Consider the following 72,089-nt stretch of genomic DNA (forward strand, 5'->3'; position numbering starts at 1 on the left):
TTCCTTGAGCAAACATTGTATGTGATACAACCAGAAGGTTTTGTCGATCCTAAAGATACTAGCAAGTATGCAAGCTCCAGTCATCCTTCAATGGACTGGTGCAAGCATCTCGGAGTTGGAATATACACTTTGATGAGATGATCAAAGATTTTGGGTTTGTACAAGGTTTATGAGAAACTTGTATTTCCAAAGAAGTGAGTGGGAGCACTATAGAATTTCTGATAAGTATATGTGGTTGACATATTGTGGATCGGAAATAATGTAGAATTTCTGTAAAACATACAAGGTTGTTTGAAAGGAGTTTTCAAAGGAATACCTGGATTGAGCTACTTGAACGTTGAGCATCAAAGATCTATGGAGATAGATCGAAAGCGCTTAATGGAAGTTTCAACAAGATGCATGCCTTGACAAGTTTTTGAAGGAGTTCAAAATAGATCAGCAAAGAAGGAGTTCTTGGTTGCGTTGTGAGGTGTGAATTTTGAGTAAGACTCAAAACCCGACCCCGGCAGAATAAAGAGAATAGACGAAGGTCGTCTTCTATGCCTTAGCCGTAGAATCTAAAGTATGCCATGCTGTGTACCGCACCTGATGTGTGCCTTGACTCAAAGTATGTTGAGAGGTACAGAGAGTGATCCATGATTGAATCACTAGCAGCGGTCAAAATTTATCCTTAGTAACTAATGGACTAAGGAATTTTTCTCGATTATGGAGGTGGTTAAAGAGTTCGTCGTAAAGGGTTACGTCGATGCAAGCTTTGACACTAATCCGAATAACTATGAGTAGTGAAACGGATTCGTATAGTAGAGTAGATATTTGGAGCATTTCCGAATAGCACGTAGTAGCAGCATCTATAAGATGACATAAATATTTGTAAAGAACGCACGGATCTGAAAGTTTCAGAACCGTTGACTAAAACCTCTCTCACGAGCAAGACGTGATCAGACCCCATAACTATATGGGTGTTGGATTCGTTGGAATCACATGGTGATGTGAACTAGATTATTGACTCTAGTGCAAGTGGGAGACTGTTGGAAATATGCCCTAGAGGCAATAATAAATTAGTTATTATTATATTTCTTAGTTCATGATAATCGTTTTTTATCCAAGCTATAATTGTATTGATTGGAAACACAATACTTGTGTGGATACATAGACAAAACACTGTCCCTAGTAAGCCTCTAGTTGACTAGCTCATTGATCAAAGATGGTCAAGGTTTCCTGGCCATAGGCAAGTGTTGTCACTTGATAACGGGATCACATCATTAGGAGAATCATGTGATGGACTAGACCCAAACTAATAGACGTAGCATGTTGATCGTGTCATTTTGTTGCTACTGTTTTCTGCGTGTCAAGTATTTGTTCCTATGACCATGAGATCATATAACTCACGGACACCGCAGGAATGCTTTGTGTGTATCAAACGTCGCAACGTAACTGGGTGACTATAAAGATGCTCTACAGGTATCTCCGAAGGTGTTCGTTGAGTTAGTATGGATCGAGACTGGGATTTGTCACTCCGTGTGACGGAGAGGTATCTCGGGGCCCACTCGGTAATACAACATCACACACAAGCCTTGCAAGCAATGTGACTTAGTGTAAGTTACGGGATCTTGTATTATGGAACGAGTAAAGAGACTTGCCGGTAAACGAGATTGAAATAGGTATGCGGATACTGACGATCGAATCTCGGGCAAGTAACATACCGAAGGACAAAGGGAATGACATACGGGATTATATGAATCCTTGGCACTGAGGTTCAAACGATAAGATCTTCGTAGAATATGTGGGATCCAATATGGGCATCCAGGTCCCGCTATTGGATATTGACCGAGGAGTCACTCGGGTCATGTCTACATAGTTCTCGAACCCGCAGGGTCTGCACACTTAAGGTTCGACGTTGTTTTATGCGTATTTGAGTTATATGGTTGGTTACCGAATGTTGTTCGGAGTCCCGGATGAGATCCATGACATCACGAGGAGCTCCGGAATGGTCCGGAGGTAAAGATTGATATATAGGAAGTCCTGTTTTGGTCACCGGAAAAGTTTCGGGCTCATCGGTAGTGTACCGGGAGTGCCGGGAGGGGTGCCGGGGACCATCGGGAGGGGTGTCACGCCCCAAGGGGTCTCATGGGCTATGGGAAGAGATAAACCAGCCCCTAGTGGGCTGGAATAAGTTCCCACTAAGTCCCATAAGGTTTGAGAAGGAAAAAACACAAGGTGGAAAGAGTTTCCAAGTGGGAAGGTGGAATCCTACTCCAAGTAGGATTGGAGTAGGACTCCTCCACCTCCAATTTCGGCCAAACCTTGAGGGTTTGAGGCTGCCTCTTCCCTCCCCCTCCCTCCTATATATACTGAGGTATTAGGGCTGATTTGAGACAACTTTTGCCACGGCAGCCCGACCACATACCTCCACGGTTTTACCTCTAGATCGCGTTTCTGCGGAGCTCGGGCGGAGCCCTGCTGAGATTAGATCACCACCAACCTCCGGAGCGCCGTCACGCTGCCGGAGAACTCATCTACCTCTCCGTCTCTCTTGCTGGATCAAGAAGGCCGAGATCATCGTCAAGCTGTATGTGTGCTGAACGTGGAGGTGCCGTCCGTTCGGCACTAGATCGGAGCGGATCGTGGGACGGATCGCGGGACGGTTCGTGGGACGGTTCGCGGGGTGGATCGAGGGACGTGAGGACATTCCACTACATCAACCGCGTTTCTTAACGCTTCTGCTGTGCGATCTACAAGGGTACGTAGATCGGAAATCCCCTCTCGTAGATGGACATCACCATGATAGGTCTTCGTGCGCGTAGGAAAATTTTTGTTTCCCATGCGACGTTCCTCAACAGATAGGTCTCCAATGTGTCGATAATTTTTATTGTTCCATGATATTATATTATCAATCTTGGATGCTTTATATGCAGTTACATGCTATTTCATATCATTTTTGGGAAATAACCTATTAACCCAGTGCCAAGTGCTAGTTGTTGTTTTCTCATGTTTTTGGCTTTTCAAAAAACCACTACCAATCGGAGTCCAAACACTACAAAACTTTTTGATGATTTTTTCTGGACAAAAAGAGGACCTAGAATCTTTGGAGGAAGACGAGACGACACACGAGGAGTCGACAATGCAACAGGGCGCACCCTAATGCTTTATGGGCCCCACGTGGCTCCATTTGACCTAATTTCACCTCCATAAATTCTCTAATGTCGTGAAACCAACCAGGAGCCACCTGAAATACTTCTCCCACCGTCGCAAGTTTTTCTTTCAATGGGAGGCCATCTAGAGGCCTTTTCTAGTGCCTTGTCAGAGGGAGAATCGATCATGGAGTCTACATCAACCTAGATGCCTCCATGATGATGTGTGAGTAGTTCACCATAGCCCTACATGTCCATAGCTAGTACCTAAATGGATTCTTCTCTCTCTTTTATCTTAAATACGAAGTTCATTGTGATTCCTGCGGTGATCTATCGGATGTAATCCTCTTTTGTGGTGTGTTTGTTGGGATTCGACGAATTTTGGGGTTATGAATAGATTATTCATGAACATTAATTGAGTCTTCTATGAATTCTTTTATGTGTGATTTTCAGATCTTCGTAATTCTGTTCGATCTATCGGTTTGATTTGTCCACCTAGATTAATCTATCACTAGTGGGAGTGGTGCATTGTGATGGGTTCGATCTTGCGTTGCACAATCCCAATGATAGAAAGGGAAATGCAATGTATTGTATTGTTGTAATTAAGGATACAATGACGGGGTCTGATTATATTGCTTGTCTTATTTCATACTTAATACTCTAGATGCATGCTGGATAGCGACCGATGAGTGGAGTAATAGTAGTAGCAGCACGCATGAATCAGTCTACTTGTTTATGGACGTGATGCCTATATACATGATCATTTCCTTGAATAACATGTCATAACTATGTGCGATTCTGTCAACTGCTCAATAGTAATTTGTTTACCCACTGTATGCTATGTTCAAGAGAGAAGCCTCTAGCGAAAACTATGGCTTCGGGTCTACTTAAACATAATAACACAAACTCCAAAAATACTTTGATGAAGTTTATTTACTATTATTTACATTTATTTATTTCTATTATATATATACCAGTATTTAATCCTTGCAAGTAACAAGTTTAACGGGCTTGACAACCCTCTTGCCCGCGTAGGGTGCAAGTGTTTGGTTCTGTGTTTATAGGTGTCGTCGAAGGGGATTTGATTGATTCTCCTATTGGTTTGATAACCTTGGTTCTCACTATGGGAAATACTTATATCGTACTTCATCTCCCCTCCTCTTTGGGTAAATTCCCAACGCAGTTTACAAGTAGCACGAATAATTTCTTGCACCGTTGTCGGGAAGGAGGTACGAAAGTAGTCTTCCGTAAACTTGCCAATTTCTGCCACCGTTGCCAGTGAGGCATCGTGACATTCTTGTCTGTTCCTTCACACGAATTATCATTCACTTGTTCTACTTTTTATTTTCTTGTTCAAAAATATCAAAAACACAAATATTCATCTTGTCCAGTAATACTTGGTAGTCCTTTCTTACGAACTATAGGTGTTATTAATGATAGGAAGGAAGGAAACATAAGATTCCAATTCCCATTAAAGAGAGGGATGGAACACTTCCCTGTAAATAGAATTAAACCACCTTATGAATCAATCATGAGGGCCACATATGGATTGAACACGAAAGATTACAATACTTGATACTATGCATTATGCCTAGCTAGGGGCATAAAACAATAGCGCTTGTTGGGAGGCAACCCAATAGTTATCTTAAGTTTTTTTGCTTTTCCTTCTATTTTAGTTTGTTGACATAATTATTTATACTTTAACAATTGTGTTTTTATTTTATACTTAGTGTTTGTGCCAAGTAAAGCCTTTGGGATGATTAGGATGATAGTAGAATTGATCCTATACAAGAAAACAAAAACTTTTACGTTCAGTGTAGAATTTCTATCATTGTACTGGAATGTCCTTTTAATTTGAATTTTTTATACAGTGTTGGTATACAAATTCCCAAGTTGTACTAATTTTCAGAATTGTCGGACTTAGAGAAGTATGGTTTTAGAGGTGATCACTACACACTGTTTTGTTTTAGACGGATTCCTTTTTTTGCTTTCATAGTTTCTTGTTTTCATGATGCTTTGGATTATATCCAGGGGGTATAAGTAATGGAGGAGTTAGAATACAGTACCTTATTTAATAATTAAATATGAATCAATTTACAATAGTACCTAAAGTTTATGATTTGTGTATTATACTAACAGATCTCACGAGGTTTCTATTGAGTCTTGGGTGTTGAAGTTTTCAAGTTTTGGGTGAGACAATGATGGATGAAGAAATAAGGAGCGGTAAGACCCTATGCTTGGGGATTCCCAAGGCACCCCCAAGGTAATATTCAAGGAAGACCCAAGCATCTAAGCTTGGGGATGCCCCGGAAGGCATCCCCTCTTTCGTCTCCATTCTGTCGGTATGTCACTTTGAGCTATTTTTTTATTCATCACATGATATGTGTTTTGCTTGGAGCATTGTGTATTATAGTTTTCTTTTATATTAGTTTGACACAATCATTGTTTAGTGGACACACATTTATGAGAGATACACATGTTCATCACAACTTGTTATAATACTCTATATGCTTCACTTATATCTTTTGAGCTAGGCAGTTGCTCTAGTGCTTAACTTATATCTTGTTAGAGCAGGGCGATGTCAAATTTTAGAGAAATATTATACTCTCATGCTTCACTTAAATATTTTGGAGAGTAAAATAATAGGAACGGTAATTTGCACATGCTATAAGACTAGTCCACAAAGAATAAGTATTCAAGGAGGGTATAATAAAAAGTTTCATGTAGCTCACGTGAGAGAGATGTGTGGGGTAATTATATTGATGTAGTAGTATGGACGGGCATGGGTTCATGATCATTGGTTAGTAAGAATATCGGTATTAAAGCTTGTTATTTACTTGTCATGTAAATATCGGTCATGGCGTATGATGAGGTGTGAGCATTCTTATATCTGATTGAAATCTATTGTGTTGTTCGAATTGGGGGCTTGTGATGGTTAACTCCTACCAACCTCCTCCCTAGGGGCACGCGGTATTAGTTTTCTCTGAGAGATCTAATAAGGCTTTACAATAAGTATATGAGTTTTTATGACTAATGTGAATCCATGGATATACACACACTCACCTTTTCGCATTTTGCTAGCCTCTTCGGTACCGTGCATTGCTCATTCTCACCCCGAGAGTCGGTGCAACCTTCATCGGTGCATCCAAGACATGTGGTATTATACGGTCTATCACACAAAATCCACCCTATATCTTCCTCAAAACAGCCACCATACCTACCTATCACGGCATTTTCATAGCCATTATGAGATATATTGTCATGCAACTTCCACTGTTTTGTTACATGACTTGTACATTCATTATCATATTGCTTTGCATGATCATGTAGCTGGCATAGTATTTGTGGCAAATCTACCGTTCATCATGACATACATGTTATGCTAGATCATTGCACATCCTAGTACACTCTCAGAACCATTCATATAGGGTCATCTTGTATAGTAGTTTTTCATATACGGGTTGTAAGTAAATAAAAGTATGATGATCATCATTATTAGAGCAATGTCTTGGAGAGGAAATGATGATGGAGATTATGATTCCCCCACAAGTCGGGATGAGACCCCACGCGGAAAAAAGGAAAATAAAATAGAAAAATAACAAAAGAGAAAAGGAAAAAAGGAAAAATGAGAGAAAAGAGAGAAGGGGCAGTGCTATTGTATTTTTACACACTTGTGCTTAGAGGTAGCACCATGTTCTTCATATAGAGAGTCTCTTGTGTTTTCATTTTTCATATGCTAGTGGGAATTTTTCTTTATAGAACCTTGCTTGTATATTTCGATGATGAGCTTCCTCAAATGCTTGAGGTCTTCATGAGCAAGCAAGTTGGATGCACATTGATACGTCTCAAACGTATCTATAATTTTTGATGGTTTCATGCTGTTATCTTGTCATCTTTGGATGTTTTATGTACCTTTTATATCTTTTTTGGGACTAACTTATTAATTCAGTGCCAAGTGCCAGTTCTTGTTTTTCTGTGTTTTTGGCTCTTTTCAGATCTGATTTTGGAACGGAGTCCAAACGGAATAAAATCCCCGAATTAAATTTTTCCCGAACGGAAGAAGATCAGGGGGCTTGTGGGCCAAGCCAGGAGGGCTACAGGGAGCCCACAAGCCCCCCATCCGCCACCAAGGGGCGGCGGATGGCACACTTGTGGCCTCCCTCGTGCCCCCTGACCTAGATCCTTCACCTATATATTCCCTAAAATACAGAAAAAAAATCAAGGGATCCTGGAAAATACTTTTCCGCCGCCGCAAGCTTCCGTTTCCGCGAGATCTCATCTGGAGAACCTTCCCAGTGCCCTGCCGGAGGGGACTTTGGAGTTGGAGGGCTTCTACATCAACATCATCGCCCCTCCAATGACTCGTGAGTAGTTCACTTCAGACCTACGGGTCCGTAGTTAGTAGCTAGATGGCTTCTTCCCTCTCTTGGATCTTCAATACAAAGTTCTCCATGATCTTCATGGAGATCTATCCGATGTAATCCTCTTTGGCGGTGTGTTTGTCGAGATCTGATGAATTGTGGATTTCTAATCAGATTATCTATGATATTTATTTGAGTCTTTGCTGATTTCTTATATGCATGATTTGATATCCTTGTAAGTCTCTCCGAGTCTTGGGTTTTGTTTGGCCAACTAGATCTATGATTCTTGCAATGGGAGAAGTGCTTGGTTTTGGGTTCTTACCGTGTGGTGACCTTTCCCAGTGACAGTAGGGGCAGCAAGGCACACATCGTGTAGTTGCCATCAAGGGTAACAAGGTGGGCTCTGTCGTAGATATGAGATTGTCCATCTACATCATGTCATCTTGCTTAAGGCGTTACTCTGTTCTTTCGGACTTAATACACTTGATGCATGCTGGATAGCGGTCGACGTGTGGAGTAATAGTAGTAGATGCAGAAAGTATCGGTCTACTTGTTTTGGACGTGATGCCTATAGATATAATCATTGCCATAGATGACGTCATGACTTTGTGCGGTTCTATCAATTGCTCGACAGTAATTTGTTCATCCACCGTCTACTTTCTTTCATGAGAGAAGCCACTAGTAAACACTACGGCCCCCAGGTCTATTCACACCTATCGTTTCCACTTTCACTTTTACTTTGCTTTGTTACTTTGTTGCTTTCAGTTCTCACTTGGCGAACAATCTATAAGGGATTCACAACCCCTTCATAGCGTTGGGAGCAAGCTTTTTGTTTTTGTGCACGCACTTGAGATACTCCTTCACTGGATCGATACCTTGGTTCTCAAACTGAGGGAAATACTTACCACCGCTGCGCTACATCACCCTTTCCGCTTCGAGGGAACACCAACGCAAGGCTCCAAGGCCACGAGGGAAATCCTTTGCATATTTGCCTAGGAAGTCCCTTAAGGCGTAGCCGTAGCAGAAGGATTCCTGGTGCCGTCAACACGCCTATTTCTGACGCCATTGGAAGGTCTTTTCTTGCAGTAGCACACATCCACTTAGCTTCCATTGAGCTTTCATACACTTATAGTTCTAGTGCATCTATTCCATGGAAATCCCTACTCCTCACATGGATATCGATTGATGGACATCTCCATAGCCCGTTGGTCCGCCTAGTTCATGTGAGACTTTATTTCCACTTTGACTCCTTTTTACCTCTACCACCATATTATATTCCACCCATATGCCATATCCATGATTCACGCTCATGTATTGAGTGAGGTTGAAAATGCTGAAGCACGTTAGAAGAACTATCCAATTGCCTCACTTAACACTAACGTGCTCATGATTTATACTTATGCGATGAGGGCGAAATCATGCCATGTTAATATGATAAAATGAGTAGAGAATATCATTATTCAAGGATTGTATATTTTGAATATGTATGATTATGCTTCTTATGTTTATGGATATTATTATGTTGTTATCAATTATTTCATTGTTTCTCAAGATCATACATAAAAGAGATTACATGTTGGGTACGATGTCACATCAAAAAATTTGTTATCAGCATTTACCTACTCAAGGATGAGCATGAATTGATCTTGGGGATGCTGATACGTCTCCAATGTATCGATAATTTTTTATTATTCCATGCTATAATATTATCAATCTTGGATGATTTATATGCAATTATATGCTATTTTGTATTATTTTTGGGAACTAACCTATTAAACTAGTGCCTAGTGCTAGTTACTCTTTTCTGTATGTTTTTGATTTTTCAGGAAACTAGTACCAAACGGAGTCCAAACACTACAAAAAAATTGATGATTTTTTCTAGACAAAAAGAGGACCTCGAAGCTTCGGAGGGAGACTAGACAACGCACGAGGAGACGACAAGGCAACATGCCGCGCCCAGGGAGTAGGCGCGCCGCGATGCCTTATGGGCCCCACGTGGCTTCGTCTGACCTAATTACACCTTCATAAATTCCCAAAAATTGTGAAACCAACATGGATCCACCCGAAACACTTCTTTTGCCACCGCAAGTTTTTGTTTCGATGGGAGGCCATTTGGAGACCTTTTCCGGTGCCCCGCCATAGGTGGAATCAATCAAGTAGGTCATCTACATCAACCTTCCGGACTCCATGATGACGTGTTAGTAATCCACCGCAAATCTATGGGTCCATAGCTAGTACCAGTGGCTTCTTCTCTCTCTTTATCTTCAATACAAAGTTCACCATGATTCTCATGGTGATCTATCTGATGTAATCCTCTTTTGTGGCGTGTTTGTTGGGATCTGATGAATTGTAGGTTTATGATCAGATTATTCATGAATACTAACTGAGTGTTCTCTGAATTCTTTTATGCATGATTATTATAGCTTTGTATTTCTCTTCAGTCTATCGGTTTGGTTTGGCTACCTAGATAGATTTATCTTCAGTGGGAGTGGTGTGTTGTGATGGGTTAAGTCTTGTGTTGCTCAATCCCAGTGATGGAAAGGGACATGCAACGTATTGTACCATTGCCATTAAGGATAAAACGACGGGGTCTAGACATATTGCTTGTCTTAATTTGTCTACATCATTTCATCTTGCTCCAAGCATTAGTCTGCCTCATACTTAATACTCTAGATGCATGCTGGATAGCGATCGATGAGTGGAGTAATAGTAGTAGATGCAGGCAGGTATCGTCTACTTGTTTATGGATGTGCCTATATACATGATCATTGCCTTGAATAACATGTCATAACTATGTGCTATTATGTCAATTGTCCAACAGTAATTTGTTTACACATTGTATGCTATGTTCAAGAGAGAAGCCTCTACTGAAAACTATGGTCCTCGGGTCTACTTAAACATAATAAAGAAACTCCAAAAATACTTTGCTACTATTGATTTACTGTTATTTATTTTTTATAATCCTTGTAAGTAACGAGTTCAAGGGGCTTGACAACCCTCTTGCCCGCGTTGGGTGCAAATATTTGGTTCTATGTGTGCAGGTGTTATCGAAAAGGTTTGCTTGATTCTCCTATTGGCTCGATAACATTGGTTCTCACTGAGGGAAATATTTATCTCTACTGTACCACATCTCCCCTCCTCTTCGGGGGAAAATCCCAACACAGTTTACAAGTAACATACATCAACCTTGCTCACTCCATGATGATGTGTGAGTAGTCCACCAAAGACCTTCGGGTCCAACTAGTACCTAGATGGCTTCTTCTCTCTCTATTATCTTCAATACAATGTTTGCTGCGATTCTTGTGGTGATCTAGTCTATGTAATCCTCTTTTGTAGTGTGATTGTTTCGGATCCGATGAATTGTGGGTTTATGATCAGATTATTCATTGAAAGTAACTGAGTCCCCTCTGAATTCTATTATGCATGATTATTATAGCATCATATTTCTCTCTGAGCCATCTGTTTGGTTTGGCCAACTAGATTGATTTATCTTCAGTGGGAGTGCTGCATTGCAGTGGGTTCAATCTTGTGGTGCTCTATATCCCAGTGACACAAGGGGACAAGACACATATTTGTATTGTTGCTACTAAGGAAAAACGACGGGGTGTGAACATATTGCTTGCCTTACATTGTATACATCATGTCATCTTGCTCCAAGCATGACTCTGTTTGTTATAGATGCAGGATCCTTCCGGTCTACTTGTTTATGGATGTGATACATATATACACATAATCATTGCCATGAATAATATGTCATAACTATGCGCTATTCTGTCAATTACCCAATAGTAATTTATTTACCCACCGTGCTATGTTCAAGAGAGAAGCCTCTAGTGAAAACTACGGCTCCGGGTCTACTTAATCCTATTGCTAAAAAACAGAAATACCTTGTTGCACTTTTCCTTGTATTTTTGTACTTTTGTTATTTATATTATCTATCTATCTATCGAAATTAATCCTTGCAAGTAACGAGTTCAAGGTGCTTGACAACCCTCTTGCCCGCGTTGGGTGCAAGTGTTTGGTTTTGTGTTTGTAGGTGCTGATGACGAGAGTTTGCTTGATTCTCCTATTGGTTCGATAACCTCGGTTCTCACTGAGGAAAATACTTATCTCTACTATACTGCTTCACCCCTCCTCGTCGGGAAGAAAATCCAACGCAGTTTACAAGTAGCAGACATGAAGGAGTTACTCATCCTCTTTCGATGGAGTTTCTCGCCCGTCCTGACACGTTGCTGCTAGCGCATGAGAAGGGGCTTCAGAATGTGCACATTGAGATAGACTGCCAAGATATACAGTGATTATGGCAGGCACGGGAGAAGCCTGCTGGTTTTCATATCTTGTAGGAGATGAGGGAGTTGAGCATTCATTTTCAGGGTTTTAGGCTCCGGTACTCTAGTCGCCAAACTAATTCGGTGGCTCACCAGCTTGCCAAAGAGGCTTTACCAGTGAACAATTCATTTGTAATATTTGATGTAAACCCTGGCTGGTTGACTGATCTATTACAGTCATACATGCCTTCGCCTATTGAATAAAATGCTGGAGGGCGAAGAGCTCCAGAAAAAGACCGCTATCCATCACGTTTGGTGAGAGATAGTTGCTCGACCGCGGCTGCACATGGGTTGGTGGAGACGCTGTCGACTGAGGTACTCGAAGGTGAGTAGCTAACACACTAGCCCAAGAAAATAGGAGTCTGGCGGTGGGCCACATCAACTGTTTTGACCATGTCAATGCGTACTCTTCCCATGCGACTGCAACAAGAAACAGAGGGAACTCCGGGGAAATGTCACCATTTGCCACATCTCAGATATGCATGATCTTAGCACGATGGCACACACAGCTTAGTGCGGTTGTCGGCCAGCGGGGGAGTTGGGATCCACAAACTGCTTTGAGTTCCACAAGGCTACTCGAGCGAACTCTGTGGAGTGAATTCAATCGACTTGATTGGATTGAATTGAAGACGACGATCGCTTCGCAAGTTGCCCTATTGGTCTTTGGTGGAGAGGAAAACGGAGGGTGTGATACGTCCATCATCACTATTTTTTGCAATAAATTCCTCTTTATTATCGATATTTTTCCTATTATAGCTTAATTTCGAGAGGAGGGGAATTATCAAAAAGCCGCAAAATAGGAGCAAAATAATGATCAATGAAGAAATGTGTTTTCCTTAGTACAATAAATTGGAAGGAAATTCAGAAAATAATTTCATAAGAAAAAACCCATAGAGCGAGAAGATGAGGCCATGGAGATCCCTGTGGGACCCATGCATCCAAGCCAAGCGACCACCGCTTGGTCTCAAGGGCGCGTGCGTCCCACGGGAACCGTCGCCCGATGTCCTTTGGCCTATATTTTTTATTGTTTTTTAAACCCTCACCTAAATTTTATGGGATTTTTCGCTGCCATCGGCGAGGCGGAATGGAAGCAAAGAACTTTTCTTCTTCTTGTGGGTTTTTTCTTCTCTCGGATCCTTTCCCTATGGAATGGGGATTAGAAGCCATGCATCACCAACACTCCAATCATCATGGGAATCATCCTCAAAACGATCATCATCGTCAATCCTCGCCAACTCTAGTTTTCAATGGATGAATTATTACCTCAGATGCTTTTCTCAAAGTACTTTCTTTTGTTGACTACTCTTTGTAGTTGATGCTTAGAAGTTTTACCGGTGATATGTTCAAATTTTTATTCATCGTTCCATCCCCACCGATCATGATCCATACCATGTCTTGTGAGTAGTTTGTTACATTCTTGAGGACATGGGATAAACCTTGTTGCTTGTAATCTTGTGAGGTATCTATGTGTTTCTAGGACATGGGTATACATTTTGAGTAGTCTATTATATTGTTGATGAATTAGTCTCCCGGATGATTTTGGCAAACCGTCCAAAAGTTGCCACCTTTGTGCATGTCCGAACTTCCGAGCTTATAATTCCAAGCTATGTATTAAACCTGGTAACAATGAGATTTTTGGCCCGTCCTATCTATACTCCCACATATCCCATTCTGTTGATTCTGAGAAAAATCCACTCCCATTGTATGTTATGAAAGAGAAACTTGACCTCCTTGTGCCGATTTCAAGCTACTCTCTACTCCAACCATCCAATCATCCAATCAAATTTTTAGATCAAATTTCCTCTTGCTTTCAACTTCCACTTTATCCAATTCAATAGCCCAATCTTGGGAGAGTTTGAGTATTGATGAGATTATATTTTGAAATATAAAAAACAAGGGATTCATCACCAAGCAACCTTTATCATGTTACTTTTGGAGGGTTTGCTCCCCCTAAATCACCTACGTGTACATGGAAGTCTTTAAATTTGTGAAGAACCCAGTAAGTTTTCAAGGATCGGAGATCGTCTAATTCGTGAAAATCTACCCCTAATGAGACTTGTTCTTTGTAGACATAAGTCACGATGAAATATATTGATTGCTTCTTCATGAACCCTTCGTGGGTAAGTATCCTTCATGGAACGTTTTTTGTAAAATCTCGCAACAGAGATCCTTGTGACCATTCATGAGTCAAAGCCACCATCAACAATTATGTAAGATAGTGCCAACTACCCAAACCACGGGGGAAACTTCACCCAGACAACACGTGTTTGTGAATCTCTAACTCTACTTATTTACTTTCACGTGCATGTCCTTATATTTGCTACCTATACTCATGTAGACTTGCATGTATAGGATTTTTTATAGATTGCTGGCCTAAAATTTTCAAGGAAAATAAAATTTGGAGAAATAGTTCATATTTGGCTTAGTAGGCTATTCACGCCCTCTAGACATACTTATCAACTAGATCATTGATGGCACATGTTATGATAGTCTTAAATCTATCTATAATTTTTTTATAATAATTTATATTGTTTTTTGGGCTTCTATTAACTTAGTGTCATGTGCCAATTCCTGTTCCTATTCTTTGCTTGTTTTTTCTCGTAAAAATCAATATCTATGAAAGTTAAAATAGGTTGTTGATTTAATACGTTTCTTTTGGGCAATAAGAAACACCATGAGCTTCGGAAAAGTGTCGAGGGGACTCATCAGTCAGCTGCAAAAGCATGTGGTCCGACCAAGGGGTGGTCTCGCCACCTGAGTTTGTGAGTCCCTTGATTACTGTTTGTGTTTTAATGTATGATGCAAGTTTTAGCAACAAAAGTTATTTTCTCACAAAGCTTCAAGCACATGTGATGTAATTAATTGATTATAAAGAAAGGAGCCATCGGATTTGATACAATCCATCAACCATATTTTTTCTCTATTTTGCAACATATGTCTTGTTACGAAAACATTTACAACCAAACTTTTGTTGCATTTTCTTTTTTAACATAGATTGTATTGTAGGATTTTTTACAACATAAGTCATATTGTGGGATTTTTTTTATAACATGGATCGCGTTACGGATTTTTTTCCCTCTTGGGTCCGAGTCGCTACAGAAGTCCCTGTTTGTTTTGCAGCAAGGGGCTAGTTGCGAAATCATTTTCTGAAACAATAAATCAGTTACAGAACAACGTCGAATCGTTGATTAAAAACCATCCAACGAATAAGAAAATGACAAACTCTCGTATTAAATCGGCCGGTTGAATGAAATTATTTCCCAGAAAGAAAAGCAAACGGCCGGGCGGCAAAACGCGCATTTCTTCTATACAACTAGTGGCTAATTACGCCCGAGGCCCGCCTGGGGAGCATTTCTACACGAATCCAGACAAAGCCTCGCAAAACGAAATTACCCCCCTTTTCTCCCGGACAAATTGCAGAAACACCCTCTCCGTTTTGTCGCGGCGGCGACGGCGAGCGCGACAACGCAGATCTCTTCTCGTCCTAAGGCTCCGGCGATCTCTCTGGCTGTGTGAGCGGGAGAGATGGAGCTGTGGAGCAAGCTGAGGAGCCTCGACGCCTACCCGAAGGTGAACGAGGACTTCTACAGCCGCACCCTCTCCGGCGGGCTCATCACCATCGTCTCCTCCCTCGCTATCCTCCTCCTCTTCTTCTCAGAGATCCGTACGTACCACCCCTCTCTCTCTCTTCCACATCGCCGTCTCAGATCCCTTTTAATTTCGTTTCTCTGTCTTGTCTCGATAACTTTGCCTTGCCTTCCGATAAGTACACGCGTTCCGGTGCGAAAAGCGAGTATGTTGGCTGCCTGTTTGATGCGCTTGAGACGTATGCTTGTTGGCCATGTTGGTTGAAATTGAGAAATTAAAATAATGGAGGAAAAAAATCGCAATTCCATTATCATGCTATATGCATTTGTGCTAGACTAGTTCTACTAGTGGTGCTGTTTGTTCTATTTTGATGCTATTTATGTGTTGATGACATCAGAGTCCCAGGATGGTGTGTGCCTGCACATTTGTGTGTGGTTAATTTTGCATCGATTAGATTGGCTATGCTGCTACCATGGTGAAGTTCTTTTCTTTCTTTCATTAACATATAAACTCCTAGAAATGGAGTTCCATTACTTTATTGATAAACTTTGATGTAACCACTTGGAGTTGAATTAGATTGGGGACACCTATAATTTTGTTCTCACTCCAGGTTTCAGGATTTTTAGGGTCAATATAAGGTGGCACTGACGCAGTGTCTTACCATCTTACCACAGGGCTATTGCTCATTAATTAATTTGGCACGCTAATACTGTAAAGCGGGATGGTCTTGTTACATGTTGCAACTACGTTTTCCTGAAATGTGGTGCTTCCCTTTGGTCACATTATGCATTAACTTATTGCTGTGTTAGCTTATATGCATGGTTGTATCTATATGCGTTAACTTATATGCTTCCCTTTGGCATGCTAAAACTGTAAAGGGTGACGGTCTTTTTACATTTTGCAACTATGTTTTCCTGAAATGTGGCTATCTGATTACCTTTCTGATTTTATTCAGTGCTTGCTTTCGGTGGCATTATTCGTTACCTTATTGCTGTGTTAACTTATGCAGGGTTGTATCTATATGCTGCCACAGAGAGTAAGCTCACAGTTGATACCTCAAGAGGGGAAAGGTTACATATTAATGTTAGTGCAGATGCTCATTCTGAAATTCCAAACTTTCCATTTATCTAGTATTTCTAGACAGTTTCGTCTATTTCCTTAGTGTTAATGTTGGCCCTTCCATGCTTGTTACTCCCTCCATTCCTAAATATAAGTCTTTTTAGAGTTTCCAGTAAAAACTACATACAAATGTATATAGACATACATTATAGTGTAGATTCCTTTATTTTTCTCCGTATGTAGTCCCCTAATGGAATGTCTAAAAAGACTTATATTTAGGAACGGAGGGAGTAGATATTTTAAAAGCATGTAACTAAGGTCTAATATACTAAATTGCATGATTTATCAGTTTGGCTTCATCTTTTATATATCCTAAAACTCTATTTACCTTCCGTTCTGCCAATTTCTGTGATTGATTTGCTTGTTAGACTTAGACAGCCTTCATTTTCTAGTCTGGACCTCTACAAGTTGAGAAATAATGAGCATGATATTCTTAGATGTTGTATGGGTGATCTGTCATAAGAACCTTAAATAACAAGTGATGGTCAGCTAGCTGAAAATATTTGCCAAGTCGTGGAAGCCCAGACAATATATGCCATTCCTGGTGAGACACTTTCTATTCTTTTCACATTGCTAACAAATAGGTTCGTTTTTGCAGTTTGATGTTACATTCCCCGCCCTTCCTTGTTCTCTTGTTGCTATTGATACTATGGATGTTAGTGGAGAGCAACATTATGATATAGTATGTGTACAGTTTCTCTCTTTTCTATTTTTATCATCATGTAAAATGTTTGCCGAGCTCTACTGCATATAACTATTATCTTGTTTGAGATGCTGAATGCGTACTTTCCAGAGACACGACATAATGAAGAAAAGAATCGATCACCTTGGTAATGTAATTGAATCAAGAAAAGATGGAGTTGGTTCCCCTAAGGTACGTTTTCCCAAACTAAAATAGCGTGTTACTGAAATTATTGTGTTTTTATCTAACCATTTGTCATGACTTGAACTGCTTATATGTTTTAGCATGGCTAATTCAAGATCTATTGCAATTGATCAATCATAATATAATCAGATCTTGAATTTATGAATCTTTTTCTTTACTCGCAAGATAGCCGATGCTAGCGCTGATGAGTTTTGCCTCCATAGAATTTGAATGGTTGTATACTAAGCTTGCTAGCAGCCTAGCATTTGATAGTGACTGTTCGTTATACCTTTTGAGAACCACCTAGGGTTGAAATATCAAGTATTACTCCCTTCATTTGTGCTTATGAGACGTATTTTTTTCAAGCACGGGGACCAACAAGTAGGCCGTGCAACCAAGATAATATTTGAGGGACCATGCTATTCATGGTGTTATTATCGTTGTTTACCCATTGATGTTAAAGAAGGAGGGAATAAAATTAAATAAAAGAAAAAACTTAAATTTGCATGCATGTTATAGTATTTGTACTAGCAAACCATAAGAATATAAGCCGTATATTTGAAACATAGGGAGTAACCCGTCATGTTACATATTGGAAACCACAACAGAGAACCAACCTGTGGTTGGATGGTTTGGAGGGCAGTGGTAGACGCAGTCCACCAAGGATAAAACCCCAGGTTTGACGCTTTGTCAATCTCAAGACCCACCGGCTCAGTCCTTAGGATGTGCTCATAGGGGTAGTGTGTGCGTGTGTCCGTTCATAGGGATGAGTGTATGTACATATTTGTGAGCGTCTGTCTGTACTGTGGTTGTAAAAAAAACATAATAGATAAACCAATTACAATTTGTGCATATTCAGGCATGATTGGGTGGGTGGTTGACTTGAAGTGACTGATATATTTTTCCTATTAAATATTAAATGACAAATGTGAAATATGTGCACAACATATGCATGTAATAGGGTATTGTTCTTCCTTGACTTTGAACTAACTTCTGCGTACTCTTCTAGATTGAAAGACCATTGCAGAATCATGGTGGAAGGCTTGACCACAATGAGGTTTACTGTGGGTCTTGTTATGGTTCCGAAGAGGTAGGTATCTCTAGTGCAATGATATTATGTGCTTATGTCAATCTTATGATCCCGACCATATACTTAAGCTTATTACCACAATAATTTTAGTTATATTGAAAATATCATTAATATTGCACTTACAATTATACCAGTCAGATGACCAGTGTTGTAACTCCTGTGAAGAAGTTCGTGATGCCTATCGGAAGAAAGGTTGGGCACTCACTAACGTAGAATCAATTGATCAGGTATTGGACAATCATCTTCCTCCACTTTTATTTGATAGCTTAATCTTGTTCCTGTACATGGTTCTTAGCAAATACTCCCTCCGTCCGGAAATACTTGTCCTAAAAATGGATATAATGGATGTATCTATAACTAAAATAAGTCTAGATTCATCCATTTCTAGGACAAGTATTTCCGGACGGAGGGAGTACTATCTCTGTAATTCCCCACAGTGACATGTGATGTGTTCCTTGGGTCCTCTATCTGTTTATCTGCTAAAAAGGAAGTTATTAAGGCAGTAGCTTACAACAATTAACTGTAAACTCAGTAAACCACATGTGGTAGAGCACAAGCTGACTAATTTGTATGGTGTACCTGCGACATACGTTTAAGTCATGTATCTTCATCACCTAACAGATTCATTCTGATGTTGTCGTATGCTAGTAGTAACTTGGTCTTCATCCAGTGATATGCTAGTAAGCATTCCCATTGGCTATCAACTGTGCGTCCATCAAAAAGAAGAATTGTATAATACAACTGTTTCTGTGTTATTGTTGGGGAAATATCTAGATTGATTCTGATCACGCTTCTCATTAGCTTCTATTTAGAACACATTATTGATTAGTTTTTTGAAAGCGACATGAATATATGAATCCCTTTAGCTCATTATTGCATTCTGTTCTGTTCTTTTATGAAGTTAGTTTACTGCCGTTACTCTCTACAACTGATCAGTGTGGACGTCTTTTGGTGTTTTGCTTATTGTTATTTTCCTTTCTTTGCACTCCCTTCAGTGCAAGAGAGAGGGCTTCGTTCAAAGGTTAAAAGACGAACAAGGCGAAGGTTGCAACATTCATGGATTTGTAGATGTCAATAAAGTTGCTGGAAATTTTCACTTTGCCCCAGGAAAAAGCTTGGACCATGCATTCAACTTCCTTCAAGATATGTTGAACTTCCAGCCAGAAAATTACAATGCAAGTCGAATTATTTTCTTCTATCCACAGTTCTGAAGCAATTATTGTATTGAACATAAACATGAAACTTTAATGGCCAACTACCCCCTTTCACTGAAACAGATAAGCCACAAGATAAACAAATTGTCCTTTGGGAAAGAGTTCCCTGGTGTTGTCAATCCTCTTGATGGGTACGATTCGTTACTTAGTAATCAGTTTTCTCAATTCATGGAACCGAACTTTTTTTTTTGTCTCTCTTTGGTTCACAATTTTCCATGTCCCTGATCCTCTTGAGTATTTCAGTGTAGAGTGGAAACAGGAGCAGACAACTGGATTGACAGGGATGTACCAGTATTTTGTGAAGGTATGTTAGACACTGATCAAGCTGTCATATTCCGCAAATTGTCTGTTCACATCTTTTTTTTCCCAAACGGGGAGCCTGGCTCCACTATAAGCATAACGGAACAGAGTCCTACAAACCAGAAAATAGAAGGGGAAAACCCAGTTTAGTACAACTAGATGATTTTTCTGTTCACCATTACAGTGTTATGCATATGGAGAGATGCCGACCTTTCTGCTTCAGTTCACTAATCATCTCTTTTTTATACAGGTTGTCCCTACTATCTATACAGATATCAGGGGGCGAAAGATTCACTCAAATCAGGTAAACATCATGGATTTTAATGTTTACCTTTTATTACCAAGCCAAAGTTTCTGGCCAATACTTGACTTCCATCTGCAGTTTTCTGTGACGGAGCACTTTAGAGAAGCAATTGGCCTTCCAAGGCCCCCGCCCGGTGTATATTTCTTCTACGAATTTTCGCCAATTCAGGTTAGGGGAGGATCTCTTTATTTAATGTTGTTACTGTTGAAGCTTGAGCTGCACTTTGCAGTTCATCTACCTTGGATATTAATCCTTGAAGTGGTACTTTTAGTTTGTTTCTTACTCGGTATCATGTTGAGCCCTTGTAGATCTTGTAAGGGTATTTCTGTGGTCATCCTGAAAACTGAAACCTTGTGTGATTATTATTGTTTGACAGGTTGATTTTACTGAAGAAAACACATCGCTTCTTCACTTCTTGACAAACATATGTGCGATTGTTGGAGGTACACTTGCAAGCATGTGTTGGTGCTTTTCCTTGGAAAATCCGGAGTGTGTGTGCGTGGCAGAGGTGATAAATATTCTAACCCATGGTTGATCTTCCACTCTGGTGGCAGGAATATTCACCGTGGCTGGCATCATAGATTCATTTGTGTACCATGGTCATCGTGCAATCAAGAAGAAGATGGAGATCGGAAAGTTCGGGTAGGGTAATTCCAAGTGGAGCAGCATGTAGCCAGCCAGCCAGTAGGACGGTAGCCAGGAACTGAGCTGCCCTGGAAAGGCGAGCAGAGAGCTCAGGAGGAATTTTGGTCAAGAATACTATATTATTGTAATGCACTTCCTACTCACTCGACTTTTGCTGGTAATTATTTGATCCCAGACGTGCCAATCATAGAGGCTTCTTTTTTCTTACTCTCTTGTGTAAGCAACCGGATCGCAGTGTTTGTCTTATAGCAGTTCAAAGTCTTGTGTAACAATACTACATACACAAAACCCTCGGCTCAAACGTTGCTCAAAACTCCATTTTGATCTGTTCCGCTTCCACCATATACATTTGCCATATACATTTGGTGGCGACGCGACTTGCGTGAAACGTGGGGAAATAGGCAGGAGTGTCGTGTCGTGCGCACGCACTGGAGCTCGGCAGCTGGGTCGGGCTTGTCGACTCGTCGCCTTCCCCTGGCGCGGCGGTGCCATTATCGCGGAGAAGGACGTATCATGGGGCTGATGCGGGGCCTTTTCACGTGGCCCGCCGATCCCTCCGATGGCACCCGACGCACGCTCATCGCCGGCAGGGAAGAGCAGCCCGTCACATCATCATCCTTGCTTTTTTCCTCCTCAGAGGAAGAAAGAACACAAGGAAGAAAGCGGGATGAGAGGAATGGAACAAGGGATGGACACGGAGGCGGAGGGGCATCGGGCTTAATTGCCTGAGAGCGATGGAGGTGGATGTGGGGGGTGGGGGGAAGGAATGTGCTCGTGTTCCTGGCCGCCAAAGCCCCGGACAGGAGGAATATATTGGTGCCAAAGTGTTGTTTGATGTGCTGTGGATCCATCCATCAATCAAATCATGGGATGCGATAGGGCGATCGCTCTGTCGGAGCAACTGCTCTCCTCTCCCCTCCGGCGAGCGACGCAGCGCAGCAAAGTGAGTGTGGGTGGAGTGTCCCGGTCGGACCAATCAGTAGTGACAAAAGGATGTCGCCGGACACGATGCCACTCCACTCCTGCTACTGCTAGTGTCTAGTAGCATACTGCACTCTACTTTGTAAGGTACTACCAGTACAATGCGTTATCGGTGAGACATTCAATGGAGCAAGAAAAGGGCTACATTCAAAGGCAAAAGCGATACGAGCACGTACGCACGTAGTACCATCGACGGTCGCATAAACCATGCGCGAGCGTGGTGGCAACCTCGTCGTGTATTGTATCGTATCGTATTGTATGGAGTGCCGCTACGTCACACGAGAATGCAGCACTAGTGGTACGAAACTGGGCCTGTCACCATCTGTTCCTCTCCACTCCTCCTTTGATGTATGTTCATCTGTTCCAATTCATTAAAGAGCAAGCGGAGCACATTAAACGCGTTATAGTATTTCGATGTGATATGTCGATATGGGCGTGACATATAAATATAACTAACCATTCCCGTTTCAAGATCCTCGAGTGTGTGTCCCTCTCTGACTGTGATTGTTTGCTCCGGACGGCTGGGTTAAGTTAGCTCACTCATTAATCTACAGAGAAACAGCTCGCTTCAGGACAGCAGATGGTGTTTAAATAGCACCGGTGCTGGTACCAGAGATTTATTATACAGCATATATGATGATGATGATGTTGCTTTACAAGCTTATTTATATATAGTATAGTACTCAAAAAATGCTCAATATGGTGGAGCAGGCCCGGGAATCGCTACTGTGGCCCATGTTCCTGTCCCCGTTCGTTAGTGGACAAATATTCCCCTGTCACTCTACTGCTAGTGTTTCCAAAGTCTAATCCTTTAGCCAACGGACAAGCTTTGATCACTGCAGGTTCAGAGGCAAGTAGTAGTATGATTTATCAGCTCAAAAAAAGAGAGAGTAGTAGACTTGTACGTATTATATCTAGTTTCCTGCCGCTAGTTAGAGAGGGAGAACAATGTTGGTGGATGAAAAATATACCAGACACCATATGTTATTATTCTCTCCATTAAAGCTGGTGAAGAACCCTCTCTGGATAAACGAATACATTCTCTCTTTTCTTCTCTTAACAAGCAGAAAAAGGTTTACGACCACTCCCCGAAAAGAAACGCAAAGGAATCGGCAAAGTAGTCCATTCAAGATTTGCATTCCACCATATCTTGTGGACTTTCAAGATCCATCATATGTTGTTCTCAACTTCTTCCTTTTCCTCTCCCCTCCCTCTCTCTCAAAAATAAAATAAAATAAATCTTGCTTCTTTTTTGCGATGACAAGCAATCTGCATGTTGCGCAGGCCGTCAGTTCATATAGCTTAGCACGAGCGCCTCTCTTCCCTCTTTTCGTATTTGTCCATGTGAAGTCAGGAGCAAAGTAAACCTGATTCTTGAGTCGGAAGAAAACGGGACCAAATCTTGATTACCCCCTAAGACAGGCCCCAACCTTTCAACAAAGCACACTCAAACCCAGCCCGACGGAACGAACCAACAACTTTTCTTCAGAGCCAGCAGCTAGCTTGCACAACAACGGTAGACGCACGCACGTAGTGACAACCAACCAGCGACGCCACGCTGGAGGCTAATAGTTTTTGCTTCTCTGAAGATACGGATTAGAGACTAACCGCAATGCACTAGTACCAGTAGTAGTTTATTAGCCCATGTGGCTGGCGGGACTAATATTCCCTCGTCCTGCACACCAATGCATATGCAAATGCAAATGCATATGCGGCCGTTGGTTTGTTTAACTAGCGACGGGAAATGAGATGAACGTTGACCTGGATGTGGTTTCAGGCCTCAACATGTGTGTCTGGATAACGCTCACATGGCGAGAACGATCCGACTGTCCGACCGGGGATCCATCCTAATCCCAATTCCTAATCCTATGGCGTGCTGCTTCTTGGCTTGCTCAAGACAATTGAGACGATGCATGGTTTCAATGTTGGTGATTTAAGTGATGATGAGTGTGCTGTTAAGTGTTAAGTAGCATCCATACCCATCATGATTTTTGTACTGATTGCTGTGCCGGCTCATAGCTGCAGTTTTTGTCATTACCCTTTACATTAGATGGAGTCCATCAAGGATCACATCCGTGGCCATAATACATTAGACAGACGGACGGACAGACAGAGAACGACATGAGCAAAGCGATGGGCCTTTAACCCAACCACCGTCCAAAAGCCGTAGAATGTTTCCATTCCATTTAGCATACACGACACTTGCGCAAAACTAATCCTTATTAGCAGCAACAGAGTGTACATGTGTAGTCTAGCACGCTTACCTTTTCTTCGTCCCTCACAACCTAGCACTCCTCCACCAGCTCCTCCACAACAGACCGGGTTAATCAATCAAATCCAGGATCACATCACAGCTGCCCCATTACATCAACACAAGAAAATGTGCTTACTACTACTTTCTCTGTACGTACTCTGAAGTGAAATATCTAAAAACACTTATATTTAGAGTACGTACTCTGAAGTGAAATATCTAAAAACACTTATATTTAGAAATGTATATAGTCCGTAGTGAAATCTCTAGAAAGATTTATATTTAGAAACGAGAAGTATAGTTTTTTTTTAAGAGGAACGAAGGGAGTAGTGTTTTACGCAGTCATGCATGCCGTCTGTCACCTAACGCGAAATATATACTTGTAGCACAATGCTGATCCAACCAACAATCACTAGCATCGGCGGTTGGTAACCAACAGGAACGATTCAAGCTCTCATGGATAGGCCAAGGAATCAAACAGCTGGAAAACATGCATGCCTGGTCTAATCCCCTCTGTAATCGCGACACACACATGTCATCAGGCTCACAATGATGCATGCAAAACCCATCAAAGCATGCATTATCTCCATCTTTACACATTTTTAGCACCTTCCTCCCACAAGTCAAGGACATTATTATCACATACACTACTTACTAGAGATCAGGGCATCTCAACTGCCTCCCATACAGCAAGCATTTTGACAATGTCCATCTTCTTCAACTTCATTTCCCAGTCAATAATGCGTGGATTACATTACTACACAAAGAAAAGTAGTACTCCCTCCGTACCTAAATATAAGTCTTTTAAGATATTTCATTAGGTGTCTACATACGAAGCAAAATGAATGAACCTATACTTCAAAATATGTCTATATACATCCGTATATAGTCAATTAGTTGAACCTCTAAAAAGACTTATATTTAGAAACGGAGGGAGTAGTACTGTAGTATATGCACTCCGGAATAGATTTGTCTAGTCTGGCGTGCAGATTAAGTAAGCCCATCCGAAATGCCTTATGGATATTGTGTCCATCACGGAAAGCTTATCCCCAACACAAAGTAACTGCAAAGCTGGCATATTAGGATAGGAGCAAATGCAAATTCAGGGCAGACGGATTGATGTGAGCTGAATCTCTCGTTTCATGAGAAGAAAGCATCCCCACACCAACGTGGAGCTTATCCTCAAGCATTAGTGGTTAAGTTTCCTCGTCACAACTCGGATCGGCTCCTCACCCCTCCGCCGCCTACCGCGCGGGCGATCGAGGGGACACAACCCCACCGCCGTCGGACCCCCTCCTCCTACCCGCTCTTCCCTCCGCTGTCATCGGTGGTCGGCGTCGGGCTAAGCCCGCACGTGCGACAGTGGCGGCGGAGGCATCACCCTCTCATTCAGGGATCGGGATGCGCAGGATCCTAGATCTCGAGGATGAGGCCTCGATCGATGGCGGCGACGTTGATCTAGCCATGGCAACCTTCATCTGGAGCGTGGCGGTCGGCTGGTGATCGAGTGACGATCGTGGCGGCGGACTAGCTCTGCTCTCCCTGATCTGGGTGACGACCCCTTGGTTGGTCTCCTCGTCCGACACGGCTGGACAGATGGGCTGCTGGGGATTGGATCGGGTGGTCGGTGATCCTCCCGCGGGTTGGTGCGGCGGCGTCAGATCTCAAGGTTCCCCTTTCTCCTACTGCCTCTCTCGTCGTCCCGGTGGTTTCGGCTGCAGACTCCGGTGATGGTGAGCCCTGGTGGTGTACCTTGGATCCGGGGGAAACCTTGGTCGGTCGGGTCGGCCCGACGGCGGCGGCGTCCATGGGTGTCGCTTTCCTTCGTGAAGGCGTAGCTGGGGCCCAATCTATCCACCCCGATCTCCTGCCGGGTGAAAACCTTCAATCCTCTTAGGATTTGGCGGCAGCTCGTGTTCGCGTCGTGACCTTCCTGAAGGTGTTGTCAAGGGCCTTGGGGATCGGTTGGGAGTGCACAAGATCTGCAAGTAGAGGGGATGGGACCAGTGGATGCAGGTGGTGCTCGCAAAGGAGGAGCGGCGTTGCATCTGACATGTCGACAACGGCGGGTCTCGGCGGCATGGAGCAGCGGGGTCTCGCTACTCGGCGTGTGTTGATGGATGAGCACATGATGGTGGCGTTGTCTGGCGTCGTGGTGGCGTCGACGACAGCTAGGCCGGACAATGTTCATGCGTTAGTACAGTTCTAAAGATGGACCAGTGGCAGGTGGTGGCGACGACCTCTGTGTGTGCCTCATACTTGGCGTGGCTTGATTGAGGCCTAGGTCTTAGATTTTAGGCTTGACTGTGAGGTGTGTTTGGTACTATTAGGTGCACACTATAACATTCCTTTATTAATTGGATAAAAGTAGCCACAGATGTTGTCTATACGCGGGGTCTTCCTTTTCTCATATAAAAAGGAAAAAAACTCACACTAGCTCGGGCGGTTTGGTGTTGAGGAAAGCTAAACTTTTATTCAGTAAATCTTACACATATTTTATGCGAGAACAATGGTGTAAACAACACTTTATTGATGTAATGTGCGCATGTGGTAATGTCGTATCACTTCATTTCATTTCATTTCATTCATCCATTAATCGATCAGATGAGATCACCACAATGAAATGATGAAACTCACACTACCTCGGTTTAACTGTCCATGCAGTTTGCTTCTTTTGATGTGGAGGAAAGCTGACCTTTTCATTCAGTAAATATTGGATTGACAAATTTTTATATTGAGAACAATGGTATAAACAGCACTTTATTGATGTAATGTGGCATGTGGTAATCTCGTATCACTTCATTTCATTCATCCATTAATCGATCATATGAGGTCACCGCAACGAAATGATGGTGGCGATTACAAGGATGCCAAGGCAGCAGCGAAGAAATGAGCAGAGCTGAATCCGACCGACAGAAGAGAGCAATCATTTCTGCTCGTAGATGGTGGCCATTGCCATCGCCATAGCGCACACTAGCTAGATTCAGGTTTGGCTAGATTAGAAGCCGTTCATCTCTAGCAGGTAGGTGCGGCGCTTGCTGAGCATGGACACGGCCTCCCTGAATGGCCCGTCGAAGGCGCCGGCCACGAACTCGTCCAGCTCCTTGCGTCCGCCGCCGATGCCGCCGGCCTCGCCGACGGGCTTGATCACCACGAGCGTGGCGCCCTGGATCCTCGTCCCGTCCGACAGCTCCAGCATGGGCGCGTAGCGGAGCTTCATGTTGCAGGCCGGCACCTGCGTGCGGTTGGCTGCGGCGGCGGCGGCGAGCGGCTTGTCGGTGAACTCCTTGAGCTGCTGGCGCTCCATGCAGAGCGTGCCCTGGCCGTGCGCGTCCGTGAGCTCCACGCGCTCCAGGGTGGGGTGCTCCTTGACGATCTCGCGGAGGAGGTAGTGCCTGGTGGCCGCTGCGATCAGCGAGCTGATGGTCCAGACGACGCGCAGCTTCAGCCCGCCGTTGGTGTAGAAGGACTCCGGTATGCTCCCATTGTCGTCGTCCCCCTGCCCCTGCCCCTGCGACTGCGGGGCGTCGTGGTCGTCGTGGGCGGTGGCGGAGGGCGCGTGCGAGGCCGAGGCGTGGTCCAGCCTGGTCCCGCCGAGGATGACGCAGCTCTGGAGCGTGGTGCCGAAGACGGCCTTCCACTTGAGCAGGACGCCGTCGTCGGTGCCGACGTCGGAGACGGGGAGCTCCATGCGGAGGTTGCGGATGCTGCTGAAGTTCTTGAGCACCTGCGCGGGCGAGTGGTGCGGCGCGTGCTTGGCGGGCGCGTGGCCGGCGGGCCTGGCGCCGGCGTCGCAGTGGCCGAAGGGCTTGAGCACGGCCAGGAGCACGGTCTTGAGGAGGCCGGAGATGACGCCGCGCTGGCGCGGGCCGGCGGGCGCGTCGTCGGCGGCGATGACGCGGTCGATGCGGAGGCAGGCGTCGTCGACGAGCGGGACGAGCGCGTTGAAGCGGCGCGAGACCGCGGAGCAGCGGCCGAGCGAGCGCGCGTCCGCGAGCTTGTTGAAGATGAGGAGCACGAGCGAGTCCGGCACGCTGTCGAAGTGGTCCTCCCCTTGCGCGAGGAGCAGGTCCTCGGCGAACACCCGGTGCCTCGACTGCATTCTCGACTGGAGGATTCCTCTGCTCCGCTGTGCGCGCTCGAGACAGACGGCAGCAGCAGCTCGCCTCGCGCGGAGGAGGAGGAGCAGCTGAGGTTGCGGGTAGAGGAAGAGGGTGTTGGTGGTGGTGGTGATGGTGAGTAATGGATGGCGAGGGGGAGAGAGTTATAAAGGCGCGCTCGCTCGCTCGCTCCGCTCTGCTCCGCTCTTGTTTTAACTCCATGACTCGCTGTCGGGCACCCCCTAATCCTAATCATACCGTTACGTTAGACGGAGGGAGCAGGACGACCATTTTCCTTTTCTTTACCTCCCCTCTTCCTTCTTCCTCTCGCTGTGCTCCTACTGCCATAATGCAGCAGAGTAGTGCCATTGTTTAGTTTATTAATCAAATCATCATCTTCATCGCCTCTTCTCGACCGTTTCTTAGCAATATAGTCTACTTAACAGTAACTTAGGCAACCTGCAAAATTACCGTCGCACACAGGAATCCGTCGTAAACTCGCCAAAATTCGCCATCGCACACAGGAAAAGATCGTTGGACGCCAGAATCAATCGCCACCGGTTGAAATTGGACGAGCTCGACCTCATCGTGGCCTCCCATGACCTCAACCTGGCCGCTGGAATCCTCCCGGCTCGGCGGGCGCGGCTTGCAACAGAGCAGGGCGTAGCCGGCGGGCGACAGGGCTGGGCGTGGCCGGCTGGAGGAAGGGGCGCAGCCGACGACCGACATGGCTGGCGTGATGATGGGGCACGGCCGACGACCGACAGGGCTGGGCGTGGCCGGCTGGAGGAAGAGGCGCAGCCGACGACCGACATGGCTGGCGTGGTGGTGGGGCGCGGCCGACGACCGACAGGGTTGGGCGTGGCCGACTGGAGGAAGGGGCGGCAGCGGCCGAACTAGAGGAAGAAGCTCCTTATCCCAATTTTACAGTTTGTTTTTAGGTATTTGTTCAGCCGTAGCTAAAATGGACCCTTAAAATGTTTTTTTACCCTTATCCGAGTTTTACAGTTTGCGGTTTTAACGGGTTTGCTGGAGATGCTCTTAGAGCATCGCACACCCCCAAACTCGGCCTAGAGAGAGGCCCAATCGTCCATGAAAATGCTACCCAAACGGGCGTCTTAAACGAACCTCAAATGCCCGGACTAATCGACATCCCTCGTATCGAGTCAGAACACGAGACATATATGGGATGTGTGGGTGCGTCCATCATGTTGGACCCAACAGCCCGACTTCACCGTAAAATGCACCAATTCCACCCCCTTGACCTACCACATCCATTTGCTCTTTTCTCTTTTCTCCTTCCTCCGTGACGTGCGTCTCGCAGCTCCGCCGTCGCACGTGCTTCGCAGCCGCTCTGAGCGTCTGCTCCACCAGCACCGGCGGAAAACTCGTCTCCCTTCCTTGCTGTTGGGGACGCGGCTGTCGACCCGGACGCCACTGCAGTACGTCCGGCAACTCCCGAGCTCCCACTTGCACTTTACGTCTTCAAAACATTGTTTGGCCTAGCTTTTTATGATTTTTGAGGGAAAATGATGAACTCTGATGCTTCATCGGACGAGGAGTATGGACTAATGGAGCTTGATCCAATGATTCAAATTGAGTTCTTCGATTCCTTGGATTCTGGTGAAGAAGTGAATATGATCATGCTCATGAGCATGCAAGAGGAAATGGACCAGCAAGTGAAGCATATTATCAATTTCAAGGGCTCAATCAAAGTAAGAAGAGTGATCAATCGAGATAGGGTATCCAGAGCACAACTGCTGCAGAAGGACTACTTTGCTTCGAACCCAACTTTTCCGAATGATCCATGGTTTCATCGCCGTTTTTGCATGCAAAAACCATTGTTTTTAGCATTATGGAGGGAGTGGAGGGACGCAATGACTACTCCAAGCTCACAAGGGATTGTTGCAGTCAACTTCTTTCTCTGCTAAGCAGAAGTGCATGTGTGCTCTGAGGGTGCTTTCACTTGGTAGTGCCGCAGATGTCGTTGGTGAGATGGCCAGGATGGGGAGAGCACATGCCCGAAGACTACTGTTAATTTTGCCCGTGTCATGGTGCAACTGTCTGAAGTAGTGTATCTGAGAGAACCAAATGCGCAGGACACAAAAAAGTTGTTGGCTATTGAAGAGGACAGAGGGTTCCGAGGAATACTCGAATCAATTGATCGCATGCATTGAGAATGGTAGAACTGCCCCAAAGGTTTCGGGGAATGTATCAATGTCACACCAAAGAGACCACTGTTATACTAAAAGCGATAGCATCACATGACTTATGGATTTGACATATTTTGTTTGAAACGTCGGGTTTTCACAATAATATCAACGTGCTTCAACGATCTCTGGTGTTCATGAGGCTTTGCAATGGGGAATTACCGCCGTGCAACTACAACGTCAACGATTGTGACTACAACATGGGAGATTATCATGTCGATGACATTTATCCTCAGTGGACGACGTTTGTGAAGTATCGACAAAAAACAAAAGCACTTCACAACAATATAAGAAGCAACTACAAAAAATGTGGAAAGGACATTCGAAGTGCTTTAAACTCGCTGGGAAATTGTTTGTGGAGAACATGGCAAGTGATGGTATGTTATGTTATTTTGCATAATATAATTGTTGAGGACAAGGATGAGGTGTTGTTCAAACCAATGATTTAAAAGCGCCTAGAGAACAAGTTCAAATCCTGAAAGATCGTGATGCAGCTAAGCTTACAAACTTTTTACACATGTATCAAAATCTTCGAGATCATCATGTATACACGCAACTACCCAATACTTTTATGGAACATATGTAGACCTACAATAAAAATCAAAGAGATAATGTTTGAGTTGTGCATTAAAAAAATTATGTAAACATTACTTATTTTTGATACCCACGTTTATTATTTACGTGCAATACCAACCTGTATGATTGACATGCATGAATTTGAGAGTTTGAATTTAAGATATATAAATGCCGAAAACAAGATGTGAGAACCCATCCAAACACGTGTGGAAGCATGGTCAAACACGTCCGCGAATGTATAGAACGACGGATTTATCAAGTCCATCTGTAAATGTTCTTACGAGTTGCAAAGGCAAAAGTGAAGGGCACTCCATCCTCCCACGCCACTGTGGCAACTCAAATGACGGCGAGTTTACTTCACCGCGGCGTGGCGCCACGGCACTTTGCTGTTGGAGGGAGGGCAGAGGCGCCACAAAATCTACCTGAAAAGATGGCTACATGGTGGTATACTTACGTATTATACCATCCTTGTGTAGGAGTAAATTTCGAAGAGTCAGGGCGGAGCTGCCTATGTACTGTAACTACGTATAGTAATTGCAACTTGCAGGTGGTGAAAGAAAAGCAAGTATCGATCGGTACCAATGTACAAAAACGTGCAACTTCATTTTCTCCCAGCACGAAAATGTGCAGCTTACATGTGTAGCAGGAGCACTCATTTCCGTTGGGCTGATCTGATGAGAGTACCACGTACCCAAGCAAAAAAGGCGGGCCTGCTTTTCTCGTGACCAGTTTACCCGGCAGGATACGGCTCGGCCACGACGCACGGACACGCAGACAGTGTGACTCCACTCCACTCCGCTCCACTGCCTTGCCATAAACCCACCTCAACTGCTTCTTTTAATCTTCACCAACTCAACCAAACACAAGGCTGAGTCGGTACATTTATTTACACAGTCCGTTTCTTCTTCTTTTTTTGCGGGTGTACACAGTCCGTTTCTTCATTTCTCCGTGCTCATGTCATGTGCCTCTCAACTTCTCAATACGCCATGCAACTAATCAGGGAGGACAGCGGTGCAGTCCAACGGGAGGAGGGTAGCACTTATTTTGCACCGTTTTAGCCTAGGCCAGGCTAGCTAGGCTGTTACCGCAACCTGCTGATCAGTACCTCGTCTGCGTGTCCGTGCATCATGGCCGAGCACATGCATCGTTACCTCGTCGGTTGGTTCAGACTCTGGACCCGTGTGTAATTTATAAATTCACTATGATAATAAAAAAATGGCGTGGTAATATAAAAATGAAATTGCCATCCTGTTAATAATAAAATTGTCATCCTCTTGATAACATAAATGCCACGCCAACAATAATAAAAAATGTATGCTTTCAATAATAAAACTGCCATTCTCTTAATAATAAACCTGTTAGAATTAATGGGCTTGACCCATCTACGAAATTCTGAAGTCTCAAATTGAGCCCATGAATAAAATGGCAAGTGGTGGTGTGGTGGCGCTAAAGTTTAGTCTCATACCTTTAGTGAAGGAAGTGTTGGACCTCTTTATATAGTGAGTTCTAAGTGTGTGTTGAGAAGAGAAAGGAGAGAACCACACGCGCGCGCTCGCTCGCCTCGTCGGACCGCGCGGGGGCGTGCGTGGGACATGCTTGTGAATGGTCCGCCAAATTCCGTTCTGATGCCTTGCGGGGGCGCGGCTACCTTTTGTCGTTTTATTTTTATGTCCTCGCAGACAAGTTGAGAATTTCTTGTCCGGTAAGTATACGACTTGGAAACCAAGTCGGTTTGAGACGTGGTCGCGACACGGAACCGACCTTGGTCCTCCTATATATACTGCTTATCGTGGTCGGTCAAAGACACATCGAAAAACATCTAGGTTTTTGCCTCGTCTCACAACTTGCGCCACCATCGTAGTCTACCTCATCTCGAGCGTCGGCGTCCACCGGCAAACAGGAGAGCAGGTCTGCGGAACTAGTCGCCTTTGTGATCTTGTACGGGAGAGGGCGAATTAGATTTTTGGGAAGCGCTCTGCGCGACTGCTCGCTGCTTCCACAACGGGCCGTCTACCTAGCAAGTCGGGCGGTGCTGCGTACCGCCGCCTCAAGCGTCGTCTACTTCGTCCCGTCATCGCCAACGTCATCATCAACAACATAGATGCACCGAACACATCTGTTTCATCTGCAAACGTTTGGTACGCGAGTCGTGTTCTGTTGGCCTGATGAACATGTTAGATGCGTACATGTTTTGCTATACTGTGTTACTGCTATTCATGTTGTCTACTGCATCTAGTATGTTAGAGTTTCACATGTTAGTAGCTAGTATCGTCATGCTTTATATTCTGGAATTAATAATGGAAATTGTGCCTAATTACTCAACAATCCAAAAACCTAATTGTAGGCAATTTCCCGAGTTAACTATGGCTGGATTTTCTGATGCACTGAGGCCGGATAAGTTTACCGGTGTGCACTTTAAGAGATGGAAAGTGAGATCCACGCTCTAGCTTACTGCTCTGAAAGTTTTCCATGTTAGTGCTGGCATGCCAGAGGGAGCTTCTGATGAAGATCAGAGAAAGTTCCAGGAAGCCAACACTATGTTTGTGGGATACGTTTTGAGTGTTCTTGCTGACCGTCTGTGTGATGTGTACATGCACATACAAGATGGAAAGACATTGTGGGATGCACTGAAGGCTAAATTCGGTGATACAGATGCAGGAAGTGAATTGTACATCATGGAGAATTTTCACGACTACAAGATGGTGAATAACCGTTTTGTGGTTGAACAAGCTCATGAGATACAATGTATTGTGAAGTAACTGGAACTCCTTAAGTGTGATCTACCCGCTAAATTTGTGGCTGGGTGCATGATTGCAAAGTTGCCTTCTTCATGGAGAAACTTCGCCACTTCTCTAAAACATAAGAGACAGGAGATATCAGTTGAAAATCTGATTGCATCTCTTGATGTTGAAGAGAAAGCTCGGGCTAAAGACACTACTGACAAAGAAGGTGAGGTTCAATCTACTGCCAACATGGTACAAAGGTTCCCACAAAACAAGAACAAAGGAAAGAACAAGCCTGTATTCAACAAGCTTATAAAGACTACTACCTTTAAGAAGAAGAAGTTCAACAAGGCTGAGCTAGAGTGCTGCACCTGTGGGAAGCTCGAACACTTTTCCAAGGAATGCCCAGAACGCGCAAACCGTAGAGGGAAAACCAGCTCCAAGACAGTCAACATGGTGACCGCTAGCAATACTGATGGGTATGGTAATTTACCTGTTGTGCTTTCAGTATTCCAATCATCTTCATGGTGGATTGATTCAGTAGCTAACGTTCATGTATGTGCTGACTTCTCTTTGTTTACTTCTTATCAGGTCGCAAGGGATTCTTCTGTCCTAATGGGGAATGGGTCGCATGCTTCTGTTCGTGGCATTGGCACGGTGGATCTGAAGTTTACTTCAGGAAAGATCATGCAACTAAGGAACGTGCAGCATGTCCCTACTATGAACAAGAATCTATTTAGCGGCTCCCTTCTATGTCGAGATGGGTTTAAGGTAGTTTTGGAGTCAAATAAAGTAATCGTGTCGAGATTTGGACAATTTATAGGCAAAGGCTAAGAGTGCGGAGGCTTGTTCCGCTTTTCCCTTTCAGATTTTTGCAATAAGTCAGTAAACCAAATTTGTGCTAGTATTAATGATGATACAAGTGTTTGGCATTCTCGTTTATGTCATATTAATTTTGGTTTAATGTCTCAGCTATCCAGTATGAGTTTAAATCCTAATTTCACACTTGCCAAAGGTTCTAAGTGCCATAGTTGTGTGCAATCGAAGCAACCTCGAAAGCCTCACACGGCTGCCGAAGAGAGAAACTTGGCACCTCTAGAACTCATACATTCTGAACTATGTGAGATGAATGGTGTGTTGACAAAAGGTGGAAAGAAATATTTCATGACTTTGATTGATGACGCGACTAGATTTTGCTATGTTTATTTGTTGCAAACTAAAGATGAAGCTCTCGATTACTTTAAGATCTATAAAGCTGAAGTTGAAAATCAACTAGAGTGAAATATCAAGCGTCTTAGGTCAGATCGTGGTGGAGAATATTTTTCCAAAGTTTTTGATGAATTTTGTGAGGAACATGGTATTATTCATGAGAGGACGCCTCCCTATTCGCCCCAATCAAACGGGATGTACGAGAGGAAAAACCACACGTTGACTGACTTGGTGAACGCCATGATAGACACTGCTGGTTTATCTCAGCCATGGTGGGGGAGGCTTTGTTGACTGTATGTCATGTCCTGAATAGAGTTCCTAACAAAGTAAAGAGAAAACCCCTTTTGAAGAGTGGGTTGGGAGAAAACCATCACTTTCTTATTTGCGCACTTGGGGATGTTTGGCAAAGGTCAATATTCCTATCCCCAAGAAATGCAAACTTGGACCAAAGACAGTGGATTGTGTTTTTCTGGGTTATGCTCAGCGGAGCATTGCTCATAGAATTTTAGTAGTTAAATCTGAGGTTCCTGATATGCATGTAGATACTGTAATGGAATCTCGTGATGCAACAATTTTTGAGAATATGTTTCCTATGAAGGATATGCATAACATTGCTAGATTTTCTTCAGAGTTAAATTCTAAATCTAGCACATTTGATGATTATATTGAACAAACACCCGAGGAAGTCCATGAGAAGGATAATGATGAAGCTCCTGTAAGGAGCAAGAGACAAAGGGTTGCAAAATCCTTTGGTTATGATTTCAACGTATACCTTGTGGACGATACTCCCAAGCCTATTGAAGAGGCATATGCGTCTCGAGATGTAGATGATTGGAAAGAAGCTGTTCATAATGAGATGGACTCAATTCTTTCTAATGGAACTTGGGAGTTGATGTCCGTTATGCTACTGCACAAAAGACCTTCCAGTGCCGCCAGAAATGGGCACGTTGACGACACCAGGAATCCTTCTGCGTTGGTGTTCCCTCGAAGCGGAGAGGATGATGTAGCACAGCGGAGGTAAGTATTTCCCTCAGTTTGAGAACCAAGGTATCAATCCGGCGGAGGAGTATCTCAAGATCCCGCACAAACACAAAAGCTTGCACCCAACGCTATGAAGGGGTTGCCAATCCCTTATAGATTGTTTGCCAAGTGAGAACTGAAAGCAACAAAGTAACAAAGCAAAGTAAAAGCGGAGTTGTAAACGATGGATGTGAATAGACCCGGGGGCCGTAGTGTTTACTAGTGGCTTCTCTCATGAAAGCAAGTAGACGGTGGGTGAACAAATTACTGTCGAGCAATTGATAGAACTGTGCAGAGTCGTGACGATATCTATGCAATGATTATTTCTATAGGCATCACGTCCGAAACAAGTAGACCGATACTTTCTGCATCTACTACTATTACTCCACACGTCGACCGTTATCCAGCATGCATCTAGTGTATTAAGTCCATAAGAACAGAGTAACGCCTTAAGCAAGATGACATGATGTAGAGGGATAATCTCAAACCAATGATAAACCCCCCATCTTTTTACCCTTGATGGCAACTGCTTGATGTGTGCCTTGCTGCCCCTACTATCACTGGGAAAGGTCACCACATGGCAGAACCCAAAACCAAGCACTTCTCCCATTGCAAGAATCATAGATCTAGTTGGCCAAACAAAACCCAAGACTCGGAGAGACTTACAAGGATATCAAATCATGCATATAAGAAATCAGCAAAGACTCACATATATATCATAGATAATCTGATCACAAATCCACAATTCATCGGATCTCGACAAACACACCGCCCAAGAGGATTACATCGGATAGATCTCCATGAAGATCATGGAGAACTTTGTATTGAAGATCCAAGAGAGAGAAGAAGCCATCTAGCTACTAACTACAGACCCGTAGGTCTGAAGTGAACTACTCACGAGTTATTGGAGGGGCGATGATGTTGATGTAGAAGCCCTGCAACTCCGAAGTCCCCATCGGCACGGCGCCGGGAAGGGTCTCCAGATGAGATCTCGCGGAAACGGAAGCTTGCGGCGGCGGAAAAGTATTTTCGAGGCTCCCCTTATTTTTTGCAAAAATTTGGGAATTTATAGGCCAAAGACCTAGGTCAGGGGGCGGCCAGGGAGGCTACAAGCCTGCCCACCGCCGCCTCCCCCTGGTGGTGGAGTGGGGGCTTGTGGGCTCCCTGGAGCCCACCTGGCTTGGCCCAAAAGTCCCGTGGACTTCTTCCGTTCGGGAAAAAATCATTTCAGGGTTTTTCTTCCGTTTGGACTCCGTTCCAAAATCAGATCTGAAAAGAGTCAAAAACACGGAGAAAACAGGAACTGGCACTTGGCACTGAATTAATAAGTTAGTCCCAAAAAAGATATAAAAGGTACATAAAACAACCAAAGAAGACAACATAACAGCGTGAAACCATCAAAAATTATAGATACGTTTGAGACGTATCAAGCATCCCCAAGCTTAACTCCTGCTCGTCCTCGAGTAGGGAAGTGATAAGAATGAATTTTTGATGCTTTCATGCTACCTAGCATAGGTGTCCTTTGTAATTCCTCTTATGTGACGTGAATGTTCAGATCCATTAGATTCAAAACAGTAGTTTGCTATTGACGTGGAAACAATAATAATTCAAGCAAACTAGCAAGGTAATCATGAACTTTCAAAATAACAAGGCCAAAAGAAAGTTATCCCTACAAAAGCATATAGTCTGGCTATGTTCTATCATCATTGCACAATGAATTTAAATCATGCACAACCCCGGTATTGGCCAAGTAATTATTTCACACCTTTACTTTCTCAAACATTTTCAACTCTCACGCAATACATGAGCGTGAGCCATGGTTATAGCACTATAGATGGTGTGGAATGTAGTGGAGGTTGCAAGACAAAAAGGAGAAGATAGTCACATTAACTAGGCATATCAATGAGCTGTGGAGATGCTCATCAATAGATATCAATGTGAATGAGTAGGGATTGCCATACAAATGATGCACTAGGGCTACGAGTATGCGAAAGCTCTTAAAGAAAACTAGTGGGTGTGCATCCAACTTGCTTGCTCACGAAGACCTAAGGCAATTTTGAGGAAGCCTATCATTGGAATATACAAGCCAAGTTATATAATGAAAATTTCCCACTAGCTATATGGTGGTGACAAAACGAGAGACTCTTAATCATGAAGATCATGGTGCTTAATATGCACAAGTGTGGAAAAAGTGGCAGCATTGTCCCTTCTCTCTTTTTCTCTCATTTTTTATTTTTATTTTGGTGGGCTCTTTGGCCTCTTTTTTTATGGGCTTCTTTGGCCTCTTTTATTTCCTCACATGGGACAATGCTCCAATAATGATGATCATCACACTTTCAACTCAAAAATTAGAGCAACTATGACTCTATATGGAATGCCTTCGGTAGTGTACCGTGGCAATGATCTAGCATGGCATAGACATCAATGGAAACATCATGCTAGCTATCTTACGATCGTGCACAGGCAATGTAGACGTGGTGGCACATGTCATGGTGGTAGTTGCATGGCAATATATCTCAGAATGACTTTGAAAAAGCCATAGTAGGTAGGTATGGTGGCTGTTTTGAGGAAGGCTAATGGTAGGTTTTGTGCACCGGCGAAAGTTGCGCGGCACTAAGAAGATAGTGATGGTGGAAGGTGAAAGTGCACTTAAACCATGGACTCAACATTAGTCATGAAGAACTCATATACTTGTTGCAAAAGTTTTATTAGTAATCGAAACAAAGCATTCAACGCATACTCCTAGGGGAAGGGTTGGTAGGTATAAACCATCGCGCGATCCCGACCGTCACACAAAGGATGACAATCAATATACTAATCATGCTCAGACTTCATCACATAGCGGTTCACCATACGTGCATGCTACGGGAATCACTAACTTCAACACAAGTATTTCTAGATCCACAACACCTTACTAGCATAACTTCAATATTACCACAACCATATCTCAAAACTAATTGAGAGGAATCAAACTTCTCTAACTATTCAATGCACACGAAGGTGGAAGTTTTCGTATCCCTTTGGATAACTACCCCTTTTGAGACTACTTTCAAAGCATAGATCAACTACTAAGCCACGCACCGCTGTGCTCTAAAAGATATAAGTGAAACACATAGAGCAAAAGTATCTAGCTCAAAAGATATAAGTGAAGCACATGTGAGCTGAATTGTCTACCAAAAGATATAAGTGAAGCTCGACAAAATCACGGTGTGTGCATGTCTCTCTCTAGGTGTGCAGCAAGGATGATTGTGACACAACAAAAATAAAATACTCCTACGATACAAGACGCTCCAAGCAAAAACACATGACATGTGGTGAATAAAAATATAGCCCCAAGTAACGTTACCGATGGATTGAAGACGAGAGAGGGGATGCCTTTCCGGGGCATCTTTACGACATCCTTGAATCTCTTGGGGTGCCTTGGGAATCCCCAAGCTTGAGATCTTGCCACTCTTTATCTTTTTGTCCATAAGAACTTCACCCAAAACTTGAAAACTTCACAACACGAAACTTAAACAGAAACTCGTGATAACATTAGTACAAGAAAGCAAACCACCACTTCCTTAGGTACTGTAGCAAACTTAAATTCTACTTGTGCTGATATTGGGTTACTGTACTTTTAAACTTCCATGGCTAATACCCCCCGATACTATCCATAGTTTCATCAAAATAAGCAACCAACACAACAAAAACAGAATCTGTTAACAACATACCAGTCTGTAGATTTCTGTATATTTCGTATACCTATGGTACTTCAAAAATTCTGACAAATTACGACAGTCTGAATAATTTGCGTGGCAATTAGCAGCAAAAAGAATCAACTCAAAAGCTCTTATGGAAAAAAATGAAAATTCTTTTCGTGAGCAGAAAGTTTCTGTCTTTTCCAGCATGACCAAACGATCATCCCCAAGACTAATCATAACGGTTTTGCTTGGCACAAACGCAAAAAGAAACACAAAAAACACAATCATAACAGAATTATGAAAGTGTGGAAAACACAAAACAGAAAGAAAAAGGATAAATTCATTGGGTTGCCTGCCAACAAGCGCTTTTGTTTAACGCCCCTAGCTAGGCATCAGTGATGCTCTCACAAAAGACAGGAATTGAAGCATAACGAGAGCATCCTAAAGCATGTGAAAACCACATCTAAGTCTAACATACTTCCTATGCATAGGCATTTTATAGAAAAACAGATTGTCAAGACAACCAATAGTTGCCATATGCAAGGAACAAGAAAGAGACAAGAGCAATCTCAACATCACGAGAGGTGATTTGGTAACATGAAAGTGTCTACCAAAATATTTTCCTCTCTCATAGCAATTACATGTGGGATCATATTCAAATTCAACAATATAGCTATCCCATAGGGTATTCTTTTCATGATCCACATGCATGCAAAGTTGACGCTCTTCAAAAATAGTGGGATTATCATCAAATAAAGTCATGACTTCTCCAATCCCACTTTCAGTATTGTTGCAAATATCATATTCATCATGAGGTTTGAACAAATTTTCAAGATCATAAGAAAGAGAACGGGAAAAGTAAAAAAGGCAAAAGGCAAAAGAAAACGGCAAAGGAGAAAGGCAAATGAAAACGGCAAATGTGAAGTGGGGGAGAGGGAAAAGAGAGGCAACTCGCAAAAAAGTAAATGCAAGAGATGAGTTTGTGAGACCTACTTGGATAGATCTCTCCTTCCCCGGCAACGGCGCCAGAAATACTTCTGCTACTGCAACAAAAGACCTTCCAACGGCGCCAGAAATAGGTGTGTCGACGGCACCAGGAATCCTTGTGCTACGGCTACGCCTTAAGGGACTTCCTAGGCAAATATGCAAAGGATTTCCCCCATGGCCTTGGAGCCTTGCGTTGGTGTTCCCTCGAAGCGGAAAGGGTGATGTAGCGCAGCGGTGGTAAGTATTTCCCTCAGTTTTGAGAATCAAGGTATCGATCCAGTGAAGGAGTATCACAAGTGCCTGCACAAACACAAAAACTTGCTCCCAACGCTATGAAGGGGTTGTCAATCCCTTATAGATTGTTCGCCAAGTGAGAACTGAAAGCAACAAAGTAGCAAAGCAAAGTAAAAGCAAAAGTGGAAACGATAGGTGTGAATAGACCCGGGGGCCGTAGTGTTTACTAGTGGCTTCTCTCATGAAAGCAAGTAGACGGTGGGTGAACAAATTACTGTCGAGCAATTGATAGAACCGCACAAAGTCGTGACGTCATCTATGGCAATGATTATATCTATAGGCATCACGTCCAAAACAAGTAGACCGATACTTTCTGCATCTACTACTATTACTCCACACGTCGACCACTATCCAGCATGCATCTAGTGTACCAAGTGCAAAAGAACAGAGTAACGCCTTAAGCAAGATGACATGATGTAGATGGACAATCTCATATCTACGACAGAGCCCACCTTGTTACCCTTGATGGCAACTACACGATGTGTGCCTTGCTGCCCCTACTGTCACTGGGAAAGGTCACCACATGGTAAGAACCCAAAACCAAGCACTTCTCTCATTGCAAGAATCATAGATCTAGTTGGCCAAACAAAACCCAAGACTCGGAGAGACTTATAAGGATATCAAATCATGCATATAGGAAATCAACAAAGACTCAAATATATATCATAGATAATCTGATCACAAATCCACAATTCATGGGATCTCGACAAACACACCGCCAAAGAAGATTACATCGGATAGATCTCCATTAAGATCATGGAGAACTTTGTATTGAAGATCCAAGAGAGAGAAGAAGCCATCTAGCTACTAACTACGGACCCGTAGGTCTGAAGTGAACTACTCACGAGTCATTGTTGGGGCGATGATGATGATGAAGAAGCCCTCCAACTCCAAAGTCCCCTCCGGCAGGGCATCGGGAAGGGTCTCCAGATGAGATCTCGTGGAAACGGAAGCTTGCGGCCGTGGAAAAGTATTTTCGTGGATCCCCTCATTTTTTTCTGTATTTTAGGGAATATATAGGCGAAAGATCTAGGTCAGGGGGGCGCCAGGGAGGTCACAAGCCTGCTCACCGCCGCCCCTTGGTGGCGGACGGGGGGCTTGTGGGCTCCCTGTAGCCCTCCTGGCTTGGCCCACAAGCCCCCTGATCTTCTTTCGTTCGGGAAAAAAAATCATTTCGGGGATTTTATTCCGTTTGGACTCCGTTCCAAAATCAGATCTCAAAAGAGCCAAAAACACAGAAAAAACAGGAACTGGCACTTGGCATTGAATTAATAAGTTAGTCCCAAAAAAGATATAAAAGGTACATAAAACATCCAAAGATGACAAGATAACATCATGAAACCATCAAAAATTATAGCACCTTTCTAGTTCATACATGTCTGCAACAAGGTCATGGTTTCCCTAGGCAAGCATATGCAATAATAAATATGGTCAGGCATACAATGGGACACTTCTCAAATGATATGCAAGGAACCAATCATGGCTCCTAGAACATCATCATCCTTGGCCCCATGGATTACTACTACCACAACTTCACCTGAATAGGATCATAGCTTGTAGTCGGGTCCCATAGCATCTCCTTCCTACTATGGGACCACCAATAGAGGCCTCAACGTCTCATGAGTTCCCCAAGGGTGCACTGACCTCCTATCAAACCTTTGGTGCAAGGCTTTCGAGCAAGAAGGAAGGTACCCCTAAGGATTGGCCGGTCGACAATGTGAAGCGGCCACCGCCTTTAGCCGCGACCTTCGGAAGTGGACATCGCTGCCACACTCACCAAGGGAAAGACAAACTCCCTCGGGGAGTTTATCCGTTCTGTACGGGCAGACAACGAGCCCACGACCAAAGGTGGGTCGCTTCCACACCAGTCTTGGACACAACCTCGCTCCAACAGCCATCGCAGACTCCACGGTCGGATCTCCTATAAATAGGAAAATCGTATAAAGCACTATGAGACCTACTAAAGGCAAAGGGAGCCCGAGGGGTAATCCTTACCAGTGTACTGGCGTGTGGTCTTTGAAGAAGGTGTTGGAATTATGCCCTAGAGGCAATAATAAATATAGTTATTATTATAATTCCTGTATCAAGATAATCATTTATTATCCATGCTATAATTGTATTGAATGAAGACTCATTTACATGTGTGGATACATAGATAAAACACCGTCCCTAGCAAGCCTCTAGTTGGCTAGCCAGTTGATCAAAGATAGTTAGTGTCTTCTGATTATGAAAAAGGTGTTGTTGCTTGATAACTGGATCACGTCATTAGGAGAATCACGTGATGGACTAGACCCAAACTAATAGACGTAGCATGTTGATCGTGTCATTTTGTTGCTACTGTTTTCTGCGTGTCAAGTATTTATTCCTATGACCATGAGATCATATAACTCACTGACACCGGAGGAATGCTTTGTGTGTATCAAATGTCGCAACGTAACTGGGTGACTATAAAGATGCTCTACAGGTATCTCCGAAGGTGTTAGTTGAGTTAGTATGGATCGAGACTGGGATTTGTCACTCTGTGTGACGAAGAGGTATCTCGGGGCCCACTCGGTAATACAACATCACACACAAGCCTTGCAAGCAATGTAACTTAGTGTAAGTTGCGGGATCTTGTATTACGGAACGAGTAAAGAGACTTACCGGTAAACGAGATTGAAATAGGTATACGGATACTGACGATCGAATCTCGGGCAAGTAACATACCGAAGGACAAAGGGAATGACATACGGGATTATATGAATCCTTGGAACTGAGGTTCAAACGATAAGATCTTCGTAGAATATGTAGGATCCAATATGGGCATCCAGGTCCCGCTATTGGATATTGACCGAGGAGTCTCTCGGGTCATGTCTACATAGTTCTCGAACCCGCAGGGTCTTCACACTTAAGGTTCGACATTGTTTTATGCGTATTGGAGTTATATGCTTGGTTACCGAATGTTGTTCGGAGTCCCGGATGAGATCACGGACGTCACGAGGGTTTCCGGAATGGTCCGGAAACGAAGATTGATATATAGGATGACCTCATTTGATTACCGGAAGGTTTTCGGAGTTACCGGGAATGTACCGGGAATGACGAATGGGTTCCGGGAGTTCACCGGGGGGGGGGGGGGGAACCCACCCCGGGGAAGCCCATAGGCCTTGAGGGTGGCACACCAGCCCTTAGTGGGCTGGTGGGACAGCCCAAAAGGGCCCTATGCGCCAAGAAGAGAAAATCAAGAGAAAAAAAGAGGAGGTGGGAAGGAAGGGAAGGACTCCCTCCACCAAACCAAGTCCAACTCGGTTTCGGGGGGGAGTCCTCCCCCCTTGGACTCGGCCGACCCCCTTTGGGTTCCTTGGACCCCAAGGCAAGGTCCCCTCCCTCCCACCTATATATAGGGAGGTTTTAGGGCTGATTTGAGACGACTTTTCCACGGCAGCCCGACCACATACCTCCACGGTTTTTCCTCTAGATCGTGTTTCTGCGGAGCTCGGGCGCAGCCCTGCTGAGACAAGGTCATCACCAACCTCCGGAGCGCCGTCACGCTGCCGGAGAACTCTTCTACCTCTCCGTCTCTCTTGCTGGATCAACAAGGCCGAGATCATCATTGAGCTGTACGTGTGCTGAACGCGGAGGTGACGTCCGTTCGGTACTAGATCGTGGGACTTATCGCGGGATTGTTCGCGGGTCGGATCGAGGGACGTGAGGACGTTCCACTACATCAACCGTGTTCACTAACGCTTCTGCTGTACGATCTACAAGGGTACGTAGATCACTCATCCCCTCTCGTAGATGGACATCACCATGATAGGTCTTCGTGCGCGTAGGAAATTTTTTGTTTCCCATGCGACGTTCCCCAACAGTGGCATCATGAGCTAGGTTCATGCGTAGATGTCTTCTCGAGTAGAACACAAAAGTTTTTGTGGGCGGTGATGTGCGTTTTGCTGCCCTCCTTAGTCTTTTCTTGATTCCGCGGTATTGTTGGATTGAAGCGGCTTGGACCGACATTACTCGTACGCTTACGAGAGACTGGTTTCATCGTTACGAGTAACTCCGTTGCTCAAAGATGACTGGCAAGTGTCGATTTCTCCAACTTTAGTTGAATCGGATTTGACCGAGGAGGTCCTTGGATGAGGTTAAATAGCAACTCATATATCTCTGTTGTGGTGTTTGCGTAAGTAAGATGCGATCCTACTAGATACCCATGGTCACCACGTAAAACATGCAACAACAAAATTAGAGGACGTCTAACTTGTTTTTGCAGGGTATGCTTGTGATGTGATATGGCCAATGATGTGATGTGATATATTGGATGTATGAGATGATCATGTTGTAATAGAAATATCGACTTGCACGTCGATGGTACGGCAACCGGCAGGAGCCATAGGGTTGTCTTTATACTAACGTGTGTGCTTGCAGATGCGTTTACTATTTTGCTAGGATGTAGCTTTAGTAGTAATAGCATGAGTAGCACGACAACCCCGAGGGCAACACGTTGATGGAGATCATGGTGTGGCGCCGGTGACAAGAAGATCGTGCCGGTGCTTTGGTGATGGAGATCAAGAAGCAAGTGATGCTGGCCATATCATGTCACTTATGAATTGCAAGTGATGTTAATCCTTTTATGCACCTTATTTTGCTTAGAACGACGGTAGCATTATGAGGTGATCTCTCACTAAAATTTAAAGACGAAATTGTGTTCTCCCCGACTGTGCACCGTTGCTACAGTTCGTCGTTTCGAGACACCACGTGATGATCGGGTGTGATAGACTCAACGTTCACATACAACGGGTGCAAAACAGTTGCGCACGCGGAACACTCGGGTTAAGCTTGACAAGCCTAGCATGTGCAGACATGGCCTCAGAACACATGAGACCGAAAGGTCGATCATGAATCATATAGATGATATGATTAGCATAGGGATGCTTACCACTGAAACTATACTCAACTCACGTGATGATCGGACTTGAGCTAGTGTAAGTGGATCATGAACCACTCAAATGACTAGAGAGATGTACTTTTTGAGTGGGAGTTTAGCGAATAATTTGATTAAGTTAAACTCTAATTATCTTGAACATAGTCTAAGTCCACTTTGAATATATTTGTGTTGTAGATCATGGCTCACGGGACAGTCATCCTGAATTTTAATACGTTCCTAGAGAAAGCTAAGTTGAAAGATGGTGGAAGCAACTTTGTAGACTGGGCTCGTAATCTTAAGCTAATCTTACAAACTGGGAAGAAGGATTATGTCCTTAATGCTGCGTTAGGAGATGAACCACCCGCTGCGGCTGATCAGGATGTTAAGAACGCTTGGTTAGCACGTAAGGAGGACTACTCAATAGTTCAATGTGCAGTCTTGTATGGCTTAGAACCGGGACTTCAACGTCGCTTTGAGCGTCATGGAGCATTTGAGATGTTCCAGGAGTTGGAGTTTATCTTTCAGAAGAACGCCCGGATCGAGAGGTATGAGACCTCCGATAAATTCTATGCTTGCAAGATGGAGGAAAACTCATCTGTCAGTGAACATGTGCTCAAAATGTCTGGGTACTCAAACCGTCTAGCTGAGCTGGGGATTGAACTCCCGCAAGAAGCTATTACTGACAGAATCCTTCAATCACTGCCGCCAAGCTATAAAGGCTTTGTGTTGAACTACAACATGCAAGGGATGAACAAGTCTCCCGGCGAGTTGTTTGCGATGCTGAAAGTCGTAGAGTCTGAACTCCGTAAAGAGCATCAAGTGTTGATGGTGAATAAGACCAGTAGTTTCAAGAGAAACGGCAAAGGCAAGAAGGGCAATTCGAAGAAGAGCGGCAAGCCTGTTGCCAATCCGACGAAGAAACCCAAAGCTGGACCTAAGCCTGAAACGGAGTGTTACTATTGCAAGGGTATGGGTCATTGGAAGCGCAATTGCCCCAAGTATCTGGCAGATAAGAAGGCGGGCAAAGAAAAATCAGGTATATTTGATATACATGTTATTGATGTGTACTTAACCGGCTCTCGTAGTAGTGCCTGGGTATTCGATACCGGTTCTGTTGCTCATATTTGCAACTCGAAACAGGAACTGCGGAATAGACGAAGGCTGGCGAAAGATGAAGTGACGATGCGCGTAGGAAATGGTTCCAAGGTTGATGAATCGCCGTCGGCACAGTGTCACTTCAGTTACCGTCAAGATTAGTGATGAACTTAAATCATTGTTATTTAGTGCCTGCGTTGAGCATGAACATTATATCTGGATCTTGTTTATTGCGAGACGGTTACTCTTTTAAGTCAGAGAATAATGGTTGTTCTATTTCTATGAGTAACATCTTTTATGGTCATGCACCGAATGTGAGAGGATTGTTCATATTGAATCTTGACAGCGATACGCATATACATAACATTGAGACCAAAAGAGTTAGAGTTAACAATGATAGCGCCATATTTTTGTGGCACTGCCGCTTAGGTCATATTGGTGTAAAGCGCATGAAGAAACTCCATGCTGATGGACTTTTGGAGTCACTTGACTTTGATTCACTTGACACGTGCGAACCATGCCTCATGGGCAAGATGACTAAAACTCCGTTCTCCGGAACAATGGAGCGTGCAAGTGACTTGTTGGAAATCATACATACCGATGTGTGTGGTCTGATGAGCGTGGAGGCACGCGGCGTATATCGTTATTTTCTCACCTTCACTGTCGATTTAAGTAGATATGGTTATGTCTACTTGATGAAGCACAAGTCTGAAACATTTGAAAAGTTCAAGCAATTTCAGAGTGAAGTGGAAAATCATCGTAACAAGAAGATCAAGTTCCTGGGGGTGAATATCTGAGTTTCGAGTTTGGTGCTCACTTAAGACAATGTGGAATTGTTTCACAGTTAACACCACCTGGAACACCACAGCGTAATGGTGTGTCCGAACGTCGTAATCGTACTCTATTAGAGATGGTGCGATCTATGATGTCTCTTACTGATTTGCCGTTATCATTTTGGGGCTATGCATTAGAAGCAGCTGCATTCACTTGAAATAGGGCACCATCAAAATCCGTTGAGACGACACCATACGAACTGTGGTATGGCAAAAGGCCAAAGTTGTCGTTTCTTAAAGTTTGGGGATGTGATGCTTATGTCAAAAAGCTTCAGCCTGAAAAGCTGGAACCCAAAGCAGAAAGGTGCATCTTCATAGGTTACCCAAAAGAGACAGTTGGGTACACCTTCTATCTCAAATCCGAGGGCAAAGTGTTTGTTGCTAAAAATGGAGCTTTTCTCGAGAAGGAGTTTCTCTCGAGAGAATTGAGTGGGAGGAAGATAGAACTTGACGAGGTTGTCGAACCTCTCATCCCTCTGGATGGTGGCGCGGGGCAAGGGGAAACCTCTGTCATTGCGATGCCGGTTGAGGAGGAAGTTAATGATGAAGATCATGAAACTCCAGTTCAAGTTACTGTCGAACCACGCAGATCGACGAGAACACGTACTGCTCCAGAGTGGTACGGTAATCCCGTCTTATCAATCATGTTGTTAGACAACAATGAGCCTGCAAATTATGAAGAAGCAATGGTGGGCCCAGATTCCAACAAATGGCTAGAGGCCATGAAATCCGAGATAGGATCCATGTATGAGAAGAAAGTATGGACTTTGGAGGTACTACCTGAGGGCCGCAAGGCCATTCAGAACAAATGGATCTTTAAGAGGAAGACGGACGTTGACGGTAATGTGACCGTTTATAAAGCTCGACTTGTGGCAAAGGGTTTTTCACAAGTTCAAGGAGTTGACAACGATGAGACATTCTCACCCGTAGAGATGCTTAAGTCCGTCAGAATCATGTTAGCAATAGCTGCATTTTTCGATTATGAAATCTGGCAAATGGATGTCAAAACGGCGTTCCTTAACGGTTTCCTTAAGGAAGAGTTGTATATGATACAACCCGAAGGTTTTGTCGATCCTAAGAATGCTAACAAGGTGTGCAAGCTCCAACGATCCATTTATGGACTGGTGCAAGCATCTCGGAGTTGGAACAAACGCTTTGATGAGGTGATCAAAGCATTTGGGTTTATACAAGTGGTTGGAGAATCTTGTATTTACAAGAAAGTGAGTGGGAGCTCTGTGGCGTTTCTAATATTATATGTGGATGACATATTACTGATTGGAAACAACGTAGAGTTTTTAGAGAGCATAAAGGATTACTTGAATAAAAGTTTCTCTATGAAGGACCTTGGAGAAGCTGCTTACATTCTAGGCATTAAGATCTATAGGGATAGATCAAAATGCCTGATAGGACTTTCACAAAGCACATACCTTGATAAAGTTTTGAAGAGGTTCAAAATGGAACAGTCCAAGAAAGGGTTCTTGCCAGTTCTACAAGGTACGAGATTGAGTAAGACTCAGTGCCCAGCAACTGATGAAGATAGAGAGCATATGCACTCCGTCCCCTATGCTTCAGCCATAGGTTCTATCATGTATGCGATGCTGTGCACTAGACCGGATGTTAGCCTGGCCATAAGTATGGCAGGTAGGTTCCAGAGTAATCCAGGAGTGGATCACTGGGCAACGGTCAAGAATATCCTGAAGTACCTGAAAAGGACTAAGGAGATGTTTCTCGTGTATGGAGGTGACGAAGAGCTCGCCGTAAAAGGTTACGTCGATGCAAGCTTTGACACAGATCCGGACGACTCTAAGTCGTAAACCGGATACGTATTTATTCTTAATGGGGGTGCAGTAAGCTGGTGCAGTTCCAAGCAAAGCGTCGTAGCAGATTCTACATGTGAAGCGGAATACATGGCTGCCTCGGAGGCGGCTAAGGAGGGTGTCTGGATGAAGCAGTTCATGACGGATCTTGGAGTGGTGCCAAGCGCACTGAATCCAATAACCTTGTTCTGTGACAACACTGGCGCCATTGCCTTAGCAAAGGAACCACGGTTTCACAAGAAGACCAGACACATCAAACGACGCTTCAACCTCATCCGCGACTACGTCGAGGGAGAGGACGTAAATATATGCAAAGTGCACACGGATCTGAATGTAGCGGACCGCTGACTAAACCTCTTCCACGGCCAAAACATGATCAACACCAGAACTGTATGGGTGTTAGATTTATTACAATGTAATTCACATGATGATGTGAGGGCTAGATTATTGACTCTAGTGCAAGTGGGAGACTGTTGGAATTATGCCCTAGAGGCTATAATAAATATAGTTATTATTATAATTCCTGTATCAAGATAATCGTTTATTATCCATGCTATAATTGTATTGAATGAAGACTCATTTACATGTGTGGATACATAGACAAAACACCGTCCCTAGCAAGCCTCTAGTTGGCTAGCCAGTTGATCAAAGATAGTCAGTGTCTTCTGATTATGAACAAGGTGTTGTTGCTTGATGACTGGATCACGTCATTAGGAGAATCACGTGATGGACTAGACCCAAACTAATAGACGTAGCATGTTGATCGTGTCATTTTGTTGCTACTGTTTTCTGCGTGTCAAGTATTTATTCCTATGACCATGAGATCATATAACTCACTGACATCGGAGGAATGCTTTGTGTGTATCAAACGTCGCAACGTAACTGGGTGACTATAAAGATGCTCTACAGGTATCTCCAAAGGTGTTAGTTGAGTTAGTATGGATCGAGACTGGGATTTGTCACTCCGTGTGACGGAGAGGTATCTCGGGGCCCACTCGGTAATACAACATCACACACAAGCCTTGCAAGCAATGTAACTTAGTGTAAGTTGCGGGATCTTGTATTACGGAACGAGTAAAGAGACTTACCGGTAAACGTTCCCCAACAGGTCTTCGTGCGCGTAGGAAAATTTTTGTTTCCCATGCGACGTTCCCCAACAGAAGGGGCCTCCAACAACGATGGCACACCGGGCACCATTGCTAGCATCATAGCTACGACCGCGACATCAGCCTAAGACCCCACCGCAAATGAGGTCTTCGATCCACGAGGGACGTCCTCGTGAAGGGATAAAACCAAAGATGAACGACCCCGTACCTAGCAAGAAGGAAAACGAGACCATGGAAAAGTGTGACTCATGGGACGACCGCTGGAATATGCGTCCTCCACGACATCGTTCAGACAATGAAAGGAATCTACATGCCCACGGACTCCTGGGAGTTCCCATGGAGGTCACGCCTGCTGCTGCAGGATGGGACCTCCTCCCGAGGATCGTGACAAAGTTTCTTGAGGGGTTGGTGCGATACCTTAACTGTGACCTCCCTCTACTCGGCCCCATTGAACTTGTCCTCCTGAGTTTCTTGAATGCCATCCGCATCGTCATCATTGTCGTTGTCAGCGTGATCATCATTATCATCATCGTCGCCACATTCGCCGTTGCAGTCGCTGGGTGACTAGCACTCTCTCGCAATAGCTAGACGAATGCTTGTTCTCGATTGCTCAACAATTAGAAATTGTCTTGCAATAACCCACCAACGCGTGGGATCGAGGCAATTTTCGAGGGTAGAGTATTCAACCCAAGTTTGTTGATTCGCCGATTGGAGGTGAGAGGATACTCTCAAGTATTAGCAGCTGAATGTGTCAGATTCAACCACACCTGAAAGATTAATATCTGCAAGAAAAGTAGCAGCAGTAGTGACAGCAGTAGCAAGTAGCAACAGTAGCAAGTAACAACAGTAGCAACAGTAGTAACAGCAACAGAGCAAAACAAGTAACAACAGCAGTGGGACAAACTCGTAGGCAATGGGTCGGTGATTTGTTTGGATGATATTCATCATGCAACAGCTATAACACGGAGAGATATGTGGCTAGCTCCCGTTCGTCAATGTGATGTAGGCATGCATTCCGTGTGTCGTCATACGTGCTTAGGGAAAAGAACTTGCATGACATCTATTGTCCATCCCTCCCGTGGCAGCGGGGTCCAAAAGGAAACTACGGGATATTAAGGTTCTCCTTTTAATAAAGAACCGGACCAACGCATTAGCACTTGGTGAACACATGAACTCGTCAAACTATGGTCATCACAGGGAGTGGTTCCAGTTATTGTTACTCCGGGGTTGCCGGATCATAACACATAGTAGGTAACTACAACTTGCAAGATCGGATCTAAAACACACATATATTGGTGACAACATAATAATTTCAGATCCGAAATCATGGCACTCGGGCCCTAGTGACAAGCATTTAGCATGGCAAAGTAGTAGCAATATCAATCTCAGAACATAGTGGATACTAGGGATCAATCCCCGTCAAAACTAACTCGATTACATGATAGATCTCATCCTACTCATCACCGCCCAGTGAGCCTATGAATAGATTACTCACGAACGACGAAGAGCTTCATGGAATTGGAGAGGGAAGAAGGTTGATGATGACGATGGCGACGATTTCCACTCCCCGGAGCCCAAAACGGACTCCACATCTGCCCTCGAGATGAAGAACAGGATGTGGCGGCGCCTCCGTATCGCAAACGCGACAAAATCTTCTCTCTTGATTTTTTCTGGGACGAAAGTGAACTTATAGAGCTGAGATTGGGGGCGGCAGAGCCACGTGGGCCCCACAAGCTTGCCAGCCGCCACCAGTGGGGTGGCAGCTACAGGGCTTGTGGCCCACTCGCCCACCTCCTCCGGTGGATCTTTGCGCAGGTATTTTTCATATTTTCCAGAAATATTCTCCGTAAATTTTCAGGACGTTCTGAGAACTTTCATTTCTGCACAAAAACAACACCAAGGCAATTCTGTTGAAAACAGCGTCAGTCCAGGTTAGTTCCATTCAAATCATGCAAATTAGAGTCCAAAACAAGGGCAAAAGAGTTTGGAAAAGTAGATACGATGGAGACGTATCAACTCTCCCAAGCTTAAAACCTTGATTGTCCTCAAACAACTCACTTGACAAACTGAGAGAGAAAGAAAAACTTTGACAAACTCTGTTTGATCTTGTTGTTGCAACTATGTCTAACTCATAACCAGAATTTCAGCACGATCACAAGTTAACCATATAAGCAAATTACACAAAGGTCTCACGGTAAACTAATATTAATGGCATAATCAGCTAATGAGCAAATAATAATGAGTTTCAAATACCAACACTTCAATCAAAACAAGCATGAAGCAATATGAATAGGTGGTATCTCGCTAGCTCTTTCTGAGACTGCAAAACATAAATGCAGAGCACTTTCAAAGATCAAGGGCTGACTAAACATTGTAATTCATAGCAACGAAGATCCAGTCATAGTCATACTCAATATCAATCAAAAGCAAAGCATAAAAATGACAGAGGTGCTCTCTAATTGGTGCTTATAAAAGAGGAGGATGACTCGACAGGAAAATAAATAGACAGGCCCTTCGCAGAGGGAAGCATTGATTTGCAGAGGTGCCACAACTCAAGCTTTGAAAACAGAGATAATAATTTTGGGTGGCATGCTTTCATTGTCAACGCAATGACCAAGAGTTCTCAATATCTTCAATGCTACTCATGCTATAGGCGGTTCCCAAATAGAAAAGTAAAGTTTTAACTCCCCCACCACCAATCAATCACACTCCACGGCTAGCCGAATCCTCGGGTACCGTCCATACTAACATCAATTCGGGGGGAGTCTTGTTTTACTGTTATGTTTTCGATTTAAGCGTGGAACTGGGCATTCCAATTACCGGCCCCTTTCTCGTGAATGACAGTGAATAAACACATGTCGAGGATAACACTCCTAGCATGGAAGATACCAATAGCCCCTTGTAAACACATGAGCGGTTCGGGCATGCAAAACAGATTATTTCTTTAAGGTTTAGAGAGTGGCACATGCAAATTTACTTGGAACGGTAGGTAGATACCGCAAATAGGTAGGTATGGTGGACTCTCATGGAAAAACTTTTGGGTTTATGGAAGTGGATGCACAAGCAGTATTCCGCTTAGGACAAGTGAAGGCTAACAAAAGATTGGGAAGCGACCAACTAGAGAGCGACAACAGTCATCAAGATGCAATGAGTTTGACTAACATTGAATGCAAGCATGAACATGATATAAATCACCATGAACACAAACATCATAGAGGCTATGTTGATTTTGTTTCAACTACATGCATGAACATGCGCCAAGTCAAGCCACTTGAATCATTCAAAGGAGAATACCATCCTATCATACTACATCATAGTCATCTCAAAATCTATGTTGGCATTCAAGACAAACCATTATAAACTCTCAACTAATTAAGCATGGCATCAGAAACTATGATCTGTAAGTTGTCATTGCTAACATGGTTCTCTCACAACAAAGCTGAATCTGGGTCGACAAGCTAGTCATATTTACAAAAAAAAGAGATAGAGTTCATACCAGCTTTTCAGTCTCAGTCACTTCATCATATATCATCATTATTGCCTTTCATTTGCACGATCGAACGATGTGAAAAAAATAAGAGTGCTCGTGCATTGGACTAAGCTGAATCTGCAGGCAAACACAAAGGAGAAGACAAAGTAATATGGCTCTTTGAAAGCTAAACAGGTATGCATGCAAGAGCCACTAAAAATTGTAGCCAATATCTTCTACCTTGACCCAAAGAAAAAGAGAAAACTATTTACACGGGAAAGCTCCCAACAAGCAAAAGAAGAAAGAAAAATCTTTTGGGGTTTTCTCAAAAGGACACAAAACAAGAAAACGAAAATAAACTAGCATGGATAATACAGTGGCAAAGTGTAAAACCGGCTAACAAAGCGAAAGCATAAGCATGAATGTAAGGTCAGTGAGAACACGTACTCCCCCAAGCTTAGGCTTTTGGCCTAGCTTGGTCTATTCCCATGGATGGTCCTGGCGAAACCCAAAATCATAATGGGTGTTATATGGGAGCGCTGCAGCCACTACCTGAATAGCTGCCTCACGAAGTCGAGCAGCCGTCGCCTCCCTCTCATACTCCTCTGCCTCTCCTATGGTTATGTAGTATCTTCGTTTTACCTGAAAGTCAAAGAAAGCAGCAGGAGGAAGGGTAATATGGAAAACACGCTGCCGGTTAAATATCAAGCGGTATAGGAGGGATCCATGATCTCTCTCAAGGAACTGGTAGCGTGTTAGAGCGACACGATCAAGGTAGGCTGTACAGAGAAGAGGGTCTTCTGAGTGGATGGATACTCCAAGAAAATTTGCTAAGCGTGTAGCATAAACTCCACCAAAGAAATCCCCCTCACTGGCATTATTATTCAGCCTCCTTGCTATTATAGCTCCCATATTGAAGCTCCTGTCACCTGTTACTGCGCTCTTAAGGATACTAAGGTCGGAAGCACATAGGTGACAATGTGCACCCTTGCCATTAATGCACCTACCTATGAAGAGGGCAAAGTAGTGCAAGGCAGGGAAATGGATGCTTCCTATGGTGGCTTGCGTGAAATCTCTGGTTTCTCCAATAGTTATACTGGAGACAAAGTCTGTGACCGAAGACTTAGAAGGATCATTAATACTACCCCCATCGGGTATCTTGCAAATCCTATTGAAATCCTCCAAATCCATGGCATAGGATTTATCGTACGGATCAAACAGTATGGATGAGTCACGGCCAACTGAAAATTTAAATCTACGCACGAAAGAGGCAGTGAGCATAGCATACTGTTCACATTTATCTGAGAGTAATTCTTCTAACCCGGCATTGCGGACAAGTGTATCAAACTCATCCTTGAAACCTGCTTCGATCATGAACTCATCGGAAGGCCATTCACATGGTTGTACCGGTGCGTCCCTTAGTTGAAAAGGTTCAGGCTTGCGAAAAGAAAGATGGGGACCCTTCTTACTTGAGGAACCACCATGAAACTTCCTCCTGAACATAATTTCCTTTTGCTGAAAATTTTGAAGTTCAAGAGAAAAGTGAATGAAGACCAACCACACCTTGTAGCAACTACTCCTACTAGTGCCTAGAGACCGTATCACACGCTAAAACTACTTGGAACCAACTAAAATCAACCTTTCTAGCTCAAGAACAGGGTCACCAAGGTAGCAAGAATACGCGAAGGATAAAGCACTAGAGCAAAAACTAATTGGACCAATGGAGGAGTCACTTACCAAGGAGTAATTTCCCCAAAACGGTTCGGAGAATGGTGCTTTGAGCAAGGAGATCAAAAATCACACCCAAATGAGCAAGAACACGGGTTTGAGCTGCGAAACAATTTTTTCTGGAGGTGGAAGAAGAGGATGGGAGCTGGAATGAGTGGAGGGGGTCCCTGTGGGCCCCACTAGCTTGCTAGCCGCCACCAGGGGGTGGCGGTGGCAGGGCTTGTGGCCCACTGGTCTGGCCCCCAGGCCAGCTCTCACGCCCAATAATTTTCAAATATTCCAGAAAAAATCATACTAAAATTTTTAGGTCCATCGAGAACTTTTACTTTTGAGGTATTTTTCTCCGGGACGCTAAAACAGAAAACATGAAAAGCAACAGAAAATGAAAGCTCAAAACAGAGGTATGTGACTCTTTGATTCGTCCATTTCATGGTCATCGAAAGAAATCCGTCAATGGGGTTGATCAAGTCCTCATGACAAAACCTTCTCGAGTCGCAAGAGAGAATGGAGAATTTTCGAATAGCCACGAAGTCACCTCAATGGGGATATGTATCTCCCCAACAAGCAAATCATACTTCATCTTGACACGAGGAATTGAGCATTCGAAGCTCCCAATAAGAATCGATGAAGTGTTTTCGATAGCATTGATGCAATGTACTTGATATCGTTTCTTCGAAGTGTGCACTGTATGCTCATTACCGTCGACATGGAAAGTGACACTGCCTTTGTTGCAATCTATAACATCCCTTGCTGTGTTTAAAAAGGGTCCTCCGAGGATGACAGCCATGGCATCGTCCTCGGGAATATCCAAGATAACAAAGTCTGTTAAGATAGTGGTGTTAGCAACCACAACAGGCACATCCTCGCAAATGCCGATAGGGAAAGCAGTTGATTTGTCGGCCATTTGCAGAGAAATTTCAGTGGGTGTCAACTTATCCAATTCAAGTCTACGATAAAAAGAGAGCAGCATAACACTAACACCGGCTCCAAGGTCACATATGGCAGTTCTTACGTAGTTTCCTTTAATGGAGCAAGGTATAGTGGGCACTTCGGGATCACCAAGTTTCTTAGGAGTTCCACCTTTGAAAGTATAATTGGCAAGCATGGTGGAGATCTAAAGATCTGGTTTCTTCCGTTTATTAGTCACCATATCTTTCATGTACTTGGCATACAGAGACATCTTGAGCATATCAGTAAACCGCATCTGCAGAAAGATGGGTCTTATCATCTCAACGAAGCGCTCAAAATCCTCATCATCCTTCTTCTTGGATGGCTTAGGAGGAAAGGGCAAAGATCTCTGAACCCATGGCTCCCTTTCTTTACCATGCTTCCTAGCACGAAGTCATTCTTATCGTATCTCTTAGGTTGTGGGTTATCAGGATTAACCGTAGGTTCAATCTCCACATCCTCATCATTGCCAGGTTGAGCATTATTATGAACATCACTGTCCATATTGTCACCAGGTTCATGTTCATTGATACGTCTCAAACGTATCTAGAATTTTTGATGGTTTCACGTTGTTATCTTGTCTTCTTTGGATGTTTTATGTACCTTTTATATCTTTTTTGGGACTAACTTATTAATTCAGTGCCAAGTGCCAGTTCCTGTTTTTTTCCTGTGTTTTTGACTCTTTTCAGACCTGATTTTGGAACGAAGTCCAAACGGAATAAAAACCCCGAAATGATTTTTTCCCGAACGGAAGAAGATCAGGGGGCCTTTGGGCCAAGCCAGGTGGGATCCAGGGAGCCCACAAGCCCCCACTCCTCCACCAGGGGGGAGGCGGCGGTGGCAGGGCTTGTGGCCTCCCTGGCCGCCCCCTCACCTAGATCCTTGGCCTATATATTCCCAAATATTCAGCAAAAAATCAGGGGAACCTCGAAAATACTTTTCTGCCGCCGCAACCTTCCGTTTCCGCGAGATCTCATCTGGAGACCCTTCCCGGCACCCTGCCGGAGGGGACTTTGGAGTTGGAGGGCTTCTTCATCATCATCATCGCCGCTCCAATGACTCGTGAGTAGTTCACTTCAGACGTACGGGTCCGTAGTTAGTAGCTAGATGACTTCTTCTCTCTCTTGGATCTTCAATACAAAGTTCTCCATGATCTTCATGGATATCTATCCGATGTAATCTTCTTTGGCGGTGTGTTTGTCGAGATCCGATGAATTGTGGATTTGTGATAAGATTATCTATGATATATATTTGAGTCTTTGCTGATTTCTTATATGCATGATTTGATATCCTTGTAAGTCTCTCCGAGTCTTGGGTTTTGTTTGGCCAACTAGATCTATGATTCTTGCAATGGGAGAAGTGCTTGGTTTTGGGTTCTACCATGTGGTGACCTTTCCCAGTGACAGTAGGGGCAGCAAGGCACACATCAAGTAGTTGCCATCAAGGGTAAAAATATGGGGTTTTTATCATTGGTTTGAGATTATACCTCTACATCATGTCATCTTGCTTAAGGCGTTACTCTGTTCTTATGGACTTAATACACTAGATGCATGCTCGATAGCGGTCGACGTGTGGAGTAATAATAGTAGATGCAGAAAGTATCGGTCTAATTGTTTTGGACGTGATGCCTATAGATATAATCATTGCATAGATATTGTCACGACTTTGCGCGGTTCTATCAATTGCTCGACAGTAATTTCTACTTGCTTTCATGAGAGAAGCCACTAGTAAACACTACGGCCCCCGGGTCTATTCACATCCATCGTTTACATCTCCGCTTTTACTTTGCTTTGTTACTTTGTTGCTTTCAGTTCTCACTTGGCAAACAATCTATAAGGGATTAACAACCCCTTCATAGCATTGGGAGCAAGCTTTTGTGTTTGTGCAGGATCTTGAGATACTCTTCCACTGGATTGATACCTTGGTTCTCAAACTGAGGGAAATACTTACCACCGCTACACTACATCACCCTTTCCGCTTCGAGGGAACACCAACGCAAGGCTCCAAGGCCACGGGGGAAATCCTTTGCATAATTTCCTAGGAAGTCCCTTAAGGCGTAGCCGCAGCAGAAAGATCAAGCCAAGTATTCTCCCATCGACGTGCCTATTTCTGGCACCGTTGCAAGGTCTTTTGTTGCAGTAGCATTCATCACCAGATTGTGTTTCTGCATCAGACGCAGAAATATCTTTAGGTTCTTCAGGTGTGATAGTATTTGGTGAACTGGCATGTAGGTTTGTATCATCCTTCTTCTCCTCCTTAGGATGACTGGGTGTATCAGCATTAATTCCTTGAGAATCTTGATCAATTCTCTTAGGATGACCTTCAGGATACAAAGGTTCCTGAGTCATTTTGCCTCCTCTAGTAATGACTCTGACAGAGTTGTCATTTAATTCATTGAGCAGGTCATTCTGAGCTTTAAGTACTTGTTCTACCTGAGTAGTAATCATAGAGGCATGTTTACTCAGAAGCTTCAGATCATTGACATTTCTGTCTACACAAGCACTTAAATGGCTAAGCATACGAGTAGTTTGTTCCAAATGTCTGCTAACATAATCATTGAAACTCTGTTGTTTGGCAACAAAGTTGTCAAATTCATCAAAGCATAGGCTAGCAGGTTTGTCAAAAGGAATATCACTCTCATCAAACCTACGCAGAGAATTCACTTCTACTACCTGTATCGGGTTATCGAGACCATGGATCTCTTCGATAGGTGGTAGATTTTTGACATCTTCAGATCTAATGCCTTTCCCTTGCATAGATTTCTTGGCTTCTTGCATATCTTCGGGACTGAGGAATAGAATACCTGTTTTCTTCGGAGTTGGCTTAGGAGGTGGTTCAGGAATAGTCCAAGCATTATCGTTGATCAAGATGTTATTCAGTAGGGTCTCAGCTTGTTCTACAGTTCGTTCCCTAAAAACACAACCGGCACAACTATCTAGGTGGTCTCTAGAGGCATCGGTAAGTCCGTTATGGAAGATATCAAGTATCTTGTTCTTCTTAAGAGGGTGATCAGGCAAAGCATTTTGTAGCTGGACGAGCCACCCCCAAGCTTGTGGGAGACTCTCTTCTTGGAGTTGAGCAAAGTTTTATATTTCCTGCAAGGCAGCTTGCTTCTTATGGACAGGGAAATATTTCTCACAGAAGTAATAAACCATATCCTGGGGACTACTCACACATCCAGGAGCAAGAGAGGTGAACCAGGCTTTAGCGTCATCCTTTAAAGAGAAAGGAAACAACTTAAGGATGTAGTAGTGGTGGATCTTGTCCTCATTAGTTCAAAGGGTGGCTATATCGTGTAGTTTGGTAAGATGGGCTACGACCGTGTCAGACTCATAACCGTGAAAAGGATCAAATTCGACTAGAGAGATTATCTCAGGATCGACAGAGAATTCATAATCCTTATCGGTGATAAAGATAGGTGAAGTGGCAAATTCGGGTCGTATTTCATCCTAGCTTTCAGAGATTTTTCCTTCCACTTGAGAAGTAATTTCTCAGCGCCATAGGCATCCTTACACGCAAGAAAATCCTCATCTATCTCTCCCTCCATAACGTAACCCTCAGGTATATCAGGCAATTCATATCTAGGAGATCTAGATCTAGCAGGAGCAAAAGCAGGTTCTATCTCAATAGTATCGACAGTTTTAGAAGCATCACGAGCATTGGCAGTAACTCTAGCAACATGAGCATCTAGGAATACCCCTAGTGGAACATCAGGCAAAGTAGTATCTCTAGCAGTATCAAGCATAACATCATCAGGCATAATAGCATCTCTAGCATCATCAGGCATAGCATCTTTAGCAGTACCAGGCAAAGCAGTATCAGGCATAGCATCATAAGCATCATCAGGCATAGCATCTCTAGCAGTATCAGGCAAAGCACTATCAGGCATAGCATCATAAGCATCATCAAGCACAACATCTCTAGCAGTATCAGGCAAAGCAGTATCAGGCATATCATCATAAGCATCATCAAGCACATGTGACATATCAAGATTTCTAGCAGGAGGTGATGTCGCAAACTTACTCATAACTGAAGGTGAATCAAGTGCAGAGCTAGATGGCAGTTCCTTACCTCCCCTCGTAGTTGAGGGCAAGACTTTGGTTTTTGGATCCTTCAGATTCTTCATAGTGATCAGCACATATAAATCCCAAGTGACTCAGAGAATATAGCAATACCTCCCCGGCAACGGCGCCAAAAAAATGCTGACTAGCACTCTGTGGCAATAGCTAGACGAATGCTTGTTCTCGATTGCTCAACAATTAGAAATTGTCTTGCAATAACCCACCAGCGTGTGATGTAGGCATGCATTCTGTGTGTCGTCATACGTGCTTAGGGAAAAGAACTTGCATGACATCTATTGTCCATCCCTCCCGTGGAAGCGGGGTCCAAAAGGAAACTACGGGATATTAAGGTTCTCCTTTTAATAAAGAACCGGACCAACGCATTAGCACTTGGTGAACACATGAACTCCTCAAACTATGGTCATCACCGGGAGTGGTTCCGGTTATTGTCACTCCGGGGTTGCCGGATCATAACACATAGTAGGTAAGTACAACTTGCAAGATTGGATCTAAAACACACATATATTGGTGACAACATAATAATTTCAGATCTGAAATCATGGCACTCGGCCCTAGTGACAAGCATTAAGCATGGCAAAGTAGTAGCAACATCAATCTCGGAACATAGTGGATACTAGGGATCAATCCCCGTCAAAACTAACTCGATTACATGATAGATCTCATCCTACTCATCACCGCCCAGCGAGCATACGAATAGATTACTCACGAACGACGAAGAGCTTCATGGAATTGGAGAGGGAAGAAGGTTGATGATGACGACGGCGACGATTTCCCCTCTCCGGAGCCCAAGACGGACTCCAGATCTGCCCTCCAGATGAAGAACAGGTGGTGGCGGCGGCTCCGTATCGCAAACGCGACGAAAACTTCTCTTTTTATTTTTTTCTAGGATGAAAGTGAACTTATAGAGCTGAGATTGGGGGCGACAGAACCACGTGGGCCCCACAAGCTTGCCAGCCGCCACCAGGGGGGTGGCGGCTACACGGCTTGTGGCCCACTGGCCCACCTCCTCCGGTGGATCTTTGCGTAGGTATTTTTCATATTTTCCAGAAATATTCTCCGTAAATTTTCAGGACATTCTGAGAACTTTCATTTCTTCACAAAAACAACACCAAGGCAATTTTGCTGAAAACAGCGTCAGTCTAGGTTAGTTCCATTCAAATCATGCAAATTAGAGTCCAAAAGAAGGGCAAAAGAGTTTGGAAAAGTAGATACGATGTAGACGTATTAGTGGGCAAAGAGTCCAAAAGAAGTGGCCTCGTTGCTCTCCCGCTCCTCTGGGTATCCCCCACCCGTATCTCTAGAGGGCCCCTCCATAGAGCTCTCTTCTTTAGAGGACTCCGCTGAATCCACTTTCTGCTTCCTAATGGATTTTCCTTTATTTGGATGGACTCAGGATGGCACCTGTCATCAGAGCGGTGAGGGTGGGGTTCACGTGCTCCCCTGGCAGCAGGGGCTGTGATGTAATGACCCGTCCGCAACCACCGGTTCTTGACTGTAACACCTGGCTTGGTCTAGACTATTCCCATAGACCAACATTAGTCCTTTGTGCGCACTTTTTCCTGACTCGTGCACACTCGGGAGAAACTTACCAATTGGTCACCCATCCTCAAGTCGGTCCAAGCCAATCACGCTTAACTTTGAAGTTCTTTATTAGTGAGCTCCCAGAAATACGAAATTCCTTGTTGATATGAGTAGTATATCATTCCTATTACGCCATGCCCCCACATACACCCCCACTCATAGGAACTGACGTCCTCGTCGGCCCACCAGGAATGTTCCCTCTTTGCATACGTATCTGCATCTAGTGCGGCACATGTTCCATGCCTTGTGCCACAATGAGCCACATGCCCGCGCATCTGACCCGCAAATTTCAGTATAACCGTGAGGGTCGACTCTAATATGAATTGTAACGCTTGTATTTTATGCACACTTTGTCCTCGCTTGTGCGCACCGGGACAAACTTCTGGGTCGATCACCCATTCTCAAATTGCTCCAGGACAAGCACGCTTAACTTTGGAGTTCTCTGGGAATGAGCTCCGAGAAAAGAAGGAATTCCTTATTTATATGAGTAGTCTGTCATTCATATTAAGCCAGACTCTCACATCTGAATGGTATGTTGCAAAGACAACAAACCCTTGTTCAATCAATAATGGAGATCGGTATCACAAAATGCCCCAACTTACGATGAAAGCAAAGATATAAAGGATACTTAGTGGCCCGGTGGAAAGTTAACCGAAAAGGCTTGACTACTTTCTTCTCTAACTTTGAGATCGCGTGAGGCCCCACTGGAAAACCAAGATATGTATAAATATTCTCAAGGATCAATTCCTTTTGGAATACCCGCGCAACATCCTCTTGACCCATAAACCATGACACGGGTAGAGCCCAGCCTGCAGGGGCAGGACATGGCGCACCACCCATTCCTGCACAATGTGGCCTTTGGTCAATCCACCTTTCTTCACACGGGTCATAAAATCTGCGAGTGCCTTAGCCTTTAGTGATAACCCAATCAGTGGAGCCCATGACCTCAACAATTGCGGGGGATCGTTCTTGAAGGCCGACAAATCATCGTCGAGGCCCTCCACGTACAACCATGACTTATGCCACTCATGAACAGATTTCACGAGGTCAAAGGAGAATAAGGTTGAGTTTGTCAGAGCTGCAAGATGGTGCCTCCAAGGTCGTAGATTGTGCCCTCATTCGTGTGAATGCGGGCATGGAAGAAATGCTGGAATAGCTCAAAGTGAGGAGCTGTTCCAAGGTAGAATTCACAAAAGGTGATGAAATTGGCAACGTGGATCACCCCGCTTGGTGGGATATTGTAAAGCTGCCAGCCGGAGAACCACAGGAGGCCTCAGACGAAGCCATGGAGCTGGAATCCAAGACCGCTCCCAAAATATCCTCGGCATAGGACTTTCTCACTCTCACAAGGTTCTATTGGAATTTCTCCATACGGGACTCGGACCTTTAGCTCCAACAACATGAGGAGCTAGTCCTTACAGGTTTGGACTTCTCCTTCCATAACGATGGAGGGGAACCACTCCGTGTGGGCTTTGGGGTGGCCCGCGGCAACTTATCTCCACTTCTAGGAGTGATCCGCTTTTGCTTCTTGCCGGCAGCACTTGACGATGGCTCCTGGCTAGAGGCCCGTCCCCCCTTCATGCTCTTCGTCATGGCCATCACCGATAGATAAGACATCGATGGTGAAGCATGCCGTGATAAACCCAGGATGATGTGTTGACGGTGCGTCAATCGGATTTGCAGCGGAGTAAGGGGTCAAAATGAGCAAAGGTGGGGTGAGACTAAAAATCCTTTGTTTTCCCTCCTCTTCTTAGCTACCCAAAACCGAAACGTTGGACCTCACAAACAAGGTAAAACTTTTCCTTTTTGTGATTTCCTTTTTTCAAGGGGACCGGCACGAAAGTAGCGGCGATACTACCACTACTCCCCAAGGTTACCGGGATACACTCCAAATATTTCCTTGGCAGCACTTGATCTCACTCCAAGCTGAGGCACCTATCACACACAGGACCTCCCATGGGACGACATAGTCCCACCAGTACGATATCCGACCTCCTAACAAAAGAAGGTCAAAACAAAACTTGAAGGTGAACAAGCGCTCACCAAAGATCTCAGGACCTCCCTTGTGACCTCCTCCGCGCTTGGGGGATACTATCGGTGCCCTGCATTGGGGTCCGCTCTTTCGCATGAGCCTGGCCTCGGTGATCACTGGGACCCTCAAAGGCCCAGGGCAAAGGAGAAGTCCTATGGAAGTGAGGGAGACCTTCTTTCCCTCCAAGTCGAGGGCGATGATGCTGAAGATCACATCGACCATCATGTAAACCCTAGACCTCCGTGTCTATATAAAGTGAGGTTGGGGCACCCTCTAGGGCATCAGATCTTAGATATCAACTCTCGGTAGCAATCCCATACACCATTGTAACCCCTCACATGAGGTATACCTCCACCATGAATAACAAAAGCAAGCGGGACATAGGGTATTACACTATGGAGGACTAAACATCAATAAACCCTTTGTGCGACTTCCGATCTGAGTTTGAAGTTGCGCTTGGTACCCTACTGAGGGATTTGAACATACCGTGCGCCATCACTTGGTGCCATACCAAGTCCTAGTTGCATCGCACACAAGTATGTTGGAATTATGCCCTAGAGGCAATAATAAATATAGTTATTATTATAATTCCTGTATCAAGATAATCATTTATTATCCATGCTATAATTGTATTGAATGAAGACTTAAATACATGCGTGGATACATAGACAAAACACTGTCCCTAGCAAGCCTCTAGTTGGCTAGCCAGTTGATCAAATATAGTCAGTGTCTTCTGATTATGAACAAGGTGTTGTTGCTTGATAACTGGATCACGTCATTAGGAGAATCACGTGATGGACTAGACCCAAACTAATAGACGTAGCATGTTGATCGTGTCATTTTGTTGCTACTGTTTTCTGCGTGTCAAGTATTTATTCCTATGACCATGAGATCATATAACTCACTGACACCGAAGGAATACTTTGTGTGTATCAAACATCGCAACGTAACTGGGTGACTATAAAGATGCTCTACATGTATCTCCGAAGGTGTTCGTTGAGTTAGTATGGATCGAGACTCGGATTTGTCACTCCGTGTGACGGAGAGGTATCTCGGGGGCCCACTCGGTAATACAACATCACACACAAGCCTTGCAAGCAATGTGACTTAATGTAAGTTGCCGGATCTTGTATTACGGAACAAGTAAAGAGACTTGCCGGTAAACGAGATTGAAATAGGTATACGGATACTGACGATCGAATCTCGGGCAAGTAACATACCGAAGGACAAAGGGAATGACATACGGGATTATATGAATCCTTGGCACTGAGGTTCAAACGATAAGATCTTCGTAGAATATGTAGGATCCAATATGGGCATCCAGGTCCCGCTATTGGATATTGATCAAGGAGTCTCTCGGGTCATGTCTACATAGTTCTCGAACCCGCAGGGTCTGCACACTTAAGGTTCGACGTTGTTTTATGCGTATTTGAGTTATATGGTTGGTTACCGAATGTTGTTCGGAGTCCCGGATGAGATCACGGACGTCACGAGGGTTTCCGGAATGGTCCGGAAACGAAGATTGATATATAGGATGACCTCATTTGATTACCGGAAGGTTTTCGGAGTTACCGGGAATGTACCGGGAATGACGAATGGGTTCCGGGAGTTCACCGGGGGGGGGGGGGGCAACCCACCCCGGGGAAGCCCATAGGCCTTGGGGGTGGTGCACCAGCCCTTAGTAGGCTGGTGGGACAGCCCAAGAAGGCCCTATGCGCCATAGGAAGAAAATCAAAGAGAAAAAAGAGGAGGTGGGAAAAGGGGGAAGGACTCCTCCTTCCAAACCTAGTTGGACTCGGTTTGGAAGGGGAGGGTTCCCCCCCTTTGGCTCGGCCGACCCCCTTGGGAGTCCTTGGACCCCAAGGCAAGGCTCCCCCTCCTCCCCCTATATATACGGAGGTTTTAGGGCTGATTTGAGATGACTTTTCCACGGCAGCCCGACCACATACCTCCACGGTTTTTCCTCTAGATCGCGTTTCTGCGGAGCTCGGGCGGAGCCCTGCTGAGATAAGATCACCACCAACCACTGGAGCGCCGTCACGCTGCCGGAGAACTCTTCTACCTCTCCGTCTCTCTTGCTAGATCAAGAAGGCCGAGATCATCGTCGAGCTGTACGTGTGCTGAACGCGGAGGTGCCGTCCGTTCGACACTAGATCGTGGGACTGATCGCGGGACGGTTCGCGGGGCGGATCGAGGGACGTGAGGACGTTCCACTACATCAACCGCGTTCACTAACGCTTGTTCTATACGGTCTACAAGGGTACGTAGATCACACATCCCCTCTCGTAGATGGACATCACCATGATAGGTCTTCGTGCGCGTAGGAATTTTTTTGTTTCCCATGCGACGTTCCCCAACAGTGGCATCATGAGCTAGGTTCATGCGTAGATGTCTTCTCGAGTAGAACACAAAAGTTTTTGTGGGCGGTGATGTGCGTTTTGCTGCCCTCCTTAGTCTTTTCTTGATTCCGCGGTATTGTTGGATCGAAGCGGCTCGGACTGACATTACTCGTACGCTTACGAGAGACTGGTTTCATCGCTACGAGTAACTCCGTTGCTCAAAGATGACTGGCGGGTGTCAGTTTCTCCAACTTTAGTTGAATCAGATTTGATCGAGGAGGTCCTTGGATGAGGTTAAATAACAACTCATATATCTCCGTTGTGGTGTTTGCGTAAGTAAGATGCGATCCTACTAGATACCCATGGTCACCACGTAAAACATGCAACAACAAAATTAGAGGACGTCTAACTTGTTTTTGCAGGGTATGCTTGTGATGTGATATGGCCAACGATGTGATGTGATATATTGGATGTATGAGATGATCATGTTGTAATAGATAATATCGACTTGCACGTCGATGGTACGACAACCGGCAGCAGCCATAGGGTTGTCTTTATACTAACGTTTGTGCTTGCAGATGCGTTTACTATTTTGCTAGGATGTAGCTTTAGTAGTAATAGCATGCGTAGCACGACAACCCCGATGGCGACACGTTGATGGAGATCATGGTGTGGCGCCGGTGACAAGAAGATCGTGCCGGTGCTTTGGTGATGGAGATCAAGGAGCACGTGATGATGGCCATATCATGTCACTTATGAATTGCATGTGATGTTAATCCTTTTATGCACCTTATTTTGCTTAGAACGACGGTAGCATTATGAGGTGATCTCTCACTAAAATTGCAAGATGAAATTGTGTTCTCCCCGACTGTGCACCGTTGCCACAGTTCGCCGTTTCGAGACACCACGTGATGATCGGGTGTGATAGACTCAACGTTCACATACAACGGGTGCAAAACAGTTGCGCACGCGGAACACTCGGGTTAAGCTTGACGAGCCTAGCATGTGCAGACATGGCCTCGGAACACATGAGACCGAAAGGTCGATCATGAATCATATAGATGATATGATTAGCATAGGGATGCTTACCACTGAAACTATACTCAACTCACGTGATGATCGGACTTGAGCTAGTGTAAGTGGATCATGAACCACTCAAATGACTAGAGAGATGTACTTTTTGAGTGGGAGTTTAGCGAATAATTTGATTAAGTTAAACTCTAATTATCTTGAACATAGTCTAAGTCCACTTTGAATATATTTGTGTTGTAGATCATGGCTCACGCGACAGTCACCCTGAATTTTAATACGTTCCTAGAGAAAGCTAAGTTGAAAGATGATGGAAGCAACTTTGTAGACTGGGCTCGTAATCTTAAGCTAATCTTACAAGCTGGGAAGAAGGATTATGTCCTTAATGCTGCGCTAGGAGATGAACCACCCGCTACGGCTGATCAGGATGTTAAGAACGCTTGGTTAGCACGTAAGGAGGACACTCAGTAGTTCAATGTGCAGTCTTGTATGGCTTAGAACCGGGACTTCAACGTCGCTTTGAGCGTCATGGAGCATTTGAGATGTTCCAGGAGTTGAAGTTTATCTTTCAGAAGAACGCCCGGATCGAGAGGTATGAGACCTCCGATAAATTCTATGCTTGCAAGATGGAGGAGAACTCGTCTGTCAGTGAACATGTGCTCAAAATGTCTGGGTACTCAAACCGTTTAGCTGAGCTGGGGATTGAACTCCCGCAAGAGGCTGTCACTGACAGAATCCTTCAATCACTGCCGCCAAGCTATAAAGGCTTTGTGTTGAACTACAACATGCAAGGGATGAACAAGTCACCCGGCGAGTTGTTTGCGATGCTGAAAGTCGTAGAGTCTGAACTCCGTAAAGAACATCAAGTGTTGATGGTGAATAAGACCACTAGTTTCAAGAGAAACGGCAAAGGCAAGAAGGGTAAATCAAAGAAGAGCGGCAAGCCTGTTGCCAATCCGACGAAGAAACCCAAAGCTGGACCTAAGCCTGAAACAGAGTGTTACTATTGCAAGGGTATGGGTCACTGGAAGCGCAATTGCCCCAAGTATGTGGCTGATAAGAAGGCGGCCAAAGAAAAATCAGGTATATTTGATATACATGTTATTAATGTGTACTTAACCGGCTCTCGTAGTAGTGCCTAGGTATTCGATACCAGTTCTGTTGCTCATATTTGCAACTCGAAACAGGAACTGCGGAATAGACGAAGGCTGGCAAAAGATGAAGTGACGATGCGCGTAGGAAATGGTTCCAAGGTTGATGCAATCGCCGTCGGCACAGTTTCACTTCAGTTACCATCAGGATTAGTTATGAACTTGAATCATTGTTATTTAGTGCCTGCGTTGAGCATGAACATTATATCTGGATCTTGTTTATTGGGAGACGGTTACTCTTTTAAGTTAGAGAATAATGGTTGTTCTATTTCTATGAGTAACATATTTTATGGTCATGCACCCAATGTGAGAGGATTGTTCATATTGAATCTTGATAGCGATACACACATACATAACATTGAGACCAAAAGAGTAAGAGTTAAAAATGATAGCGCCATATTTTTGTGGCACTGCCGCTTAGGTCATATTGGTGTAAAGCGCATGAAGAAACTCCATGCCGATGGACTTTTGGAGTCACTTGACTTTGATTCACTTGACACGTGCGAACCATGCCTCATGGGCAAGATGACTAAAACTCCGTTCTCCGGAACAATGGAGCGTGCAAGTGACTTGTTGGAAATCATACATACATATGTGTGTGGTCCGATGAGCGTAGAGGCACGCGGCGGATATCGTTATTTTCTCACCTTCACTGACGATTTGAGTAGATATGGTTATGTCTACTTAATGAAGCACAAGTATGAAACATTTGAAAAGTTCAAGCAATTTCGGAGTGAAGTTGAAAATCATCGTAACAAGAAGATCAAGTTCCTACGGTCTGATCGTGGGGGTGAATATCTGAGTTTCGAGTTTGGTGCTCACTTAAGACAATGTGGAATTGTTTCACAGTTGACAGCTCCTGGAACACCCAGCGTAATGGTGTGTCCGAATGTCGTAATCGTACTTTATTAGAGATGGTGTGATCTATGATGTCTCTTACCGATTTGCCATTATCGTTTTGGGGTTATGCATTAGAAACAGCTGCATTCACTTTAAATAGGGCACCATCAAAATCCGTTGAGACGACACCATACAAACTGTGGTATGGCAAAAGGCCAAAGTTGTCGTTTCTTAAAGTTTGGGGATGTGATGCTTATGTCAAAAAGCTTCAGCCTGAAAAGATGGAACCCAAAGCGGAAAAGTGCATCTTCATAGGTTACCCAAAAGAGACAGCTGGGTACACCTTCTATCTCAAATCCGAGGGCAAAGTGTTTGTTGCTAAAAATAGAGCTTTTCTCGAGAAGGAGTTTCTCTCGAGAGAATTGAGTGGGAGGAAGATATAACTTGATGAGGTTGTCAAACCTCTCATCGCTCTAGATGGTGGCGCAGGGCAAGGGGAGACCTCTGTCGTTGCAACGCCGGTTGAGGAGGAAGTTAATGATGATGATCATGAAACTCTGGTTCAAGTTTCTGTCGAACCACGCAGGTCGACGAGGCCACGTGCTGCTCCAGAGTGGTACGATAATCTCGTCATGTTAATCATGTTGTTAGACAACAATGAACCTGCAAATTATGAAGAAGCAATGGTGGGCCCAGATTCCAACAAATGGCTAGAAGCCATGAAGTCCGAGATAGGATCCATGTATGAGAAGAAAGTATGGACTTTGCAAGTACTACCTGAGGGCCGCAAGGCTATTCAGAACAAATGGATCTTTAAGAGGAAGACGGACGCTGACGGCAATGTGACCGTTTATAAAGCTCGACTTGTTGCAAAGGGTTTTTCACAAGTTCAAGGAGTTGACTACGATGAGAAATTCTCACCCCTAGCGATGCTTAAGTCCGTCAGAATCATGTTAGCAATAGCTGCATTTTTCGATTATGAAATCTGGTAGATGGATGTCAAAACGACGTTCCTTAACGGTTTCCTTAAGGAAGAGTTGTATATGATGCAACCCGAAGGTTTTGTCGATCCTAAGAATGCTAACAAGGTGTGCAAGCTCCAGCGATCCATTTATGGACTGGTGCAAGCATCTCGGAGTTGGAACAAACGCTTTGATGAGGTGATCAAAGCATATGGGTTTATACAAGTGGTTGGAGAATCTTGTACTTACAAGAAAGTGAGTGGGAGCTCTGTGGCGTTTCTAATATTATATGTGGATGACATATTGCTGATTGGAAACAACGTGGAGCTTTTGGAGAGCATAAAGGATTACTCGAATAAAAGTTTCTCTATGAAGGACCTAGGAGAAGCTGCTTACATTCTAGGCATTAAGATCTACAGGGATAGATCGAAACGCCTGATAGGACTTTCACAAAGCACATACCTTGATAAAGTTTTGAAGAGGTTCAAAATGGAACAGTCCAAGAAAGGGTTCTTGACAGTTTTACAAGGTACGAGATTGAGTAAGACTCAGTGCCCAGCAACTGATGAGGATAGAGAGCATATGAGCACCGTCCCCTATGCTTCAGCCATAGGTTCTATCATGTATGCAATGCTGTGCACTAGACCGGACGTTAGCATGGCCATAAGTATGGTAGGCAGGTTCCAGAGTAGTCCAGGAGTGGATCACTGGACGGCGGTCAAGAATATCCTGAAGTACCTGAAAAGGACTAAGGAGATGTTTCTCATGTATGGAGGTGACGAAGAGCTCGCCGTAAAGGGTTACGTCGATGCAAGCTTTGACACAGATCCGGACGACTCTAAGTCGCAGACCGGATACGTATTTATTCTTAATGGGGGTGCGGTAAGCTGGTGCAGTTCCAAGAAAAGCGTCGTAGCAGATTCTACATGTGAAGCGGAGTACATGGCTGCCTCGGAGGCGGCTAAGGAGGGTGTCTGGATGAAGCAGTTCATGACGGATCTTGGAGTGGTGCCAAGCGCACTGAATCCAATAACCTTGTTCTGTGACAACACGGGTGCCATTGCCCTAGCAAAGGAACCACGGTTTCACAAGAAGTCCAGACACATCAAACGACGCTTCAACCTCATCCGCGACTACGTCGAAGGGGAGGACGTGAATATATGCAAAGTGCACACGGATCTGAATGTAGCAGACCCGC

The 72,089-nt window shown here is 44.2% G+C and overlaps 2 protein-coding genes across 3 annotated transcripts; one reads left to right on the forward strand and one right to left on the reverse strand.

The window, feature by feature from the left end:
* Positions 1–15,158: 15,158 nt before the first annotated feature.
* LOC123448774 (endoplasmic reticulum-Golgi intermediate compartment protein 3-like) lies at positions 15,159–21,233 on the forward strand. 2 transcript variants are annotated; one of them, XM_045125776.1, is made up of 13 exons: positions 15,163–15,484; positions 16,418–16,491; positions 17,126–17,209; positions 17,321–17,401; positions 18,402–18,482; positions 18,617–18,709; positions 19,478–19,657; positions 19,760–19,827; positions 19,940–20,000; positions 20,247–20,300; positions 20,379–20,468; positions 20,677–20,743; positions 20,855–21,233. In XM_045125776.1, exons 1-13 carry the CDS (start codon positions 15,346–15,348, stop codon positions 20,944–20,946), a joined length of 1,164 nt encoding a protein of 387 aa, XP_044981711.1. In that variant the 5' UTR covers positions 15,163–15,345; the 3' UTR covers positions 20,947–21,233. The 2 variants fall into 2 exon arrangements, with proteins under 2 accessions (XP_044981710.1, XP_044981711.1); XM_045125775.1 differs by having other exon boundaries at positions 15,159–15,484; positions 20,247–20,468.
* A 5,688-nt stretch (positions 21,234–26,921) lies between these two features.
* Positions 26,922–28,481, reverse strand: LOC123446529 (F-box protein At5g46170-like). The gene has a single exon (XM_045123104.1). The coding sequence runs from the start codon at positions 28,277–28,279 to the stop codon at positions 27,176–27,178; it is 1,104 nt and encodes a 367-aa protein (XP_044979039.1). The 5' UTR covers positions 28,280–28,481; the 3' UTR covers positions 26,922–27,175.
* Between the last annotated feature and the right edge of the window lie 43,608 nt (positions 28,482–72,089).

Source organism: Hordeum vulgare, chromosome 4H (assembly GCF_904849725.1).
Source record: "Hordeum vulgare subsp. vulgare chromosome 4H, MorexV3_pseudomolecules_assembly, whole genome shotgun sequence".
NCBI lineage: Eukaryota > Viridiplantae > Streptophyta > Magnoliopsida > Poales > Poaceae > Hordeum > Hordeum vulgare.

What these genes read in the sequence shown, in the direction of transcription:
- LOC123448774 (XM_045125775.1), top strand. Translation starts at nt 15,346, where the DNA reads ATGGAGCTGTGGAGCAAGCTGAGGAGCCTCGACGCCTACCCGAAGGTG. An exon ending in ATGGAGTTGGTTCCCCTAAG is followed by an intron (nt 17,402 to 18,401) that starts GTACGTTTTCCC and finishes GTACTCTTCTAG; the next exon opens with ATTGAAAGACCATTGCAGAA. An exon ending in TCCAGCCAGAAAATTACAAT is followed by an intron (nt 19,658 to 19,759) that starts GCAAGTCGAATT and finishes TCACTGAAACAG; the next exon opens with ATAAGCCACAAGATAAACAA.
- LOC123446529 (XM_045123104.1), bottom strand. Translation starts at nt 28,279, where the DNA reads ATGCAGTCGAGGCACCGGGTGTTCGCCGAGGACCTGCTCCTCGCGCAA.